Raw genomic sequence first — 72089 nt, forward strand, 5'->3', positions numbered from 1 at the left:
TACGGGGTGACAGAGATAGACCGAAAGGGAGAACCCGATATTGGTAAGCCACGCCCCCGAAGGCGAACCTCAGGAATCTCCTGTGCTGCGGGAGGATAGATATGTGAAAATACGCGTCTTTTAGATCTATCGTCACAAACCAGTCCTCGGATCTGATTTGTGTGACGATCTGCTTTATAGTTAACATCTTGAACTTTAGTTTTGCAACAGACCGGTTCAGATGACGTAGATCTAAAATCGGACGTAACCCCCCGTCTTTCTTTGGAACTATGAAATAGCGGCTGTAAAACCCTGACTCCCTGTTGTGAGGAGGAACACATTCTATGGCTTCCTTGCACAAGAGAGTTTCTACTTCTTGTTCCATTATTAGAGCCTGCCCAGCACCCACTATGGTAGATAACACGCCGTTGAAATGGGGTGGCTGGTTGCAAAACTGAATTTTGTAGCCCTTTTTTATTATTTGCAAAACCCACTGAGACACGTTTGGCAGGAGTTTCCACGCTGCCAAATTTTCTATAAGGGGGACCAGCCTCTCGAGACTGGCTTTTTGTGTACTGCTTAAACTTTCCCCGGTGCCCTGAACCAAACTGGCAGGGTTCAACCTGGGTGATATTAATGCCTCCCTCCTCGGAGAGAGGTCTTGCGTGCCCCGCGCACGAGGCACACAAGAATATGAAGCCGCTGTGCCCCGAAACACACACTGCGGCGGGGTTAACACACTGACATCCCGAGGGCATCGAGGAGAGACGGGCACCGTGTTGTGAGGTGACTGCCGGCTCTCCCCGATTGGGGGCTGCCCTCGGAAACATGACACTACGTCCCTCAGGACTTCTTTTTAGCCGACGCCTTCCTCGCCATAATAACAGCCCTCAGGTCTGGTTTCTGTTTAGAAGATGTCTGAGTACGACCGCCCGAACCCCAGTTCTTTTGAGGGGGACCACGAGTGGCAACACTACGCTTCTGCGATGCTCTATACGATGGCTGCTCCCGCCCAGCAGCCCTAGAATCAAGAGCACGGCGGGGGAGATAGCGTTCGAACGCCGCCGACTGCTTACGAGCCTCCGCAAATCTCTCGACGACAGTATTAACGGCATCGCCAAAAAGACCGGAGGGCGCAACGGGCGCGTCTAAAAGGAATGCCCTATCTGAGGATTTAAGCTCAGACAGATTAAGCCATAAATGGCGTTCCGTGGCTACGAGAGCTCCCATCGATCTACCCACGGCTTTAGCAGTTTCTTTAATTGCCCTGAGTGACACATCAGTGACTCGACGAAGCTCTTTAAAAACATCAGACGTACCCCCCGCCTCGGTATCCAAATCTTTAAGTAGTTCTGCTTGGTACGCCTGTAAGACAGCTAGGGTATGCAGTGAAGCCCCAGCCTGCCCTGCAGACTTATACGCTTTACCCACTAAAGATGAAGTCAACCTAACCGGTTTCGTGGGAAGCGAAGGCGATTTTAAAGATGACGCCGCAGCGGGGGAGAGATAGCTCGCAAGCGTCTGCTCCACCCGGGGCATCGTTAAATACCCGTGCTCACCCATCCCCACAATGTTGGAATACATGGTGGCGTGAGGGGTATGAACACGGGCCGAATACGGGGCTTTCCATGATCTCGACAGCTCGCTGTGGAGATCAGGGAAAAAAGGCATGTTGCGCCGCGAAGGTTGAGATTTTTGCTTTAAAAAACGCTCGTCTAACATGCTCTGAGGACGAGCGCTCTGTGTCTCCGCCGGCCAGTCTAACTTTAAGCGAGCCACAGCGTTAGTGACAACCTCCATCAAATCATCGAACGCGGGGGACGAATGAGAAGGCTCCTCAGCGTCCACCACGTCCACAGACATAATATCGACTTCCTCGGACGACGATACATGCAAAACTGGGCTCCCGCCCTGGGCGGAAGAAACCGCAGCGCGTGCTTCCGAATCCAGAGACGGGGCGCTAGATCCCGCGGGTGAAGGCTGAGAAAGGGGAAGACCCGTCTCAAGCTCGTCCGCGAGATCTAGTTGTGATCCCCACGATCGCAGCTTCCGCCCTGCCTCGGCAGCAGCGGGGCCAGAACCGTGAGGAACACGCGGCTCACCACCCTCCTCGAAGAGAGCGAGCCGCGAGCGCAACGTACGGAGCGGCATCCTTTCACAATGTGCACAACCACCCCTCTCAAGAGATGATCGTGCGTGTTGTGCCCCGAGGCACATAACACAAAGACGATGCGAGTCCTCGCTCGTAATGAAACGAGGACACGGGGAAGCACACTCCTTAAAACTTTGTTTGGACATGATAATGACACACACTCGCTTGCTGAGGCACAAAGAGCTGAAGTTGGCTTGCTGGGTGCTCTTTTTATAGCTTCCTGGTTCCCACGTCACCCGCCTATGACGTGTCACTTGACCATTGGACTGATTTGACATACGTGCTTCAGACGCAATCACGCAGAGGGCGTTCCCATAGCGTAGCTTCGGCGACGCAGCTCGAGTTCCCTCGAAGGGGAACAAGCAGATTGGCCACATCACAAACTTTTACAAACTTCCTCATCAAAACTGTACCTGTACCAAGATAACGTTGGTAAATGCAAATAAAAAAATTATATTTGTAACAACAGAGTACCTCTACGGATATGAAAAATTCACATAATCATAACAAAAAATGTATACTTAATTTCCCCATAGACTCGCCTAAGTCAGTGGTTTTCAAACTGGGTGCCGGGGCCCCCAGGGGGGCCGCGAGATGGTGCCAGAGGGGCCCCAGTTTTATGACATTTTATAAAATACATTAATTTATCATGAATTCTGTGTAATTAAACCTAAAAAATTAAGGCTACTAACCAAAAGCACTACTTTTTTGTGTTTTTGTGTGTTTTTTTTATTAAAATGTTGAGTTTTAGAACAGTTTTTTGTCACAAATTTTCTTTGGAGGGCCGCGAAGGAATGCACCGTACACAAGGGGGGGCCACACGCTGATAAAGTTTGGGAACCACTGGCCTAAGTTATACACACCATTTAATATTACAACAGGTAGGTTATCCTTTATTTATAAAATACTTAAAGGTGCTCTAAGCGAATTGAAGCGTTTTAGACCATAAAACATTTTTTGTTACATACCGGAAACATCTCCTCACTATCTGCTTGCTGCCTGTCCGCTGATCAAACTGTAAAAAAACGCGATCTCTGTAGACAGCCCAGGCTTCACAAACGGCAATATCAACAAATGGCCAAACCTAGCAGCACAAAACAAAACAAAGGGTTCCAGCCAATAAACGACAAGAAGGATTTGGGGGTGGGAGTTGGGCGCGTTCATGAAAGCACGGAAGGGAGGGGGAGGGGGAGGAGTTAGCTACGCTCTGTCTGTTTGAAAACAGTTCAAACATCAACAGGAAGTGACGTCGCACATTATTCGCTTAGAGCGCCTTTAAAGTATAAATAATTTATAATTTTATATATTCTTACGCCCTTATTACCCCAAACGTAACATATATTTCCCTACAAGTATGTACTGTAGAGGTACTCTGTTGTTACAAAAAGGTACGCTGTAAATTCTGTTTATTTACGCAGTACGTAGCGGGTCCCCAAGAAATACATTTCTTGAAAAGACCCACAAGCTCACAGTTTTTCCATATTAATTAATTTTTTGAATTGGGCGGCTCTTCAACTCCTAAGGCCTTTTGGGATAGAAAAGTGTCCATCTGATGAATATTAGGAAATATCAGAGCAAGCAATAGACCATCTGGTTATTAGGGGTCAAGCCCAGAATGGGCGAAGACCCCTATTGTATCCGTTAGTTTTCTTTTTCTTTTTCTTTTTCTTTTTCTTTTTAAATATTATTCTTCTTCCTGTTCCATTGCGGTCTATGGCAGCCCATAGAACCGTACATAGGAAAGTTATGAAATTTGGCACACTGACAGAGGACAGTCCAAATAATATCCCTAGCAATTTTGGAGTCTCTATCTCAAACCCGCTAGCGCCACCAACAGTCCAAAGTTGCACTTACGTTTTTGCTTATAACTTCTGATCCGTAAGTCCTAGAAACGAAATTCTTGTTTCCTCTGATTCCTTGGTTCAAGACGATTCGATTAGATCCTATGACGTTATTTTCCGTCATGAAAATTTTTCCGCCATTTTGAAATATTCGTAAAACCTACTTTTGCGAACTCCTCCTAGAGTTTTTACCCGATTGCCACGAAAATCGGTATGTAGCATCTAGAGACACTCAAGGCAAAAAGTTATTAAAAGAATTTCGATAAACCAATCCGTTCTCGTATAGCGCGTCAACGAATTTTACATAGAGCGCAAAAAAACTGATTTTAGGCTGTATCTTCGCCAAACTTAGGCCTATTGACACGACACTTGGTACTCGAGATGCCAGTCAGGAACTGAGGGTGCATGCACAGTTTCGTTGCAGCGCCACCTAGTGGTCAGACGAATGTTCTATACGCCTATAACTTTGGCTGCGATAAAAGTATTTTCACGGGACTTGATTTTTTTGGAGTCCTGAGTAGTCGCCGAGTCCAACGATACCAAACATGCCAGGATTCGCCTTACGGTTAGCCCTGTGCATCAAAATAGCACTTAAAAAACACGCGCGAATAACTCCGCGAGCGTTATTCCGATCGACACGAAAACACCATAGGAAGAATATTGCATTACCTTCTGAACAAAAAGTTCTATTGGCGTTATATTAAAATTTTCATCAGAAATGGCCGAAAAATGCAAAAAACGAAAAATTACCTTTAAATTTTGCATTTTTTACACATAAATGGTTATAACTTCGCAACGAAAAGAGATTTTTTCACCAGATTTGATACGCAGATGTACGACCACAGTCTGAGGCCACACAAAAAAAAATGGTATGCCTCCACCACTAGGTGGCCCTATAATTGAACAAAATCTTTCATATCAAGCAAGCCCTATGGTCATACAACTATTTTATTGCTTAACTAAAGTGTATAGTCATGAAACTAGCTAGATGTAACACAGTCATGACCTAAGGTTGCATGCACAGTTTTGTCATAGCGCCACCTAGTGGTTTTGAGATAGAAAATGGCTATTTTTGGCTATAACTACTGCAAAAACACATCTAAAACCATGAGTCTTCATGGATTATTCCTTTCATGAATTGAACTATAATCACTGGTGCATGTTCATTTACTCTCTAGCAACCAATGAGAATACCTTATCAACCGTTTTTGCAAGAGCTTTTTCTCTGCATCAGAACATTGTAGACACATGGGGATGGTGTATTTTGACTCATTTAACTTGTTGTAACATGTTGTGACACCATGGGCGTAGATTTAGGGTGGGACGCTAGGGACATGTCCCTACCAATATTCAGAGAAGACTGAATTGTCCCTAGCAATAATTTCGACCAAACATTTAATCTGTATTCATATATAACCACTAATGTCCGTCTTGTTCTTGTGTTTTCTATTTTTTACTTATTATATTTTTGTCAGAAATCATTTAAATTAGATTAGAAATCTTTTGCAATCCCGTTCTGTAAAAATAACGCTCTATGTGGTACACAAACGGTTAACAGCTTTCGTTCTCTGCAATGCCCGCCTCCGTAAGTCACATCGCTAATATGATTGGCTTTGCATTTCTTTAGTCCCGCCTCTCTAACGCACATTGCTAATATGATTGGATTAGCATTCTTGAGTCCCGCCTCTCTAACGCACATCACTTTTTGATGGGCTTGTCTTTACTCGCTACGTGTGATAGGATGGTTTCACTTTGTACAACGCGCCAAAGTTCACTCAACAAGACGTGCGTGATTATTCGGGCGACAGGTAAGTGAGGAAGAAAGTATTATTATACCCACTGTAACTGTTTCATGCACAAAAAAAGTTGTGCCACATAATGATTCAAGGACAGTGTTTTCACCAATACAGGACAATCCCATGTTAACCCTGAGGAGTTGCAAACTTGTGTCAACCTTTTATAAATGGGGTGGCAAGGTTATTTAGAGGGTCCCTAATCCATGAAAGAAAATAACCCCAACATGGTAAAAACATGAATTCATGTCATGATTGCTGAATACTTTCATTACTGCACTGTGGTCATTACTTGCACAGATGTAGACATAATGTTGCATTTTAAACAAACTATTTTTTTCAAACTGATTAACTGTCTGTTAATGAAAAGAAGATTTAATGTAAACTACAGAAACGTTAATAAACTGTGTTCAGGAAACAGCATGATATATATACCTACTTCAACACTGGGATTTTTTGGCAAAATTAAATTAAGAATTAAATATTAATTGCATATTCTTCAATATTATAAAGTTAATATGGATTCATATATGTTACTATGTGATTTTCTTTTTTTTGACAAAGACTTAAACAGCTACTGTTTATTAGGCTCTAGGACATAACGAATTGTTTATTATAGTACATTAAATTTGGGATGGCACCGGGGGTGGCGAGTCAGATGTCACTGAGTAAAGTGCATACTGAGTTGTCTGTTGTTTATGTCAAGTAAACGGTGATAAACAGTTTTTGCAATGCGACCATTTTATTTATGTCCCCACCAATGCCAGAATCAAACCTACGCCCTTGTGTGACACATGTTTTGCCACTGCAAATATCACTCACATGTTCTTCAGTGCTCTAATGTTCCATGACTGTCAATAACAGAACGACAATTGCAGTAGACAAGAACAGAGATTATTTTTGTTGATTATTTTTGCGTTTTTTCATCTGAAATCATTAGGTTTACCTAGGTTCTTCGGTCTGCTTATCCAAACTCAACTTTACACCCTTCTGTGCCCTTTTCGGCTTGACCCCGGTATCGCTGCTTGCAGCTATATTTTCACATGTCTTGATTATTGCACACTAATGTTTTGGAAATACTACTCACACTGGTTTACTGATCATACTATACAGTATGAAAATATGTGATTTGGACACAGAGATCATATTAGGCAGAAAAGTAAGGTAAGGCAAGTTTATTTACATAGCACATTTCATACACAAAGGTAATTCAAAGAAGTGCACTCAAAAGAGATATCCTTTGGAGTGGATCTTCAAAGTGAACAAAGGTGTGAAAATGAATGCTTTTTTATAATGCATAACGCTACTTTGAACAGCTAACATGGGAATTGAGATTCAACACTGGATTTATCAAGAATCTTCAGGTTAAAGCTTTTGCTCCACTTCTCAATTTAAAATCTACTTTGATTCATTCAAGAAATAAGGAAATATCAACCATCTTCCTTTCACACTAAACAGTTTAAATAATTTTTCTACAGACACACACGCATGCGCACACACACAAACACACACACACACACACACACACACACACACACACACACACACACATTCTGGTTTCCATGTTTTGTGGGGACATTCCATAGACGTAATGCATTTTATACTGTACAAACTTTATATTCTATTCCCTTCCCCAAACCCCAACCATCACAGAAAACTTTCTGCTACCTTAGATTTTCAAGAAACATCATTCTGTTTGATTTATAAACTCGTTTGCTCATGGGGACCTCAAAATGTCCCCACAAGGTCACAAAAATACTGATATTCCTTACACACAACACACGCACCTTGCCAGAGTTTTGTGATGCCTGCCTTTATATGCACATCTCATTCTTAATCCATAGGGTTTAATTCAGAGTTGGCCCACCCTTTGCAGCTCTGAAAGCCTCAACTCTTTTTGGAAGACTTTCTAAAAAATTTAAGAGTGTTTATGGGAATTTTTGACCATTCTTCTAAAAACAAATTTGTAAGCATAGTTTATGTCTATTCTATTCTATGTCTAGCTTATTTATATTCTATTCTATTCTATGTCTAGTTTATGTCTATTCTATTCTATGTCTAGTTTATGTCTATTCTATTATATTCTAATATAATTTATGTCTATTCTATTGTATAATCTATTCTATTCTATATCTAGTTTATTTATATTATATTCTAATCTATGTCTAGTCTATGTATATTATATTCTATATTATTTCTATGTCTAGTTTATGTCTATTATAGTCTAGTTTATTCTATTCTATGTCTAGCTTATTTATATTATATTCTAATCTATGTCTAGTTTATGTCTATTCTATGTCTAGTTTATGTCTATTCTATTCTATGTCTCGTTAATGTCTATTCTATTCTATAATCTATTCTTTTCTATGTCTAGTTTATGTCTATTCTATTTTATGTCTAGTTAATGTCTATTCTATTCTATGTCTCGTTTATGTCTATTCTATTCTATAATCTATTCTATTCTATGTCTAGTTTATGTCTATTCTATGTCTGTTCTGTTCTATGTCTCGTTAATGTCTATTCTATAATCTATTATTTTCTTCGTCTAGTTTATGTCTATTCTATTTTATGTCTAGTTTATGTCTACTCTATTCTATGTCTACTTTATGTCTACTCTATTCTATGTCTAGTTTATGTATATTCTATTCTATATTCTTTCTATGTCTAGTTTATGTCTATTATAGTCTAGTTTATTCTATTCTATGTCTAGCTTATTTATATTATATTCTAATCTATGTCTAGTTTATGTATATTCTATTCTATATTCTTTCTATGTCTAGTTTATGTCTATTATAGTCTAGTTTATTCTATTCTATGTCTATCTTATTTATATTATATTCTAATCTATGTCTAGTTTATGTATATTCTATTCTATGTCTAGTTTATGTCTATTCTATTCTATGTCTCGTTAATGTCTTTTCTATTCTATAATTTATTCTTTTCTACGTCTAGTTTATGTCTATTCAATTCTATGTCTAGTTTATGTATATTCTATTCTATATTCTTTCTATGTCTAGTTTATGTCTATTATAGTCTAGTTTATTCTATGTCTAAATTATGTCTTTTATAGTCTAGTTTATTCTATGTTTAGCTTATTTATAATATATTCTATTCTATGTCTAGTTTATGTCTATTCTATTCTGTCTAGTTTATGTCAATTCTATTCTATGTCTCGTTTATGTCTATTCTATAATCTATTCTATGTCTAGTTTATGTCTATTCTATTCTATGTCTCGTTTATGTCTATTCTATTCTATTCTATGTCTAGTTTACGTCAATTCTATTATATTCTATGTCTCGTTTATGTCTATTATATTCTATAATCTATTCTATTCTATGTCTAGTTAATGTCTATTCTATTCTATGTCTCGTTTATGTCTATTCTATTCTATAATCTATTCTTTTCTACGTCTAGTTTATGTCTATTCTATTCTATGTCTAGTTTATGTTTATTCTATTCTATGTCTAGTTTATGTCTACTCTATTCTATTCTATGTCTAGTTTATGTCTATTCTATTCTATGTCTAGTTTTTGTCTATTCTATTCTATTCTATTCTATTCTATTCTATTCTATTCTATTCTATTCTATTCTATTCTATTCTATTCTGAATATGAGATTTCACAGCAAGAAATTCTCCAGTTAAAGCACCAGCTAGGTCAGGTGGCCTTTCTGTGTTGAGTTTGCATGTTCTCCATGTGTCAGCGTGGGTTTACTCAGGGTACTTGGTTTCCTCACACAGGCCAGAATATGCAAGTTAGGCAAACTGCAGAAGCCAAATTGCCCCTCCCCCGCCTGTATCTGGTTTAACTTGCGGATAAATTAACCAGTTCTTATACCATGAATATAGCCATAGATGCTGGAATGGTGTAAAGAATTAAAGCCATCACCCAAAAATGAAAATTCTGTCATCATTTACTAACTTTCATTATGTTACAAACCTGTATAAATGCCTTTGTTCTGATGAACACAAAGGAAGATATTTTGAGTAATGTTCTGAGTCTAACAGTTCATGAGCCCCATTCACTTTCATAGTATTATTTTTTCCTACTATGGAAGTGAATGGGGTCCACGAATGGTTTGGTTACAAACATTTTTCAAAATATCTTCTTTTGTGTTCATCAAAACAGAGAAATTTAAACGGGTTTGTAACAACATGAGTGTGAGTAAATGATGACAGAATTTTTATTTTTGTGTGAACTATCCCTTTAATAAAGAAAGAAAGAATATGAGATTAAATATATAAAGTTTATTCCTTCAGGGTTAAAACGGGATTATTGTGTTGTGTTTAAAATAAAACCACCAGTCTGAATGATAGTGTCATTTAATTAAATTGGAGTTTAATTAAGCACTGCTTGTTTTACTGTCACTGTAGATGTTCGACCGCTCAGAGAAACATCAGAAAGACATTTTAAGCATCAAGCAGATGTTAAGAAACTAGGCTGAAACTTTATTTGGATGCTGTAATGTTCTTATATCTAATAAAAGTACAATCTAGACACCATACAGTACAAACAATACCGAGAAAGCAGCTGTGACTCAGACAAACTCTTCCCACATATCTGTCTTTTCTGGCTCGTGGACCGTTCAGGCATGGTGTTCAGCTCACTGTGTGTTTACGCACAGTCAGATAGAATCAGAATGTATAATCAACTGTTATGAACTGGTGGATTGTTGTTTTGTTTTATGAGCTTGTATAAATTCAGGTTTGTGCAGCTCACTGCACACACAGAGAGAGAGAGAGAGAGAGAGAGAGAGAGAGAGAGAGAGAGAGAGAGAGAGAGAGAGAGAGTTAGAGTTGACTGAGTGAAGATGCTTTTGATGAATTTCTGGACGACCTTTCAAATGTAAACATGAACTGTAAATAAATTCCTACCTAATGACATGCATATGAGTGCATACTGAGGACACAGTATTAATTATTCATGCTAAACTCTTATTCTGTACATCTATGTGAGATTTTTTACCATACCAAAGAGTACAGTTGAGACATCTGCTCTCACGAAGAACCTTTAAATACCCATTGTCCATCTGAGACTTGATTCTCATCAACCTCACAAAAGGCATTTTGGCTGACGGTGACGTTTTAAATAAGAACTAAATTATGGTGAGCGAGTGCCAAGATCGGTACCTGACGACTGAAGCTCATCGCCACAAAAACACACTTGTTACACAGTCTGTCCAACTTACAAACAAGTGCTCGGTTCCAAAATCTAGTGAGCTGCCTACCTAGATGTCCTTCTATCGCAGCATAAGTGCGCTTCCGATGCCTCCCTAAAGAGCCGTTCCAAAAGCAAGACAGCAACATTATATAGTCTTTTGGTACCTCCATTTGGCCACATTCTAACTGTGTATAGCAACTGGCATGGAGAAACCGACTCAATACCGTCCAAAAACTTCTGGCACGTGGTCTGGCATCTGCCACTTTGTGTTACCAAAACTTTACTGCAATGCATGTCTGTTTTGAGGATATGGTTGATTTTAATACATAAATGCATCATGCAATATATGCATGATTACAGTATGGAAAATGTTCATTTTATTTCCAAATGCCCAGACGTACAGACTCATTTTTATCTTATTTTACAATTTTGACTGAACTGCCACAGGCTTGCCACAATAAAAACATGCAGAGTACATTTAAATATCAATTAAAAAACATTTATATAATGGTTAGTTCCTGTCCTTGATTCTGACAACATTGTTAGCTACATAATCCTTAAATATGTTGTTGTTCACAAAAACTTCCATAGTACCTTATTGCTTTTATAAAAAAGTTCCCATACAATACAAATAAAGAATATTAATATATATATATAATTAGGAACATGATACTGATACTGTTTTTGACCCCCTTTCGCCTTCAGAACTGCCTTAATTCTTTTAGGCATTGATTTGAAATGATTCGAGCTTTATAACATGTGCATTATCCTGCTGGAAGTAGCCATCAGAGGATGGGTACATGGTGGTCATAAAGGGATGGACATGGTCAGAAACAATGCTCAGGTAGGCTGTGGCATTTAAACGATGCCCGATTGGCACTCAGGGGCCTAAAATCTCCCACACCATTACACCACCACCACCAGCCTGAACAGTGGTAACAAGGCATGATGGATCCATGTTCTCATTCTGTTTACACCAAATTCTGACTCTACCATCTGAATGTCTCAACAGAAATCGAGACTCATCAGACCAGGCAACATTTTTTCCAGTCTTCAACTGTCCAATTTTGGTGAGCTCTTGCTAATTCTAGCCTCTTTTCCCATTTGTAGTGGAAATGAGTGGTACCCGGTGGGGTCTTCTGCTGTTGTAGCCCATCCGCCTCAAGGTTGTGCGTGTTGTGGCTTCACAAATGCTTTGCTGCATACCTTGGTTGTAACGAGTGGTTATTTAGGTGAGCGTATGTGTATATATTCATCAGATGCACGTGCGTTGTCGTGTTTAAGCAACTGCTCAGGTAATCTATGTGTTGTTTATTTAGCTTGTTATATGAATAAACCACTTTAAAAGGACTTTGTTGTTATTATTCTTAGTGGAGTTTACCGGAAGTTAAGTGATGACCACGAAAGCCGCTTATTTATTTTGTTACTGCTGAAACCGTCTATATATATGATAATTTTTTGGCTTTATTTGTATTGTGTGGTAAACATTTTATAAAAGGCAATAAGGTACTCGAGGCTAATGCTGTATCGCGAATAAGTCCCTCTTCGTGTCGTGCCTAACAACGCCCTTCAGCTGTGTACCTACTAAAATAATGTGATTTAATCTTTCAAAAACACATTCAGATTTTTAAATACTACCACAAGATAATGATAATATATTTTTATTTCATGGCTCATTCGAATGCTTGATTCTGATTGGCCAGTTGCGACATTTACAAGTTTGTTATCCCCAGATAACAACCGCTCAACACTAATAACACACAGTAACCCAGCTGTTGCAAATCATTTTAACAGGTACAGTTTAATATTACACAATTTTTTTATATAAATATGTTTTTTAACAACATATATGATATATATTTACAAATGATTAAACCAAACAGCGTGTTTGTGATTTTTATGCTTGTTAGTGTATAATGAAACTCAACTGGTAAAGCATTGTGTTGCCAACGCAAAAGGTTATGGGTTCGATTCCCAGTAAACACAAATGCTGATTAAAAAAATGCATACCTTGAAGGCACTTGTAAGGTGCTTTGGATAAAAGCGTCTACCAGATGCATAAATGTATATGTTGTTAGCTAAGCAACATACAACTAAATGAAAATGCGCTGTTTACTGTGTTGATCTCCGTGATGCTGCCTATGAAGGTAGGTAATAACTGTTTAAACAGCCTACTACTGTATGGTTCTGAAAAGAACCTGAATGAGAGCGAGAGATTAAATAATTACACAACTACCTTATGGCTTTCATATAAACATACAGCATTTATGAGCTTCTAAAAGAAGAAAAAGCAAACATTTGGAGTGGAAAGCTTGATAGCTGTGGCAGCTGTGAGGTAAAAATCTCTGGAGCTGTCTCTCACTCACCCACAGAGGCGAAAAACAATCAAAATATGCAAATCCACAGTCAAAGACGCAAACAAAAGAATAAATTATACAGAGGAATATCACACTGCTGGAATTCATCTATACGAGGTTTATTTACTGTGGGACTCCACTAATATTCTACAACTCGTCCAACAGAGAAAATGAGAAATGAACGCGGGCAGGAAGATTTTGCCGCTGCTGCCGCTGCTGCTGTTGTTGGTCGTGTTTTATGAGTCAAACATTTGGAAACTCCCCAATGTGTACAGAAGTGAGTATGCGAGGAAGTGTTGGGTCTACAAAACTGTCAGCAGAAGTTAGTTTATTTGACAAAACCAAATATATACTTATAGTAACAATATGAAATAAAATGTATGTAATATTACATACATTATGTTTAATATTAACATACATTTATATAATATACTGTGCATTTATTATGTCACACTGTCAAAAAATAGTAAAAAAATCGTCCCAAGCTGTTAAATCCAAATGTACCATTTAGGTAAAGATATGTGCACTTTTGGTACCATTGTGTACCTCTAGGATCCTAATATGAACTCTTTCGGGGGCACTTCTTTTAGGTGTACTTTTTGAAAGGGTACCGCCCCATTGATAGCTAGGGACCATTCTTTGACAGTTTTTTCTAACAATGTATAACTTAATTATGTAAAAAACTTTCGCGTGCGCACATGAAACGTTCGCTTTCACGTGTGCACGCTATAGTTTCACGTGCGCATGTGAAACTAAACGCCAACGTGAAACTAACTTAAACTTTCTGTCTGTCTGTCTGTCTATCTGCATGTCTGTCTACCTATCCAAATGCCTAGCCATCTATCTGTCTGTCTGTCTGTCTGCCTATTTGTCTTTCTGTCTGTTTATCTACCCAGCCATCCATCTGTTTGTCCGCCTGTCTATCTATCTATCCATTTGCCTGTCTGTCTATCTACCTATCCATCCATCTGTTTGTCTGTCTGTCTGTCTATCTACCCAGCCATTTATCTGTCTGTCTACAATATACTTATCCACCTATCTGTCTGTCTGTCTGTCTATCTACCTATCCATTCATCCATCTATCTGCCTGTTTGTTTGTCTGTCTATATACCTAGCCATCTATCTGTCTGTCTATCTACCCAGCTATTTATCTGTCTGTCTGTCAATCTACCTATCCACCAATCTGTCTGTCTGTCCACCTATCCTCATGCCTGTCTGTCTATCTACCTATCCATCAATCTATCTGTCTGTCTGTCTGTCTATATACCTATCCACTAATCTGTCTGTCTGTCCACCTATCCATATGCCTGTCTGTCTATCTACCTATCCATCCATCAATCTGTCTGTCTGTCTGTCTGTCTGTCTATATACCTATCCACTAATCTGTCTGTCTGTCCACCTATCCATATGCCTGTCTGTCTATCTACCTATCCATCCATCTATCTGTCTGTCTGTCTGTCTATATACCTATCCACTAATCTGTCTGTCTGTCCACCTATCCATATGCCTGTCTGTCTATATACCTAGCCATATATCTGTCTGTCTATCTACCCAGCAATTTATCTGTCTGTCTGTCAATCTACCTACCCACCAATATGTCTGTCTGTCTCTCTATCTATCTACCTATCCATATGCCTGTCTGTCTATCTACCTATCCATCCATCTATCTGTCTGTCTGTTTATATACCTAGCCATCTATCTGTCTATCTACCCAGCCATTTTTCTGTCTGTCTGTCAATCTACCTATCCACCTATCTATCTGTCTGTCTGTCTGTCTATCTACCTATCCATATGCCTGTCTGTCTGTCTATCTACCCAGCCATTTATCTGTCTGTCTGTCTGTCAATCTACCTATCCACCAATCTGTCTGTCTGTCCACCTATCCATCTGCCTATCTGTCTATCTACCTATCCAACCATCCATATATACCTAGCCATCTATCTGTCTGTCAATCTACCTACCCACCAATCTGTATGTCTGTGTCTCTATCTATCTACCTATCCATATGCCTGTCTGTATATCTACCTATCCATCCATCTATCTGTCTGTTTATATACCTAGCCATCTATCTATATATCTATCTATCTGTCTGTCTGTCTGTCTGTCTGTCTGTCTACCTATCCACTTATCTGTCTGTCTGTCAATCTACCTATCCACCTATCTGTCTGTCTGTCTATCTATCTACCTATCCATATGCCTGTCTGTCTATCTACCTATCCATTCATCTATCTATCTGTCTGTCTGTTTGTCTGTCTATATACCTAGCCATCTATCTGTCTGTCTATCTATCTGTCTATCTACCCAGCCATTTATCTGTCAATCTACCTATCCACCTATCTGTCTGTCTATCTACTTAGCCATCTATCTATCTATCTCTATGTCTGTCTATCTGTCTACCCATCTATCTGTCTATCTACCTAGCCATCTTTCTGTCTCTCTATCTGTCTGTCTGTTTATGTACCTATACATTTATCTTTCTGTCTGTATACTGTACCTATCCATCTATCTGTCTCTCTGTCTATCCACCTAGCCATCTGTCTGTATGTCTGTTTGTCTACCTATCCATCTTTCTATCTGTCTATCTATCTTATCAACCCATCCATTTGTCTGTCTGTCTATCTACCTGTCCATCAATCTGTCTATCCATCTGTTTATTGTCTGTCTGTCTGTTTACCCATCTATCTATTCATACATCTTTCTATCTATGCGCATCTATCTATTTGTCTATATGTGTCCATCTATCCATCTTTTGTATGTATGAATTGCATGTCGCATTTCTGAGCCTCAGATTGACTCACTTCAAACATGGTTATTGTCTGTGCAATTATGGCAGAAAAGTCAGACAGATGGCTGGAAGAGAGACAGGTCTCACATTCACATCAGCTCTGGCAAACAAAACCTTGGTACCAGGAAAGTGCTTTAAAGGATCATTCATCCGGCGCATTGGAATGCGGTTCAGTAACAGGCGTGAAATTGCAGGTTTTCTCACGGCAGTTCAGGAGCTCCTCCTCCCCACAGAGTCCTCTCGTCGTCTCTCCTTTGCTGATGGAGGCCACAGTTTCTATCAAGAAACATGTGCAGCTGTAGCCTGCAGAGATGGAGAGCACATTTAACAATCGCTCTGCCACTGACCCCTGCATCACAGCGACCTCACAACCTCCAGCTGCGACCGAAGCTGAAAGTGAACAGGAGCAGGTGCACGTGTGTGCCTTTGTGAAAGAGACTGTGGATCTTAAAGGAATAGCTCAACCAAAAATGAAATTACACTTTTATTTACTCAGCTAAATTTCAGCTAGGTGTATACAACTTTTTATAGATCGTTTTTATATGTCTATATACCTAGCCATCTGTCTATCTATCTGTCTATCTATCCATCTATCTGTATATCTGTCTATATACCTATCCATCTATCTGTCTGTCTATCTATCTACCTACAGTATCCATATGCCTGTCTGTCTCTTTATCCGTCTATCAATCTATCTGCCTTTCCGTCTATATGTCTATTAATCTAGCTGTCTGTCTGTCTATCTACCTATCAATCAATCTGTCTGTCTCTCTATCTACCTATCCATATGCCTGTCTGTCTGTCTATCTACCTAGCCATCTATCTGTATATCTGTTTATCTACCTATCCATATGTCTATGTGTCTATCCATCTATCTGCCTGTCTGTCTATCTGTCTATCCATATGCCTGTCTGTCTATCTGTCAATCCATATGCCTATCTGTCTATCTACCTATAAATCGATCTGCCTGTCTGTCTATCTACCTATCCATATGCCTGTCTATCTACCTATCCATATGCCTGTCTATCAATCAATCTATCTGCCTGTCTGTCTGTCTGTCTGTCTATCTACCTATCCATATGCCTGTCTGTCTACTTATCTGTCTATCAATCTATCTGCCTTTCCATCTATCTGTCTATCAATCTAGCTGTCTGTCTGTCTGTCTGTCTATCTACCTATCAATCTATCCGCCTTTCTGTCTATCTACCTATCAATCTATCTGTCTGTCTGTCTATCTACCTATCCATATGTCTGTCTGTCTATCAATCTATCTGCCTGTCTGTCTATCTGCCTAGCCATCTATCTGTATATCTGTTTATATATCTATCCATCTATCTGTCTGTCTGTCTATCCATCTATCTATCTGTCTGTCTGTCTATCTACCTATCCAAATGCCTGTCTGTCTATCTGTCTATCAATCTATCTGCCTGTCTGTCTATCTACCTATCTGCCTGTTTGTCTATCTACATATCCATATGCCTGTCTGTCTATCTGTCTATCAATCAATCTATCTCCCTGTCTGTCTGTCTATCTACCTATCCATATGCCTGTCTTTCTATCTGGCTATCCATCTATCTGTCTATCTATGCCTGTCTGTCTCTCCATCTGTCTATCAATTTATCTGCGTGTCTGTCTATCTACCTATCAATCTATCTGCTGTCTGCCTGTCTATCTACCTATCCATCTCTCTGTCTGCCTGTCTATCTACCTGTCTATCTACACGTCCATATCTGTCTATCTACACTGCAAAAAATGACTTTCTTACTTAGTATTTTAGTCTTGTTTTGAGTACAAATATCTAAAAATTCTTAAATTAAGATGCATTGTCTTGATGAGCAAAATTACCTAAGAAAATAAGTCTAGTTTTAGACAAAAATATCAAATTTAAATGAATTTGTGCTTAAATCAAGCAAAATAATCTGCCAGTGGGATAAGAAAAAAAAACTGTAATAAGTTTACTTTTTTCTTAAACACAAAATTCAAGAAAACATTTCTTAACTCATTGCCAGATTGTTTTGCTTGTTTAAAGAACAAATGTACTTAAATTTGACATTTTTTTTTAAAAAAAAACGTCATTTTGCTCATCAAGAATTTTGTATATGTGCTGAACCCAAGACAAAATACTAAGAAAAAAAAAGTAATTTTTGCAGTCTATCTATACTTATCTCTATTTATGTACTTTTTGATGAAGGATAGGCTTTAGAAAACCAGGTACCACTTAATGCATTACAAATCTAGGAAGGGCCATGATGTTATTTATGTAACTCTTAATATTTCCGTCTGAAGAAATTAGTAATATACACCTAAAATTGCATAAAATTATGGGGTAATTTTCATTTTGGGCTGAACTGTTCCTTTTAGACAACATGAAATCTGAAATGACACCATTTACTCTACGGATAATAATCCTGGGTTTTATTGTGCATAATTCATCACAAAAGTGATGTTAACCAATAATATGTTCGCTTACTTTTCACAATTCAATTAAATTCCGAAGGATAAAACTGAGTCGCACCGTTCATTATTTCCTGCTGAGTATTTCATTTCAACAAGTCACATTATATTGCATTAGGAAAGTTAAATGCATTGCTAATGACATGGTTGACATGGCAACACCTTTAAAGAGCTACATATTAGAAAATCCCTCTCTTCTTCTCCCGGTGTCTTTGAAGTGCTAAAGTCAAACTTCCAGTGCTTGTGATCATTACGGAAAAGCCGCGAGTTGTGATGCTCGATCGATTCTCAAGCTGACATTAAGAAACAGCTCAGTAGGACATAATGACACTAATGAATCAATCCTGTCTTCTTTATCTGCCTGTTACCTGATAAAACGAAAATGAGAAGATACTCTGGTTATACATCCGACTGTCACTAATAAATGTTTCACAATCTGATTCAAGATCTAGTTTGACAACTGTATTTTTAATGTGGATGAAATAACTATTGGAAACGCATTAACGGCAGTCAGTGTTGGAGAATCGATGCAAATCTGTGCTGATAATAAACTTCCAACAAAACCTGACAACTGACATCTACAGACTACATCAGCTAGATTCCAATAAGTACTTCTACAGGAGAAAAGATGTTAGCATCAGCAGGATCTACAGTACAGTTCACATATGCAATGGAAATGCTCAGTTTTTACCCAGCAACTCTTCAAAAACCAGACATAAACGTAGCCCGTCATGTGTGTTGTTTGTAATTTCAAAATATGTGTTCTACGCATCAAGAGATCTTATGTGCATCACGTGTCTTGTCAAAATAAGTGCCTGCTGCAGATGCGTCTAAAGTGTTTATGATAAAAGTTTGCCACTCGGGTTTGCCAGATACTCGCATAATCTCATGCGTTTAGTGTTAAGGGAGTGCTTGCATGTATTTTGTGAACGTGAGCGTCTCTTTTATCATAAATGGTTTTAACGCGTGTGCAGCAGGCACTTTATTTTGACAAAACACGTGATGCACATGGTTTACACGACGCAACAAACACATTTTGAAAACACAAGCAACACACGTGATACTCCGAACACATATTTAAAATATGTGCCCCTAGGAAGAGCAATCACCAGCCGCCACTGCCATCACATTTTAGCCAAAACTCTTTAATTGCTTTTCCAAGGGTACACTTTTCAGAATAAAGCTGCCTTTAAAAAGTGTTTCTTCTGTGACTTCGCTTTGAATAACCTTTACTTCTTTTATGGCATCGTGAACAACCTTTACAGTTTTTCTCAGTTGCATTGGACCATTTCTCACATTTCTCGAATGCATTTCTAAGAACAACAACAATTTGTACAAAATCTCTCAAAAGTACATTTTTACATCAGTGAACATGTCAGTCCCATCAAAATGAAAAGTCCTTGTGTCATTGCTCATGAACCCGACCATTAAATATTTTCAGCCAGTGTTGTCAATATACCAAGTGTACAAAATTATACATGTCAGTATTTTCTAATGTAAATTGTTGACAACTTCACATTTTCACCTATTTGTCTGTAAACAAATTACACACATTGTGATTTTGAAAAAAAAATAAAAAAAAATATATATATATTTTACAGTACAAATAAAACATTACAAAATTAGAAAGGATCACTACACTGTAAGAAATGTCACATTTTCTGTAACTCAAAATTTTAAGATTCACCTGACAGTAATTTATCAATTCAGTTGACATTTACAAAAGACCAAAAAAAAAAAAAAAACTATGAAAAACGTGCTTACAGTAACAGATTATGACACGAATGTCAACAATTTTGCATCACATGCCTTGCATGACGAACTAATTCATAATGTTTTAAGTGTAAGACATTTCAACGGAAAACCAGTATAATGTATTTTGATGGAAATGACGATAGCAATTAAAAATTAAGCAAACAGCAGACAATTGTACATAATCATCTGCATGACTGTTTTTTCAAAGCATATGCAATTTTCCAAAACAATGGAAATTTACTTTAATGTTGTGCCCAGCTGACTTGATGATGTGGAGGTTAAACAAAGTGTTTAAAAAAAATATTTCTGATCTGAAAAACAGTGGTGGCTCGTGACTGCTCTTACGAGGGGCGCAAAATTTAAAGATTCACATGACATTAATTTATCAATTCAGTTTACATTTACAAAAGACAAAAAAAAACATGAAAAACATGCGCACAGTAACAGATTATGACACAAAGGTCAACAATTTTGCATCCTATGCCTTGTATGATGAACTACTTCCTAAATGTTTTGAGATGTAAGACTATTCAACGGAAACCAGAATAATGTATTTTGATGAAAATGACATAAGCAATTGAGATTGTATCAAAGCATTTTCAATTTTTCCAAAACAATGGAAATGTACTTTAAAGGTGCTCTAAGCGAATTGACGCGTTTTAGACCATAAAAATTTTTTTGTTACATACAGCAAACATCTCCTCACTATCTGCTTGCTTCCTGTCCGCTGATCAAACTGTAAAAAACGTGATCTCTGTAGACAACCCAGGCTTCACAAACGGCAATAACAACATAGTGGCCAAACCTACAAACAGAAACCATAACAAAGTGTATCAGCCAATAAACGACAAGAAGGATTTGGGGGTGGGGGTTGGACGCGTTCATGAAAGCACGGAAGGGAGGGAGAGGGGGAGGAGTTAGCTACGCTCCATCTGTTTGAAAACAATTCAAACGTCAACAAAAACTAACATCTCGCAGATTCGCTTAGAACGCCTTTAATGTTGTGCACAGATGACCTCATGATGTGGAGGTTAAACAAAGTGTTTAAAAAAATAATTTCTGATCTGAGAAACAGTAGCGGCTGGTGACTGCTCTTCCGAGGGGCGCAAATTCAAAATAAGTGTTCGTGTCAGGTGTGTTAGTTGTGTTTTCAAAATATGTGTCTGTTGCGTCATGTGAACCATGTGCATCACGTGTTTTGACAAAATAAGTGCCTGCTGCACACGCATCAAAACCGTATGATAAAAGAGATGCTCACGTTCACAAAATACACGCAAGACACTCCCTTAACAGTGAACTCTGATTACGCATGAGATTATGCGAGTATCTGGCAAACATGAGTGCATGTTTTATCATAAACTCTTTAGACGCGTTTGCAGCAGGCACTTATTTGACAAAACACATGATGCACACAGGATCTCTCGACACGCAGAACACATATTTGTAAATTACAAACCAAACACATGATGGGCTACATACATGTTGTGACAAACTTTGCATCGTGCGTCCTCGAAAAAGAAGTCACCGGCTGCCACTGCTGAGAAATGCTCCAACGTGACTGAGAAAAACTGTAATTTTAAGAGCTTACTGTGAATAAAAAAAACACACAAAGGTTGTGTGTGTTTTTATATAAGAATCTGTCAAATGCACAAATGTACACTTCAGTCATGTCAATAACTGTGCTCAGTTCAGACCAGCCACCAAGTCTGCAATAAATATTAACATTTCTCATAAAATTCTTTTAAGACCAATGATCTGGGCTGTATGCTATCCACAAAGACTTTTATTGCTTTCTGTGTGGCAATTATATTTGTTTCTATTTTTAATTTTAATTAAGAAAACAATCTGATACACAGCTGATCAACGAAGCTGATGAAACATAACTGAGACTAGACTGGGACTCCTGAGCCATGAAAGAAGTTCTGAGCAACAAAGTTCCTTCTGTGTTCTCCAGTCAGGGGTTTTGAAGATCGCTGCAGGCGTGTTTGTTTGGTAAGATGTGATGTTCAAGGATTGAGAACGCGTTTTGCTTTGCTAATCTTGTCTTTTCCTAATGACTGCAGTATCACATTTCTCTAATGAGCTCTGAACAGACCGAGATAAAAACAATGAAGCTATCACACACATCAATCATTTATGTTCTCTGTGAATATCATAAACACTGAAATGCGGATAGGAATCGAGAATAAAAAGAGCGGAGAATAATGAGAGAGTTCACAAAGATGAACCTTCGACATGTCTAACAGTTCGTAGTTAAACTCACATCATAAGGATTCTGAATCCCACAGTGGCATAAATAAGCAGAGGGACTATCTGTAAATCTCAGGTTTTTTTCTCACGATATTAACAAGGGCATTCATGAAACACTTACAGAAAGTTAGCACTTTCAGTAATGAAGTCATTCCAGGTCTGCGCAAAGAAATGCAGCTAACCAATGTTGCCTAGCGACAGTCGACAGAAATGATGCTGTGAGCAGGTGTGAATAAACATTTTATAGTTAAACGACAAAATTTAGCAGAATATAAGAAAAGGTCATTGTGTCAGTAAGTAAATATATCAACAGGGAGGTAGCCATCTGTAAATCTGTGATGCAATCAAAGAGTACATTGGTCACAAAAACTGCTTTCATCATTTAACCCTCCATGAATTTGTGATGCAAACAATGAGATTATTAAACGAGTCACACAAACTCTGATGTCATCAGTGAGGTCATTTAATGCATTTGTGAATCTGTGATGCAGACCGTTTGATTATTACAAAAGTCACAACAACTCTGATGTCATCGGTGAAGTGAACAGCGCAACAAACATTCCAGACCCCTCCCCAATTTCTACATTTGGACTGGATTTTGGTGGGTTAACATAAAGTGTCCAGTCAATCAGATAAGGCTGCTCGGACAACTCTTTTATGGCTGACCTCCGTGGCAAAGTGGAGAAGAAAAGGATGTTTTGATTGACCTTTTCTGTTTATCATCCTTTCAAACCCCCATTCGCCATCTCATTAAGGCAGGATGATCGTAAACATTCCTTAAGGAAAAGCATTTTCAAAGTATTGGCTTACCAAAGGACACATCTTTACAATCCTTCCACCACCAAAATGGACTTAAAACCTTCACCCATTGACTTCATACTCATCTAAAGACACAAGCATTCCGAATTTTATCTTTATCATGTTTATACTTTTTACACTCAGGACAAAGCCAATGGTATTTTGGAAATGGTTTGGTAAGTGGAAAATGCATAGATGAAATTCTAAAGACAAATTTAAACTCTGTACTTTATGCAATGCAAATAAATGCAGTGAAGAAAAGTGGGCCACCTTCTGTGGACTTCCTCTGACATCAACACCCAATCACAATTCTGCATCAAGAAAGCACCAAGATGCAAACTCCTTATCTAAAGTTATAAAAGTTCCTTTTTTCCAGACATTCCTCGCTCTGAGTCTCCCACATGCCTACTAGAGGCGTAAACAGAGTCTCACCCTAAAAAAAGAGACATTAACAGAGTACCCTAAGTTCTGAAACAGAACACAAAGAAAACCTAAGTTCTGAGTCTCCGGCTGCTTGCTAGAGATTGCAACAGAGCAAACCCCATCGTTCAGAGTCTTCGACCATGTGCTAGGAGACTGAAACAGAGCACCCAACTTCTGAGTCCCCCTCTGAGAGAGACAATAACAGATTATCAGAAAACCCAACCAAGTTTCTGAATCTTTTCTTGGAGTTTACAGCTTGTTGTTCTGAGTTTGACAACAGAGACTGAACCAGATCGACCACAAGTTCTGTGCCTGTGCGTCCAGAGACCGAGTGGATCACACCACGTTCCGAGCCTCATGTCCAGAAAGGCAATCACAGATGTCTGCAACAATGTGAAGCACAGAAGAGCGAACCTTCACATCAAGGGACCTTCTTCTGCGTGTTCCAGATCGCTACAATCCACTCGGTGCTTCCCGGAGATCAGCATTTTCACAGCACTTCGTGTTCAAGGCTGTTGAACTGAACCTGACTCTTTCCCCATTGCAGCACGGAAAAGCCTGATACGTGGCTGATGGGCCAGCTCATTCGACCGCACAGAACGTAAATATAAGACAACCAAATCTTTCCTGAAACCATGGCATTTGTGTATTCTATTAATAACTATTTACCATAGACGCTTCTCAATGTTGCATAAATTATTTAAAAAAAAAATTTATCAGATAATTATTTGATTATTTGGGTTATTAGAAATAAGATTTTCATCTTATCAGAAACAGAAAACACTCTGCCATAAATTCAAGTCACTTCAGTTTTCTATTCTTTGCATTGTAGTTTCTATCTTTTTCTATTCTTTAGTATTTTAGTATCATTTAGTAGTGTTTTTAGTTTTCTTGTTTATCTTTTGTTAATAAATTCCATTGTATTACCACTGTGTCTTCCTTGTGTTGATAATACAGTTAAAGGTCTACAAGCTGGTCGAATCTCACAAAATCCTTCAGATAAATAAGATGACAAACTCCGTCTAATTTACATATTTTCTTATTTGTTGAATGATTAAAGTAGATCGTTCTTATTGTTAAAGTGAAATTCTTGCGCTGGTGCGCCAAAGTAGAGGAGGGAGGGGTCATCTGACACCCACACACACTTAACACCTCTATAGTGTCCTGTGTATGGCATACTAACCAATGGTTGCCTTTGTGAAAAACCCTACATCAGTTAGGTCATCTAATGCATTTGTGAATCTGTGATGCAAACCAATTGATTATTACAAAAGTCACAACAACTCTGATGTCATCAGTGAGGTTCTTTAATCCATTTGTGAATCTGTGATGCAAACCAATTGATTATTACAAAAGTCACAAAAACTGATGTCAACAGTGAGGTCATTTAATCCATCTGTGAATCTGTGATGCAAACCGTTTGATTATTACAAAAGTCACAACAACTCTGATGTCATCAGTGAGGTTCATTAATCCATTTGTGAATCTGTGATGCAAACCAATTGATTATTACAAAAGTCACAAACACTCTGATGTCATCATTAAGGTCATTTTATCCATATGTGTTAATCTGTGATGCAAACAGTTTGATAATTACAGGAGTCACAAAAACCGTGGTGTCATCAGTGAGATCATTTTATTCATTGGTGATGCAATAAGGTATATAACATTGGTCACAAAAGCTGTGATGTCACCAGTGAGGTCATTTTGTTCATCTGTGATGCAATAAGGTAATAACACTGGTCACTAAAACGGCAGTGAGGATATTGTAGCCATATGTGAATCTGTGCAATAAGGGAGACTACATCGATCACAAAAATTGTGATGTCATTAGTGAGGTTACTATTTTTGTCAGTAAATTATTACTGTAAATCAGACAGTTATTTTTAAGGCAGTGAGTCAGTGTTGTGTCTGAAAGTGAAGTTCAGCGATGTTAAGTTTGAAGTAGAGTGACTGCTGCATCTTGATTATCCCCCTATCGACTGTTTGAAACCACCTATTGTGCAAACAGGATCTGAGAGTCAATTTCGATCTTTCTTCGGTTGACGTGGCAAACAACAATGTGAAGGCCACAAGAATAGGTCTCTGAAATGAAGATGGTGATTTGGCGCCACAGAGGCGAATCTTAGAGAGTAACCCTCGCTATCATTTCTTCTGATGGAGCTCTGCAACTCTTGTCAAAACTGCAGGATCTTTCTTTTAAGAGCTACTTTAAACAGCGAGTGCCACTGTACTCTTCCCACTCTGATGAAAAAGTAAATTTAATTAAGTGCTTAAATATTCAATTACCCCTCTCATTACTTCAGAGAGGCTCGGTAGCGTCTACAAGTGACTCAGCGTGTCTGTGCTTCAGAGATAGCCTGGAGTCTCCCTGTTTTGAAGCCAAAGACGAGCATTACTTTCTTCATTTGTTCGCCTTTGTCTTGGGCGGCAGATATCCGTTTTTCCAGATATCCCAGTCTGTGCTCAAATGAAAGCAATACGTGACTCGAGCAGCTATAATGGATATCAAATATTTCAGCCGTTCAGAGCAGCGTAACATTTCTGATTTGGCACACTTCCGACTAAACCCTTATCAACCGTTTCCTGTAGCTTCAGTTGTGGCCTCCACTTCACAATGAATCAGTGTCACTTTAATCTGCCGTTTATGGAAGTTTTGATGTAAAGTCTGGTCCACAAACACTATCATTTACTAATTATAAACAGACAGACCATCTGACTGCAGTAAACAACCAACCGCAGTTAGCTTTTGATAAGCATTGAAGTATTCAGACAAGACCTGCCCACTTAGACAAGATGTCACGGGTCACTTCCTCCCCATTTCCATAAAGGCATGTTCTGCTTATTAAACTGTAATGTTCAAGGCACCAGAGCACTTTAAGAGCAGAAGAGCAAAAACAGAAAAGTAAAGGCTTGTTTTCTTACTTGAAAACTTCACCCCAGCGTGTCGAGTCTCTCAAATGCTTTCAGAGGTCGGTAATGATGTCAGTGTTTGTATGCTGAAAGTGTTTCATTAGCACCGAGGATGTCAAGATGATGTTTGACGGAGTGTTGGGATCACAGAGGGCCACTTCTTTGTGTTTCTTCAAATACAAAGCTTAAGATGATGATATTTTCTGCTGATGTTGTAGATCTGTGGCTGGTTTATATACAAAACACCACATTTCCAATTGTACCTACTTATCATTAGGAATTTATATGAAAATATTGTTTGTTTGTCTGACTCTATCTATCTATCTATCTATCTATCTATCTATCTATCTATCTATCTATCTATCTATCTATCTATCTATCTATCTATCTATCTATCTATCCATCTGACTCTCTGAGTCTGTCTGTCTGTCTGTCTGTCTGTCTGTCCGTCTCTATCTGTCTGTTTGTCAATCTGTCTGTGTGTCTATCTATCTATCTGATTCTCTGAGTCTGTCTTTCTGTCCGTCTCTGTCTGTCTGTCAATCTTTCTGTCTGTCTGTCCATCTGTATCTGTTTGTCTATCTATCTATCTATCTATCTATCTATCTATCTATCTATCTATCTATCTATCTATCTATCTATCTATCTATCTATCTATTTACCTACCTACCTACCTACCTACCTACCTATCCATCCATCTGACTCTCTGAGTCTGTCTGTCTGTCCGTCTGTCTATCTGTCTGTCTGTCTCTATCTGTCTGTCTGTTTGTCAATCTGTCTGTCTTCCTGTCTGTCTGTCTGTCTGTGTGTCTATCTATCTATCTATCTATCTATCTATCTATCTATCTATCTATCTATCTATCTATCTATCTATCTATTTATCCATCCATCCATCCATCCATCCATCCATCCATCTATCTGATTCTCTGAGTCTGTCTTTCTGTCCGTCTCTGTCTGTCTGTCAATCTTTCTGTCTGTCTGTCCATCTGTATCTATCTATCTATCTATCTATCTATCTATCTATCTATCTATCTATCTATCTATCTATCTATCTATCTATCTATCTATCTATCTATCTACCTACCTACCTACCTACCTACCTACCTACCTACCTACCTACCTACCTACCTATCCATCCATCTGACTCTCTGAGTCTGTCTGTCTGTCTGTCCGTCTGTCTGTCTATCTGTCTGTCTGTCTCTATCTGCCTGTCTGTTTGTCAATCTGTCTGTCTTCCTGTCTGTGTGTCTATCTATCTATCTATCTATCTATCTATCTATCTATCTATCTATCTATCTATCTATCTATCTATCTATCTATCTATCTATCTATCTATCTATCTATCTATCTATCCATCCATCCATCCATCCATCCATCCATCCATCCATCCATCCATCCATCCATCCATCCATCCATCCATCCATCCATCCATCCATCTATCTGATTCTCTGAGTCTGTCTTTCTGTCCGTCTCTGTCTGTCTGTCAATATTTCTGTCTGTCTGTCCGTCCATCTGTATCTGTTTGTCTATCTATCTATCTATCTATCTATCTATTTATCTGACTCTCTGAGTCTGTTTGTCTGTCTGTCTATCTGTCTGTCTCTATCTGTCTGCTTGTCAATATGTCTGTCTGTCTGTCTCTTTGTCCATCCGTCCATCCATCCATCCATCCATCCATCCATCCATCCATCCATCCATCCATCCATCCATCCATCTATCTGATTCTCTGAGTATGTCTGTCTGTCTATCTGTCTGTCTGTCTGTCTGGCTGTCCATCCATCCATCCATCCGTCCGTCCGTCCATCCGTCCGTCCATCCATCCATCCATCCATCCATCCATCCATCTATCTATCTGATTCTTTGAGTCTGTCTGTCTGTCTATCTGTCCGTCTCTGTCTCTTTATCAATCAATCTGTCTGTCTGTCCGTCCATCTGTATCTGTTTGTCAATCTGTCTGTCTGTCTATCTATTTATCTATCTGACTCTCTGAGTCTGTCTGTTTGTCCATCCATCTGTATCTGTTTGTCAATATACCTGTCTGTCTGTCTGTCTGTCTGTCTGTCTGTCTGTCTGTCTACCTACCTACCTACCTACCTACCTACCTACCTACCTACCTACCTACCTACCTACCTACCTACCTACCTACCTACCTACCTACCTACCTATCTATCTATCTATCTATCTATCTATCTATCTATCTATCTATCTATCTATCTGACACTCTGAGTCTGTCTGTCTATCTGTCTGTCTGTCAAACTATCTGTCTGTCCATCTGTCCGTCTGTCTATCTCTATCTGTATGTCAGTCAATTTATCTATCTATCTCTCTGTCTGTTTATGTGTGTCTGTCTGTCTATTTCTATCTATATCCGTCCGTCTGTCTCTATCTTTTGTGTATCTGTCTGTCTCTCTCTCTCCTTTACTATCTATCTGCCTGTCTCTCTGTTCGCTCTCCGTCCATCTATCCGTCCTTCTCTATCTGTTTGTCAATCTAAATGTCTGTCTGTTTGTCAGTCAGTCTGTGTGTCTGTCTGTCTGTCTGTGTCTCAGTCCATCTGTCAGTCCATCGGTCAATAAATCCGTCAATTCAAACCGTAGCTCCACCCTCCTTTGATGTGAGATGTAACTTTACCAGTGTGACTAACATCTTCACCCGGTATATCCTAAGTCATTGTTTCATTTCAGATCATGGGTCTGTATTCTATGTTAACGGTACATTCACGCGGGACGGAAGCGATAACTCTTGACGGAAGGCTTGTCTGAAGTGTGGCCAACAGCCAATCACAGTGGTCGCAACACATTCTCCAGTCTTCCATAAACATAATTGGCTGGCTCTGCCTAGGTTATTTGCATAAGGTGATCTGATTGGCTGACGCACGCGTTACCGCTTGAAAAGTTGAGAAAAGTTCAACTTCTGCTGCGAGCAATGGCAGTGACGTGGTGCCGATGGATCCACAATTCAGTTCGGCAATGCATGACGTCACCCATTAAAAGGTGAATGGGAAGCGTCAACGCTTAGGCCTTGTGTGAATGTACCGTTACATTTAAATGAGGCTTTATATGTTTTTTTTAAAAAACTGACAAGTCCAATCATTTGGTTATTTCAGCTCTGCTGACTCAAACCTCTTCAACAGTTAAACTTCAGGAGCACATTTAGCATAGTCTAAAAGATTAAGTTAAAAGTATGTTGTGAAAAGCTGTAGAAGAGGAATCCCCAGTGCCGACACACTCTGCGTGGAGATCCGGGACAGATTGAGCCCTGTTAAAGACGCTGTAGCCTGCTGTCTACACAACTGCCAGAATTCAATTCACACATTAGACAGAGAACACATGGGGTCTCCTGTCCGTACACTCATCTGGAGCCATGGCCCTTAAATGATGAGTCTCTCTCTCTCTCTCTCTCTCTCTCTCTCTCTCTCTCTCTCTCTCTCTCTCTCTCTCTCTCTCTCTCTCTCTCTCTCTCTGTCTGAGGATTGTGGGTAGCGGGAAGAGTGTTGCTGGAGCACGCGTGTGAAACTTTGTTTCCTTTCTCTTTTAAACTTTCATTGTTTATACTGATTTAACGTAAAGACTGTTAAAGTATTAACACGCAGACTGCGCTTAGCGCAGGGTTGCGAGCAAGAATGGAGTCAAACGACGCATTTTCACGTCTAACTCTCAAACACGGATTCAAGTGCATGCCAGAGGAGAACATGAACATTGAAGACGTACTAGTAGCCGTCAGTCAGAAGGTTGGTGGTTTAAATATTAAGTCAGCTGCTAGGATGAACAAAGCACTTGTTGTTTTTCTTACTGAGGTTGATATGGTTGATGAATTAATCGAGACAGGGCTTGAGGTAAACAATATGTTTTTACAACTACTGCCGTTGTCAAGTCCCTCCAAAAAAGTAGTTCTTTCTAATGTACCGCCATTCATAAAAGATGAAACCTTGAAAGGAATACTTGAACGTTACGGTAAAGTAACTGCGCCGATCAGGATGATCCCTTTAGGGCTCAAAAATCCCGACATAAAGCATATCATGTCTTTCCGACGATTCACGTATTTAATTCCGAACGCACAACATGACCTGCTTGACCTAGCGATAAAAATATCAATTGAAGGTAAAGATTATACAATCTTTATCAGCTCGGAACAAATGCGGTGTTTTGTGTGTGGTGAACATGGTCATGTTAGGCAGACGTGCCCAAGATCTGCTGCTAACAATGCAGAAGAGGGCAGCTCTAATACGCGCAGAGAGACAAACGCAGAACCACAAAACCGAGAGGAAAACGTAAACAACGATAAACAACCAGAACAGAGAGCTGACATTTCTGATGCAAGTCAATCAGAAAATGCACGTTCTCAGTCTAAAAGTAAGGAAAATACGTGCTTAGTGCAGAAAAACACAGATGAAAGTGATGTGACAAAGGAAAATGAAACTGAAGAAGTGAAATGTAGTCAGTTGTCAAGTGTAAGTACAGATGCTACTATTCAGTCAGAAAATGATTCAGAAAATGAATGTGAAAGTGAAGAGAGTTTTTTTGACATGGAAGACACTGATTCTCAAGCAGGATCTTTAGAAATGAGTGATACAAACTCCAGATTATATTCTGTAAAGCAAATAAGTGTTTTCCTTGACAAAACCAAAGGAACCAGAAATCCCCAGATTGAAATGTTTTTTCCAGACTTGAAAAGCTTTCTTGCCTCTTCTAAATATATAATGACAAATGCAACCCTGGAAGAATTCAATAGACAGAAACGATATCGTCTTAGGAAAATAATTACTAAAGTAAAAAAGATGACTCAACGTAGCAATAAAAAAGTTTAATGGGTTAGGATAAATGTATAAGGCTTGCAATATGTTACTCGGCAGCATTAAAATCTCCCTTTTAATAGTTATGGCATCCTTAAGCATTGGATCTCTAAATGTTAACGGATGCCGTAGTGCAGGGAAAAGGTTTGCTCTCTTTAATTTTTTAACTTTAAAGAAGACAGGTGTAACTTTTTTGCAGGAAACGCACACCGATAACTATAACCAGATAGAATGGCTTAGTGAGTGGAAAGGCCAAGTTTTTCTCAGCCACGGTTCAAATGTTAGTGCCGGTGTAGCTATCCTGATATCTGCTAATCTACAAGGAAAGTTTTTAAATATGATAGATATTATACCTGGTAGAATGCAACAAGTAGATATTGTATTGCAAGGTTTATTTTTTTCATTCATTAATGTTTATGCCCCTAACGTTGGATCTGACAGAATTGAATACTTTAGTAAATTACAAGAAGTGATAAATGGAATTCCTCAAGATAGAGTAATAGTTGTAGCTGGTGATTTTAATTGTACTATAGACTACACAGTTGACAGGAATCATGATGAGCCTCATCCAAAATCATCAGAAGCGCTTAAAAATGTTCTAATATATCATGCACTTGTTGATGTGTGGAGAGAATCCTTTCCTAAAGAAAAACAATATTCATGGTTAAAGATGGGTTCAAAAATGACATCTGGAGCTAGGTTAGATAGAATTTATGTTCAAAAATCTAAAAAACAGCGTTTTCTTAATAGCAGTATTAGTCCCACTCCCCTATCTGACCATCACTATATATCTGTCACAGTCACAACATTAAATACGTATAATAAATCTTACTGGCATTTTAATAATAGACTGTTAAAAGATCACACTTTTGAGCACTCTTTTACTATTTTCTGGAGAGCGTGGAGAGAGAGAATGTCACAGTTTAAATCCCTAAGCCAGTGGTGGGACATCGGAAAAACCCAGATTAAGACTTTCTGCCAACAGTATACAAAAAATAATACAAATGAAACTAAAAAGAAGATACAACTTTTGGAAGAAGAAATTTTAAAGCTGAGTGGCTCCATAAGTGGGAAAGATGAAAAAAGTGAAGATTTACTTGAACATAATAAATTTCTCTTAAAAAATTTGTATGAAGAAAGAGACCAAGGAGCAATAGTTCGAGCAAGAATCACTCAACTTCATAATATGGACACTTCCACAGCATTCTTTTTTGCTTTGGAAAAGAAATTTCGAGAGAGAAAATCAATTGATCATCTTAAACTACCTGATGGGAGAGAAACAACAGATAAAAAGGAGATTATTTCACAAGCCTTGACTTTTTATGAAAAGCTTTATAGCGCTCAGTTTTGTGATCCTAAAGCTGTGGAACACATTCTTAATGATGTTCCTAAATTAAATGATGATGAAAAGGAAAAACTAGAACTTTCGCTTTCGTTTGGAGAATTGAGCACAGCTTGTGAACAACAATCTGCTGGACGATCCCCAGGATTAGATGGTCTAACATCTGAATTTTACAAAGCTTTTTGGTCACTTATTGGACCAGATCTATATTCTGTATTTAATGAAAGTGAAAAATTGAAAGTTTTGCCTCTTAGCTGCAGAAGAGCTGTAATAACTCTATTACCCAAAAAGGGCGATTTATCTTCTTTAAAGAACTGGCGCCCAGTTTCACTTTTAAATACAGACTACAAAATTCTCTCGAAGGCATTAACGAATCGCCTTAAAGAATGCTTGGCAACCATAGTCCATGAAGATCAATCATACTGTGTCCAAAAACGCTCCATCTTTGATAACCTTTCTCTAGTGCGTGATCTAATACAGTGGACTGAGATATACAAGCTTGATGTTGGACTTCTGTCACTTGACCAGGAAAAGGCATTCGATAGAGTCGACCATCACTACCTCTTTAAAACTTTGACTGCTTTTGGGTTTGGAGAGAAATTCATCTCTCAAATTCAGCTACTATATACTGATGTGTACAGTATGTTGAAGATTAGTTTTAACAAGAACTTTTCCAGTATGCAGAGGAGTTAGACAAGGCTGCAGTCTTTCTGGACTTTTGTATACATTGTCCATAGAACCCTTGTTGATATTCTTGAGGAGGAATTTACATGGCATTTCAGTTCTTAATCCTGATATCTCAGAAGTAACCAACGTAAGCCTTACAGCTTACGCAGATGATATCACAGTGATCATAAGATCACAAGAAGATATTGATCACTTGAACACGAGTTTGGATTTGTTTCAGAAAGCATCTTCTGCACAGGTTAACTGGAATAAAACTAATGCATTACTTCTCGGTCAATGGCAAGAAGAAAGTCCACCTCATCTTCCTCGAATGTGTCAGTGGAAAACGTCTCGGTTACGTATGTAACCCTCGTTCCCTGAAGGAAGGGAACGGAGACGTCACGTCGTGACCGACGAATTGGGAACCGCTTCGCGGGTGACCTATCTACTTCGAGAACTATAAGAAACGCCAATGAACTTGGCATGCAGGTATTTGCATAATGCCGGCGCCGCCCCGCCAGGTGCGTATATAAGCCGCAGGTGCACAATACCAAATTAGCTATATTATTGCTGAGAAGCCGAGCAGCAGTGCCCGGCCTGAAAACAGCAATGGAACAGCAAATTGTGGCGACGGGACGTGACGTCTCCGTTCCCTTCCTTCAGGGAACGAGGGTTACATACGTAACCGAGACGTTCCCTTTCAGTCGGTCACTACGACGTCACGTCGTGACCGACGAATTGGGAATCCCTACCAAAACGCCACTGCAGCTGAACCCTTCCAGTGTCTGTAAAAGCCCTCCGCCCTCCACGTAAGGGGCGGAACCTAAGGCAAAATGCAGAAGGCCGGTCACTACCTGTTCCTCAACCCACGATAGTAAAGCAGCGAACTGGGGAAGCGTCTAAACTGAGCGGAGCTAGAACACTGCGGAAGCCATCCCCTAAGAAGGTTGAATGGATGACATCAAAATATGAAACAACCGATAGGTTGCTCATAAAAAGTCTCTGAACAAAACATAGTATGCAGAGAGATGCAGAGCAGGCTCTGCTAAGGAAAACGTGGAGGATTAGTACCCCACGGAGTATACACACAAATGAACCCCACGTAGGGGACAAATGTGGATGCCTAGCCTACACAGGTTTACAGAGAATACATCAGTGATAGGTTGACAGCGGATGCTCCGCAACACCAGCTATCAGGGCGGTGGAGGAGAGGCAAAAACAGTTTTTTAGACGTTTTTGCCCCGATGGCCTTCCATATTGGTGCAGATGTGCAGCACCAAAATAGAGGCTCCAAGCCGACACACGAGCCGACCCTCGGCATTCTTAACTAGTTAGTAGAAAGAACCCGAGTGGAAACCGGTTCGACACGAACACTATAGAATCTTGTGAACGTATTAGGTGTCGCCCAGCCTGCAGCTCTACAAATATCTGTTAGCGAGGAACCGCGAGCCAGTGCCCAAGATGATGCCACACTGCGTGTAGAGTGGGCACGTAAATTAAACGGACAAGGCACATTCTGCTTTTGATATGCAAGGGCTATAGTATCCACAATCCAATGGGACATCCTCTGCTTGGTGACAGCTTTTCCTTTCTGCTGACCACCGTAACAAACAAAGAGCTGATCTGAGGTCCTAAAGCTTTGCGTCCTGTCTATATACACACGTAGTGCACGAACAGGGCATAACAAAGCCGTGGCTGGGTCTGCCTCCTCCAAAGGCAGCGCTTGGAGGTTCACCACTTGATCTCTGAAAGGAGTGGTGGGAACTTTGGGCACAAAGCCGGGCCGGGGTCTCAGTGTTACGCTGGATGCAGCCGGCCCGAACTGAAGGCACGATTCGTCGACCGAAAATGCATGAATATCCCCTATCCTCTTAACAGAAGCCAAAGCAAGGAGAGTTAATGTTTTCATAGTAAGAAATTTAACACTCACACTATGCAGAGGCTCAAATGGGGCTTCCTGGAGTGATTTCAGCACCAAGGACAGGTCCCAAGGAGGAATAGAGGGAGTACGCGAAGGATTCAGTCTTCGAGCGCCTCTGAGAAATCTAATGACCAGGTCGTGCTGACCCACTGTCCTACCGTTTACGGGTGAATGGTGAGCTGATATCGCAGCTATATCGACCTTAATAGTGGATGGTGACAGCCTATTCTCCAAACGGCGCTGGAGATATAAAAGCACAACACTAATCGGGCATTCTCGGGGGTTTTCACTTTGGGAAGAACACCAGTCGACAAACAGGTTCCATTTAAGCGCGTAAGCCTGTCTCGTAGACGGCGCTCGCGCTGCAGCAATAGTGTTAGATACCTCTTGCGGTAAATCACTCAAATCCTCCGTGCCCCGTCCAGAGACCACACATGGAGGTTCCACAGGTCGGGGCGCGGGTGCCATAATGTGCCCTCTTGTTGAGAAAGAAGGTCCTTCCTCAGGGGAATCTTCCAAGGAGGGGCTGTCGCGAGGAGAGAGAGTTCTGGAAACCAACTCCTGGTTGTCCAATACGGTGCCACCAACAGCACGCTCTCCTCGTCCTCCCGGATTTTGCATAGGGTTTGCGCAATGAGGCTCACCGGAGGGAACGCGTATTTGCGCATGTTTCGCGGCCAGCTGTGTGCCAATGCATCCACGCCGAGCGAGTCGTCGGCTAGTGAATAGAACAGGCGACAATGGGTCGTCTCTGGGGAAGCAAACAGATCTATCTGCGCTTTGCCGAAACGTCTCCAAATCTGCTGAACCGCAATGGGGTGGAGTCGCCATTCGCCGGGACGCGCAGCCCGAGAGAGCGCATCCGCCTCTACATTGAGCGTGCCCGGGATGTAAATGGCACGAAGAGACCTCAAATTCTTCTGACTCCAAGTGAGGAGATGACGGGCGAGATGCGACAGGTGACGCGAGCGTAAACCGCCTTGATGATTGATGTACGCCACGGTCGCAGTGTTGTCTGTGCGAACTAATACATCTTTGCCCTGTAACTCGTTGCTGAAACGGACGAGCGCAAGATATACAGCCCACATTTCTCGGCAATTTATGTGCCAATGCAGCTGGGGTGCCGTCCAGACCCCCGAAGCCGCAAGCCCATCGTACGTGGCCCCCCACCCCGTGTCCGAAGCATCTGTGCATACTATTGCATGCCTGGAGACCTGTCTCAGAGGCACACCGGCTCGGAGAAACGCACGGTCTGACCACGGAGTGAAAGTGCGACGACACCCAGGTGTAATGATAACACGGTGAATGCCGCGCAGCCACGCTCTCCTCGGGACTCGATCGTGAAGCCAATGCTGAAGCGGTCGCATATGGAGCAGTCCGAGCGGAGTTACAGCTGCGGCTGCTGCCATATGCCCCAAAAGCTTCTGAAATTGTTTCAGCGGGACTGCGCTCTTGCTCTTGAATGAATTCAGGCAAGTCAGAATCGACTGTACACGCGCTTCTGCTAGACGAGCTGTCAAATCGATCGAGTCCAGTTCCATACCGAGAAAAGAGATTCTCTGCACGGGGCAAAGCTTGCTCTTTTCCCAGTTGACCCGAAGACCCAAACGAGCGAGGTGTTTTAAAGTTAAATCTCTGTGATCGCACAGCGTCTGACGTGTTTGAGCTATTATTAGCCAATCGTCCAGATACGCGAGAATGCGCACACCTCTCTCTCTCAGGGGTTTTAAAGCCCCCTCCACTACTTTGGTGAATACACGGGGCGACAGAGAGAGCCCGAATGGGAGGACTTTGTACTGATATGCTCGCCCCTCGAACGCAAAGCGGAGAAACGGCCTGTGCCGGGGGAGAATCGATACATGAAAGTACGCGTCCTTCAGGTCGATAGATGCGAACCAATCGTTTGGACGAATGCATGGAAATATGCGTTTGGGCGTCAGCATTTTGAACGGCATTCTGTGAAGTGAACGGTTCAGCGAACGCAGGTCCAGGATCGGTCGCAAGCCGCCGCTTTTCTTGGGTACAATAAAGTAAGGGCTGTAAAACCCCGACCTCATCTCGGCTGGAGGGACCGGCTGGATCGCGTCTTTCGCCAATAAGACAGCGATCTCCGCACGGAGGACGTGCGCATCGGCAGCTCTCACCGTAGTGAAACGAACGCCGGAAAATTTGGGGGGACGCCGGGCAAATTGGATCGCGTAGCCGAGACGAATCGTGCGTAAAAGCCAACGCGACGGGCTGGGAAGCTGTTCCCACGCCCCCAGACACCGTGCGAGAGGAACTAAAGGCACGATCGGTGTACCCGCGGCGGGCGCAACGGAGGTGATCGCCGGTGTGTGCGTATTGGCCGCACCGACAGTAGTGTTGTGCATGATAACACTCACCTGAGTCCGCTGCTGGGTGGGTGAGAAAGGGAGGCTCTGCTGAAGACACCTCACGCCACTCGATGCACCCTCTGGCGAAGGGGGAGGAAGACGATGGGTTATGAGCCCGTGATGGTCTTCTCTCCCCTGAGAAGTCAGAGAGCGCGATGGGGTTATGAGCCCGTGCGTTGCTCTCGAACTCCTCTGATGAGTCGGAGAGCGAGGGGGGGTTATGAGCCCGCTCGTGTCTCCGGCGCTCATCTGAAGACCTAGAGATGGAAGTGGAATTCGCTCTTTTTGTGGAATTGTGGGTGCCGACTGAAAAGTCGGCGGAACAGAAAAATGAAACAAAAGATTCCCCAACCGGCCCTCCTCCGGTGGGGGGAGTGGTGCCTTCACCATCTCCCGAAGAGCGATCCCCTCCATCTCTAGGTCGCCCGTCTCAGGGCCGCTTCGATCTCCTCTTTCCACCCTTCGGAGCGGGCTGAGCGGGCGGGGCGGGCTGCTGGCGACCGGTTCCTCGCTTCTTAGAAGAGCCCCGGGGAGGAACGGAGGCGGCCGCCGCAGGACGCCCTCGGCGAGGAGCAGGCTGAGGCGCCGACGTGGACGGGGCAGGCGCAGGACGCTTCCGACGCGGCATGATCTGAGCTATGGCCTCAGTCTGCTTCTTGGCCGCGGAGAATTGCTGGGCAAACTCCTCGACCGTCTCGCCGAACAGGCCGGTCTGGGAAACCGGAGCATTCAGGAGCCGGGTTTTATCAGCATCCTTCATGTCCGCCAGACACAGCCAGAGATGGCGTTCCTGGACTACCAGGGTAGACATCGCACGCCCGACGGCGCGTGCGGTGACCTTGGTCGCACGAAGCGCCAGATCAGTGGCCGCACGCAGTTCAGAGAACTCCGCCGAGTCGTGACCTCCCGCGTGCAGGTCCCTCAGAGCCTTAGCCTGATGAACCTGCAGCAATGCCATGGCATGCAGGGCTGAAGCTGCCTCCCCACAAGCTTTGTAAGCAGCACCGGTCAGCGCCGAAGACTGCTTACAAGCCCGTGAGGGGAGAGTAGGCTGGTCCCGCCAGGAGGAAGCGACACCGGCCGGACACAACTGCATCGCGACCGGCCGCTCCACTGACGGGATACCAGTATACCCCCTGGCATCTCCACCCTCGAGAGAGGTGAGGGGTGAAGGCTGAAACGGCCGGTTCCGGGCGGAAAACGGGGTTTTCCACGACCGCGTCAGCTCTTCATGCACCTCGGGGATGGGCACCGGGGGCGAGGACTGAGAAGCCCTGGCACCCCCGAAGTACCAATCATCGAGGCGGGACGGTTCAGGTGGGGGAGGTTCAGTCCACTCCAAGCCGACCGCCGCCGCCGCCCGAGCGAGCATGGCTGCCATCTCGGGGTCGAACGCAGGACCCGCAACCCGACCCGAAGGCGGGAGCGGATCTGGATCGACGTCCGAGGCTGACAACCCCCCCTCCGACGTTACGGTGGACATCGCGTCCGGTGGAGGCTCGACAGAGCGCGAGGACACCGTAGAACACGGGCCGCTCGTCTCCATCGGGACCTCCGCTGGCAACGGATCAGGGCGCTGGGAGCTGCTGGACGAACCAGCAGACCGACCCAGCACCGTTATACGGAGGTCATCCTTCGCAAGTTTGGTAGCTGCGCCCTTAGCAGCACCAGACTTGGAAGGCGGGTGCCGTTCCCGGAGAAACGACACCCGTCTCCGCAAATCCGCCATAGTCATGCCCTCACAAGTGGAGCATGAACTATCACGCAACGCTGCCTCTGCGTGCTGGAGCCCCAGACACGAAACACAGCGCTCGTGGCCATCCCGGGGAGCGATGAACACACCGCATCCAGAAACGGAACACGGGCGGAATGCCATCTTTAAAAAGACGCACCCGACCGTGACACGAATGAGTGACTGTCTTTAAAAAGACACAAAGCTCAAACGTGCTGCTCTTTTAGGGAAATCACTCTTTTTGTGCGAGCTGGTGAAACACACAGGGAGAGGCAAACGCACTCACTCAACTCAAGTCCTAAAAGAGACAGAGAGAGAGAGAGAGAGAGAAAGGGTGGAGAAAACACTGCGAGCCTCCGCTGAGGTGTCTTTGCCCAACCAACTTCAGCAAGCTGAGATCTTTTTCCTCCAAGAACAGGGATCTACGAAGATCAGTATACGCTTCTCGAGAGCAGATGTCTGCCGGCTTCGAAGCAAAAAGCTAATTTGGTATTGTGCACCTGCGGCTTATATACGCACCTGGCGGGGCGGCGCCGGCATTATGCAAATACCTGCATGCCAAGTTCATTGGCGTTTCTTATAGTTCTCGAAGTAGATAGGTCACCCGCGAAGCGGTTCCCAATTCGTCTTTCACGACGTGACGTCGTAGTGACCGACTGAAAGGGAACAGATGGTTTTAAAATTCTTGGAGTTTTCTTTGGTACTGAGCAATATATGACAAAGAACTGGGATGGAATAGCAGAAAAGGTGTTGGGGAAACTTCAGAAATGGAAGTGGATTCAACCTCAACTGTCCTACAGAGGAAGGGTATTAGTAATAAATAATTTGGCCGCTTCTAAGTTGTGGCATCGTCTGTCCATTTTAGACCCTCCAACAGACCTTTTACAACTACTCCAGAAACACTTTGTGGATTTCTTTTGGGGAGGATATCACTGGTTGAATTCAGGAGTTTTAAGTTTGCCAGTATTTGAGGGCGGTCAAAGCCTTATCCATTTAATCTCAAAAGTTAAAGCAATGAGATTACAAATAGCTCAAAGACTGCTTTATGATCAAAACCCCCAGCCATGGATTATGTTCGCTTTAGCCATTTTACGGAATACTGGCGGAAGAGGACTTGATAGACAATTATTTCTGATGTCAAATGAAATGTTTAAAAATGAATCCTTTACTGGATTCTATAAGAATGTTTTAAGTGTCTGGAATCAATTTAAAACAGATCGAGAAGAACACTTTGGTCTTGACGAACCACTTTTTTATAATTCCTGGTTTTGCCAAAAAGATAATATGTCAGATACTGAAATTAAGAATTTTATTTCAGCAGGAATTTCAAAAGTGGAAGATTTAATTGATTTAGAAGAAAGAAAATGGATTTCAGTGCAAGGAATTTGTAGGCAAGTTGGAGGAAAATCCGAGAGAATTGTAGGGAAAATCTTGAATAGGCTGAAAGAATCCTTTCCAGTGTTGCTTAAACAGTTTATTGAAAGATTTTTCTCTATTGGGTTAAAACAATGCCTCTTTCCTGAGGTGTTTATCACTTTACAGAATTATCAAGAGGATAAAGATGAAAGACAGCTTCTTTCCCTTCGAGAGTTAGAACATGAATCATTTTTAGAAGTAAATAAACGACAATTGTATAATGCATGCGTTAAAATGATATTTTCTAAACAACTAATAGGGAAGAAAGACACAAAATGGAGAATGTTCTTATCTGTATCTAACGAACAGTCACCATCTTGGCGGTTGTTTTATAAAAGTCCATTACCTAAGCGGTCAGGAGACCTTCAGTGGCGTATTTTGCATTGTGCAATGCCAACAAAAACTTTTTTGTCTAAATGTAATCCTGATATATTGCCAGTTTGTGTGTATTGTAATGTACCAGAAACAGTGTTTCACACCTTTTGTGAATGTCAAAGACTGTGTGCTCTCTTCAGTTTCTTAGAGGATATTTTAACAAATCTTGGCTGGACTTTTTCAAAAACACTGTTTATTTTTGGGTGTAAATATTTACGTTCTCAAAGAGAACGTTGTATTCTCTCAAATTTTTTGATTGGTCAAGCAAAATTATCCATTTGGAAGGCATATAAAATTGAAAATGAAGGAAGAAGTGCAAATATATTAGCCTTGTTTAAAGCTTTGGTAAAATCTAGAATAAAATTAGAATATGAATATTATAAAATGAATGATGATATGTTAAGTTTTGAAATGAAGTGGTGCTTAAGCACAGTTTTGGTTTCTTTGGTGAGAGATGGAGAATTAATTTTTCCTTGGTAGTTATGGAAAAGATGTAGTTAATATTAAACACCTTTTTTTAATGTTATAATGTCAAATAAAAAGGTGTTTTAAAAGTCAAAGTCTCTCTCTCTCTCTCTCTCTCTCTCTCTCTCTCTCTCTCTCTCTCTCTCTCTCTCTCTCATGTGATTTAGGTGAAGTATGTAAGCTAACAGTTGTGTTGAAAATTTAATGGTGAGGGCATCAACCACTTTAAAAGGGTCATTACACAATAACTGTGAATAAACTCAAAAATCCTAAAAAAAAATGAAAAGACAGAAAAACGTGCAAACCCAGCAAGTCATTTTTTCTAATTAATGGTTTCCATCCTTTCTATTATTTTTATTGTTTTTGTCCTGTGGAATATTTAATTATAGTTGTCAAAGTTGTTTAATGCTTTATCATTTCTAAGGTGCTTTGGATAAAAGCGTTTGCTAAATGAATAAATGTAAAATGTAAAGGTGAAATCATATGTGACCCTGTTTGAGAAATCCAGTCTCATAATGTAACGATGAGACTAAACGCTTTAAAGTTTGATTACATTCATTGATTTCACACTGATTTGAATGTTTGACATCACTTAACTCAGTCAATATTATATTTTCACAGAATGTTCTTTATTTAGGATGATTTTATGTAGAAAAGTATTGTAACTTACTTTAACAATAATACCTGAATTAAGTACTTTTATTCATTTATTGCACTGTATATACTGTTAAAGAGCACCTATTGTCTGATTCATGATTTGACATTTCCTTTGATGTGTAAGTTTGTGTTAGTACATGTTAACAATGTGCAAAAGATACATACTCCAAAGTAAACAATGACGCGAGTTATCATCTCCAACATAAATCTCTTTTCTTGGACTACAATAAACACACGGATTGTAGGCAACAGTTTACTTCCTGGGCCTGTTGAAATGGACACGATGATCATTATCATAATTCCTCCCACTTGGACTCACAGCCTGTAAGTTAACTCCCGTAAGCATTGCATTATGTGCAAATCTTTCAAACATGTTAAGGAGCGTCACATTTTGGCTGATGTAAGAGGTATTCAGGCCAATCACAACGTACAGATTAGCTGGCCAATCAGGGACATAGAGCTTTTCAAATCTGTGCGTTTCAGAAAGAGAGTGAAATCGGGAGATACAAAAATGTACGGTGTGTGGAAAATAATGTAATTTTTTTTAGCTATCAACCACAGAACATTGTATTATACCAAATAAAAAATAATGTTGTTTTAGCAATGAAAAAGGGGGGGTCTTTTACATTTGTTTTATTTATATTTTATTATATATTTATTTAATTAGTTTTATTGACTATTATATTTTTATTTACTATTATACATTTATTTTAATTTGCTTTATTTTCATTTATATTTTTTATTTACTATATGTTTTAGTTAGTATTATATAATTATTTTCATTTTTTTATTTATCATTATATATTTTTATTTACTATTATATATTTTCTATTTGTTTTATTTACTGTCATATATTACAGTTTTGCTCAGTCGCTTAGGTGCATTTCTCGAATCATCCTCAGCATTTGCAAAACAGTGCATTTCTCAAAACAATAGATTAGCTGCAAAAGCAAGTCTCTTAAACAAAATCCTTAGTTCATCTCTCAAAAGTAAATATCTGTGTCAATGAAGATGTCAGTGCTATCAGAATGACAAGTCATTGTGTGATTGTGTACGGATAAGACAGTCAAATTGTTTAGTCATGTTGTCAATATAACAGTTTACTCTGGAGGGATGTTCTGATGGAAACTATGGTGAAAGTTTTGATGACAATTATTGTAAATTGTAGGTTAGACCTTAGTTGTATGTGGGAGTTTGATTGCAAGAGACTGAACAAGATTCACATTTACGCTTTTACTGTTTGTACTGTAATTTGTTGACAGACCATGTCATTGCCATACAGAAAGAAAAAGACAGCACTGCATAGCACAAAGAAAAAAAACTAAAATAGAAATGTGAACATAGGACAATCTCCTTAGGGAAAACTGTACATGAAGTGCTGTAGGATTTATAATGCAGTCTTAGAGAAAGTCAAGATTCACCTGAGAGCAATTTACCAATGCAGGACAGATTTAGAAAATTTCTAATGGAAACGTATAGAAATATGTTTGACCAAACCCTGTCTTATGACAAATTGTTCAACCATTTTGCATGTAAAGACTTATACTAATGCCTAAATGTTGTGGGGGGGGGGGGGGGTGAGACTATTCAACAGAGACCCATTATAAAACATTTTGATCAACATGACATAAACAACTGATAATGTAGGAAATAGCAGAGAATTGTACATAATCATTTGCAACTTGTACCAAAACATTTGCAACTTGTTCAATGAAATGAGAAACTGCTTTTTTGATGTGCACAAGTGACACAATGATGTGAAGATTGAACAAGTAGTTTTGAGAATTTCAATTCTGATCTGAGAAATGTACCAAACCCACTGAGAAAAACTGTTACTGAATTGTTTAGTTTACTATATATTTTTTATTTTCGTATTATATATTTATTTTTATTTGTTTTATATGCTATTTTAACATGTCCGGTCAATTAAAATTCTTACTGTCAAACCCAGAGTTTCAACACGGCCTCTATCAGACCTAACACTGCTGGAGTTAATATCACACTTTCAAATGTGTGACTAACTTGTTAAAGACCGTGCCAATTGGGTCACTTACGTACACTCATTTTAAGTTAATTTGAACTTAGTCAGTTAAATTGACAGCAAAAGTGAGGGTCGAGTTATGCTTTCATAATGCCAAATTTAGTACCATGAAATTCAAGTCAAATCTATTTTTAACAGCACAGAACCATTCAAGCACAATCATTTCAAAGGCTTTACCTCCACTGCCCTCCAGAACCGCACACAGTAAATTCAGGCTCTTACAGTTTTTCTCTGTCAGTACATTCCTCAGATCAGAATTGAAATTCGCAAAAAAATCTTTGCATCATTGTGTCACTTGTGCACATTAAAAAAGCAGTTTCTTATTTCTTTGAAGAAGTTGCAAATGCTTGGTACATTCATGCAAATGGTTATGTACAATTCTCTGCTGTTTCCTACATTATCAGTTGTTTATGACATGTTGATCTAAATGTATTATAATGGGTCTGTGTTGAATAGTCTCGCCCCCACAACATTTAGGCATTAGTTCATAGTATAAGTCTTTACATGCAACATGGTTGAACAAATTACAGTTTTTCTCAATTGCTTTGGTTTAATTCTCAAATGAAAATGTTATTTTTCGAAACAATAAGTTCAGATCTCTGAACAATTAGCTTATTGTTCCCATCAGATTGGAACTTCTTTTTGATTTGAGCAAATTGCAAATGCTTTGGCACATGTGTGCAAACATTAAGTGCAATCTTCTGCAGTTTGCACAACAACTAATTACATATGGCCTGTTGATCAAAACTGATGAGTCAATTCTCACTTAAACTGTCAAACTCTTCACATGTGTGTATATTCCATAAATATCTGACATTGATATTGTTTGTAATCTCTGCTACATTGGCAAATTACCTTTTATTGCAATACAATTTGAATCTACCAATCAACCATTTAACCAATGAAGTTTTTGGAGCATATATACACTCACCTAAAGGATTATTAGCAACACACAAATACAGTGTTTGACCCCTACAGTATGTGGCATTGATTCAACAAGGTGCTGAAAGCATTCTTTAGAAATGTTGGCCCATATTGATAGGATAGCATCTTGCAGTTGATGGAGATTTGTGGGATGCACATCGAGGGCACGAAGCTCCCGTTCCACCAAATCCCAAAGATGCTCTATTGGGTTGAGATCTGGTGACTGTGGGGGCCATTTTAGTACAGTGAACTCATTGTCATGTTCAAAAAACCAATTTGAAATGATTCAAGCTTTGTGACATGGTGCATTATCCTGCTGGAAGTAGCCATCAGAGGATGGGTACATGGTGGTCATAAACGGATGGTCATGGTCAGAAACAATGCTCAGGTAGGCCGAGGCATTTAAATGATTCCCAATTGGCACTAAGGTGCCTAAAGTGTGCCAAAAAAACATCCTCCACACCATTACACCACCACCAGCAGCCTGCACAGTGGTAACAAGGCATGATGGATCCATGTTCTCATTCTGTTTACGCCAAATTCTGACTCTACCATCTGAATGTCTCAACATCGAGACTCATCAGACCAGGCAACATTTTTACAGTCTTCAACTGTCCAATTTTGGTGAGCTTGTGGAAATTTTAGCCTCTTTTTCCTATTTGTAGTAGAGATGAATGGTACCCGGTGGGGTTGTTGTTTCACATATGCTTTGCTGCATACCTCGGTTGTAACGAGTGGTTATTTCAGTCAATGTTGCTCTTCTATCAGCTTGAAACAATCAGCCCATTCTTCAAAATAAATTTGCAACATGGTCATAGCCAACAATTCCATCAGGCTAAGAGAGATCCAAAGTGCAATCATAAATGAAAGTAATGTCTTCGCAAAAACAACTTTACAAGGTTCCATTTGAGAGGAATAGTGAGCTGTGGTACCAATATGTCTATTGGTGTGCACTTAGTGAGTTTTACTGTACTTCTTTTACTGTACCCTTAAGGAGAGAAATCATTTACTGAACTCTAGAATAAAATATTAACTTTATTTTGTTTATGTGTTTCTTTGTAGAAAATCATGGCGTTAGAAGGACATGAAACAACCCATATTCTTGTTTTTGAGGACAAGGCCGGGTTCAATCTGTCCAAAAGCCAGAGGTGTGGTCGCAATCTCATTGGACACCGTACCACAACTGACACACCATGCCAATGTGAGGCCAATGTGTGCTGCCATTTCAGAGAATGATGTGAGCACATATTGAGCCCTATAATACCCAACTCCTCCTGGCCTTCCTAGACACACTTTACAGAGACCTAATTCCAGAACAAGAAAGAGGTTTAGTTAGGCCACATTGGCTTAATTATGTTGTCGTCTGGGATAATGTCAGCTTCCACCGAACCAACATTGTTAGGGAGTGGTTTGCTGCAAATGAAAGTATAACAGTGGAGTTCCTTCCACCATTTTTTCAATTCCTAAACTCAATAGGGGAGTTTTTTCTGCTTGGAGGTGGAAAGTATGATCATAGACCACAACATCAGATGTCTCGGTTGGATGCCATGAATGCTGCATGTGAGTAGCCTGGTCCAACCAGACTCTTGTACATTCATTTAATTTGTACAGAGAGTCTGGTCACGCTCCATTGCAAAGCGTTACTTCCGTTAAGGAGGGTCCATTGTTGAAGTTTAAAACTATTGGATCTGCCCAGAGTCACTCAGGATCTACCAAAGCCAATCGCTAACGTGTGGTCGTGACGTATATCATGCACCGAAACCGTCCGGAAACAACAAGTCAGAATAATCAGACCAACAAAACTTAGCAAACCTGGTTCTTGCTCCGGCTTTAACTTCTGTATATTCGGCAGTTTTGCAACAACGGACCGAATAGCTTTTCTCACGTCTTTCTCCGCTGCCGTTACTGAACTACACCTCAAACTGACGCACGACCTCAACGTAATCGTTCTTAGCCACCCCATCTGTTCGCTGATTGGTCCTGCAGATTTTTGCAGGAGAAAACGAAACTCTATAGAGAAATCCCAGACGTACTGCTGAAGCGAAAGGAAAATTAAGCGGAAGCACGTAGGAGGGCGGAGCCAGGCCAGCATGTGAGGACATCACAGCTGATCTTTGCAGGGGATGGATACGGCATCCAAGGAGAATTTTCCCCGATGCATGGCAATGGAAAAGATAAGATGTGATGTTGATGAAAATCTATGGCCTGACCAACAAGAGCAAGAGGATGTCCAACAAAAATATATGTTTTTTCATGGAGGATTACTTTTGTATTTTTGTTGATTTCAGTTTACATGTAATACAAATACAAAAATAAATGTACTGAATAAATAGAAATGTTCATTTACTTTTTTTCTATGTACTATTGACTCTTCTCAATTCTTATAATTTTTTATGAAACCTTCATTTCCATGGTTGACTGTCATGGTGAAAAAACAACTAAACATTTTGACCAGTGTGGCTCACAAAATGACAAAAATACTTTATCTTTTGGTGGCCTTGGCCAAATTACCGACAAGATAACTATGTTTTGAAGCATGAAAGAAATGTTTTGGGTGAGTAACTTAATTTTGCAGACATGCAATAAAGTTCAAGTTCCAGCAAACCGTTGTGACATTTGCACTCACAGTTTAGAGAATGTTAAGACTGTTGCGAATTGGTAAAATGCTCTCAGGTGAATCTTGACTTTCTCTAAGACTGCAGTGTAAATCCTACAGCACTGCATGTACAGTTTTCCCTAAGGAGATTGTCCTATGTTCACATTTCTATTTTAGTTTTTTCTTTGTGCCATGCAGTGCTGTCTTTTCTGTATTGCAATGACATGGTCTGTCAACAAATTACAGTACAAACAGTAAAAGCGTAAATGTGAATCTTGTCCAGTCTCTTGCAATCAAACTCCCACATACACTAAGGTCTAACCTACAATTTACAATAATTGTCATCAAAACTTTCGCCATAGTTTCCATCAGAACATCCCTACAGAGTAAACTGTTATATTGACAACATGACTAAGCAATCTGACGAATCTTATTTGTAGACAATCACACAACTTGTCATTCTGATAGCACTGACATCTTTATTGACACAGATATTTACTTTTGAGAGATTAACTAAGGATTTTGAGCAAGAGACTGGCTTTTGTAGGTAATCCATGGTGTTTTGCTATTTGTATGACTTGTTTGGAGAAATGCACTTACTGTTTTCCAAATGAAAAAATTATCCAAAGCGACTGTGCAAAACTGTAAAAGCATTATGCTGTAAACTCAATGCCTAAATCCATTCCACATCATGTTAGTGAAGTACAGCAGTAATGCACTAATACTGGATTTGGACCTGGATCTCTGTATGAGGCATTAAAATTAATGTAGAGTGATTATAATCCCTACTCAGATTCACGAACTCTGTCCCGTCGTCCTATTGGTTCGCTCAAGCAATCCGAGGTCACTGAATCATTTCACAATGGCTTTTTCCATTCAACAGTATTAAATAATCCAACGTTGGCAGCAAAAAGGAAGCTTCGGAGAAAGGGTGAGCATGAGGTCACATATTCAGGAAATTTAGACTGTGTTTGACATCCGTGGACTGAACGCACTCTCTCTCTCTCTCTCTCTCTCTCTCTGATATAGCAGGTGGTAATTTTCATGCAATACACGTGAACAGGGCTGTCGAGCTGCATAAATAACAAAAAGCCATAAACGGTGGTCCATATGACTCATGTGATATAATTTAACACTGTAGTCTTGGTTATATAGTTGTTAAAACTTTTTGTACCAAAGCCATTATAATATCTATTTCCCGACCACGACTGTTCAACGGTCTTCTATGTTGTGTTCACAATGACTGAATAAGTTGCTGTATATTTTCATTTGCAAGATGTTCCCACTCAGGACCAGTATTGAACAACAGACACTGGATATGTTTCCATTGGCAGTCTTTCCATCACATGGCTGCTTATTTGCTTAAAGTAATTCAGTTAAACTTTGTCGGGCTCCATCCAAAATCAAAGGCAGCTGACTTGTTGGAAATGACTTTGGCGGCATGAAGGCAGCTCCGGGAAACACATTTGGACAAACTTCATAGGCAATGTAACAAAATTCAGTTTGAGAGTTATCCCATATTTGAAAACTAAAATAATCATCAAAAGAGTGTAAAGAGTGAAAATATAACTTTATTTACACTAAATTTGTGCTCCATCCGCTTTCTTGGTCGCCATTTTATTTTTTTCAAACTCGACCAATCACATTCCCCGCGCACACAAATGCATAGAATTGTGGGACAAGATGATGAAGGTGTCTCAGGAGACAGGAAGTAACAAACATTGGATTCAGACGTGTCTAGAGCTTTCGGACACAGCCTTGATTCTGGCTGTGGACTTTATTCTCGCTGTGATTAGCAATTAGCAACGATAAAATTGGTTTTTAATAGAAACGAGCAAATCCCATCCTATTTTTTTCTCATTTCAGAAGTGTTTCACTTGGATAGAAGCCACAATATGTAAAAAAAGACAATCAGTACTTCTGGTTCATGCCGACTTTCAGTTATGTTTGGTGTGCAAACTGGTAACTGCATGTCTGGACGTAAAATGCGCTTTACATCCTACGTAGAATTAACACCTGTTGCACCATCTAGACGTAGCGTACATCCGAGACTAAATCTTACATCAAGTCAAAGGTAGGTGTTAGGCATTATGCATGTGGAGTGAGAGACCCCATCAATAAATAAACTTTTTATATCATAAAGTACTTAGATATTTACAAAGACAGAGTATAAAACGTATTAAAAACTTTGTTTAATTTCGTTTTGATTGTTTCAGAAATGATTACCTTTTGCGCAAACGGAAAATGCTTTCATTTAGTTAATGTGCAGGTTTGATGGGTCTGCACGTTTGGACTAACAGCGACCAGCATTGCGATGTAATGTCGCTCTGCGACACTCGGCAATACGAGCGACAGTGACAATTGGTGACTGGATGGGGCATGTTCAGTCGCGCCACAAAGTTGAGAAAAGTTTAACTTTATGCAAATGATAAACAACTTTCTGGAGCGACTACCAATGAGAGCGAAGCAGTGGAATTCACGTCATCCATCTTTCGTTAAATACTTGAGTGGATGTTACTCATTTGTTTATTTATAAATTACCATGAATTTACCAGAATTAATTTATCAGTAAATACAAAAATGTGCTGTTCACACATGCAGTGACATTCCGTCTTTTTACCAGTAAGACATCATTCACACATCAGTATCAAAATACCGGTACACTCAAGAGAAATCAGAAGTTACCTGTGGCGAGCTCAGTGTCGTATTTGTAAACAATGGCGGGTTATGACTTAATATCCACGGTACGTATTTTGTTGTTTTCACATCTGTGGCAAATGATGACGGTCGCGAAGTTTCTTGTAACCAAACAACATTCCGTTAGGCGGCGTCAAACAGATCCTGCGTTTGCGGATTCACAGAGAATGTGCTAAGGATGTCAGCTGTATGGCAAATACATGGTGAGCTGTTTTAAACAACTTTGGTTAAGAAATGCGGATGTTAACTTCAGGTTTGCTCGACTTTTAAGCAGCATGTGTGTGGAAAAGTGCGTAAACAGTGCGGGGGTAAACGCACCATCTGTATAAAACGTTCTGATTGGCCCGAAGCTGTCAGCACGGTCTGACATTGTCCGTAAATGCCGGTAATCCTATATTTCTCGTTCACACATACAAATTACTGGTAATCTTACAACCTGTCTTACTGGTAAATTGGGAGCACTGATTTACCGGAAAGGTTCTGTTCACACATAAACTGTTAACTGCAATTCACCAGTAAATTACCAGTAAAGACTGTATGTGTGAAAGGGACTAATGACTAGTATTTCTGGCAATCCACAACCCCGCTTATTATTTACCAGGTATATGGGCTCTTCCGCAACTTATACAAACCAGAAGCAACACTGTTTATGGCAGTTGCAGGCACCTTTTTTGAATTATATTCTATCGGCAGTGACCATATGTGCAATGTTTATGCGCGCCGAACGCCTTGCGTTTTTTGCTGCAAGTCGCAACACACGTTTTTGAAGGGGGACTGAGAGCAGAAAAGCAGCCGACGTCATTCGCGTCTTTCCATTGTCCAATCGAATGAGGAGAGAGGCGGGCCTTACGTTGTGGTGAGGGAAGTTTACAGTTGCTTTGAAGAACCAGACTTCACTCGCTCACTCTCTCCTGCGTGTTTGTGCACCACTCACCATCAGACAAGGTCAGAGGAAGCGAACTCTTTTTGAAGTTTCTGCTAATATGACAATTAACAGCAAAAGAGCGCTCACGCTTCAATATTTGATTGACAAGACAGCTGACTAGGTGGTTGCCTAGCAATATAAAAAGCCATGCCGAATTGCTCTTTTTTTTTTAAAAAAAAGGCAGTGCGTTGCACCTTGCGTTTTCAAGCGTTTAAAACGTGTTTGGTGTGATTAGCCCCTAATAACTCCATGTATGTTTTGAGGATCGCTCTACAGGTAATCTAATATCTTTCATTCATTCACAAAAAAATTATTTTCTCAGCTTTTTGCTCAAAATCGTGATCGTGAAATTTAGGTTTTAAAGTGAATTATTCCCTTAAGTCAGGGGTGTCTACTCCTGCTCCTCGAGGCCCGGTGTCTCTGCAGAGTTTTATTCCAACCCTAATCAAACACACCTGATCCGGCTAATCAAGGTCTTACTAGGCAGACTAGATACTTTGAGGCAGGTGTGTTGAGGGAAGTTTTAGCTAAACTCTGCAGGACACAGGCCCTCCAGGACCGACTTTGGACATCACTGCCTTAAGTACTGTGTAAGTATACGATGGGTAAATGTTAACCCTTAATGTTGCAAAATCTTTTAAATCGGAATCAGAAACTTTTTCTTTCTGCTTCCCCTATTTTCAATAATAAACAAATATATGAAGCACCTCCATATATATTCTCGCTTCGCTTCTCCGAACATCCTCTCCTCAATCTATTCAACCTGAGCGAGAATCACTGTATGTGTGTGCAGGTAACTATGAGTTTATATTAAATGTGAGCCGGTGAAATCAACCTCTGATAAGGTCTGATAAGCTCTGAGAGGTCAGTACGGGCTCACAGCAGTGATACGTGTGTACGGCACTATCTATCAATTCAACATAAATCACTCTGGAAAATTCCATCTGTGTGCGTGACCTTCAGGGCAGCGAGACTGACAAAACACGCTAAGAGCTTTTACACTTTAAGTGAACAGGTTACTGTGTTTGTATGAATCACTAAAGGTAAAAATACATTTATACTGTAAATGCAGTTAGCACGAGACAAATATAGCATGATATTATTTATTCTTTACATACGAAGACTAAATGATGATGGTTTCAAAAGAGAAAACTGTATAAAAATGATATAATGCTATGGGTACCTTTCAATTCTACTTGAAGTATGAAGAGTCCTCACATCATCTCCTCCAGCCGTCACCTCACGCTGATGCTCTCAGGATCAGTACTTCTGATAAAAGAGGTTTGATGTGAATGTATGAAACAGATTCGGTCTTCGAAGACCACAATTTAAAGTGCATGAGACACCTTGATATCTTCACACTTCACATGCTTTCTTCTTCTGCTCTGAGGATCATCAAAACTGTATTAGCTTTTCCAACAGAGTTTATTTTCTTTTATACTCTGTGGTTATTTTCGAAATCATTGATCAAAAGAAATAAAATCTTCTTTGCAATTTATATTTTTATATTTTTTCTTTTTTAATGAAAGCAGAAATGTTTATAAACCCAGCAAAATTTCAGCTCCGAGCCCAAGTTTCCAACATGCTTTGACGTTCGCATATGGTTCATGCCCGCACATAATCACATTCTTCATCAAATATGATCCACTGACTGCAATACATCAAATGGGACAGCGAGTAGCTGTGATATTCTGATGTTGTCAACCCTCCCAGCAACAATTTTGCATTTTAAAGGTCAGGGCTCTGACCCTGATTCTGTCGTTCATTGATCATACATGCATGCATATATGAATATTTACTGTACATGAGTAGTAAAAATCACTCCAAATGAGTTTAGCATGAATGTTTAATTTTGAGAAAAACATATCGACCGCTTTAAACATCAAAGAGAGGCGTAGCCACAGGAAGAATGCTGATATGAAAAACTTTAAATTGCCATATTCTTGTGACCCAAAGAGAAACTATCCGCATCCACTTGTGTGTCTCTCTAGTATTTGGATGTTTGTGAAGTAAATAAGATCTTGCAGAGGAGCATTCATGGTATTTCAGTGCAAAAAATCTGCATCTTTTTACCAACCACATGCAAACCGGGCACACTTTAATCTTAGCTCTTTAAACACAGCGTATTTGAGTCTTTCATTTCAGTGCAAACAGACCTGCTATGTGTAAATGAGGATTAGGATAAATTGCTCTTTACTGCATACACAAAAGTCAAAGCTGTTTGCTTGATGCAATTAACCCGAATGAATTTGAATATGAATTTATTAAAGTGATATCGGTGTATGCTTTTCACTTTGATCTTGCCAGTAACAAATTCACAATATGATGATCAAATGACAGAGTGACGCGCTGGAGCACCCCAGTGCTGAAATATTGCTGAACGGTAGAAATAAAGTATGCCAGATTGTGGTGGCCTGATGCGCTCTCCACAACCCAGCGGCCTTAACCAACCAGCGAGATGAGAAATTGCACCATGCAAATTACATTCTGCGCAGATATTTGGCCGTGTTTGTGACGTTACCTAATTTGCATAATTACTTGAGTGATTTGGGTGGTAACACAATGCAGGGAGCGCATGCAAATAGAAGAAGCTTTAGGCGAGCTCCGTTCAGAGATCTAACATCTGAAGGACATCACGTCCAGTCTCTGCTAAAAGACCTTCCAGGTGCATCTCCATGGGAATATTTGATTAATATTTGATCATATCAACAGGCCCAGCAAATAATTACAGTGGCATAATGGAGGTGCACCAGAGCGTCATGATAAAAAAAATGAAAAAGTCATGTTTTATTATATTCTGTTTTACACTGTTTACTGATAATTATAGTTAAAGCTCAACAATGCAAACACAATAAAATTTCTTTGAAGGCAGGGAAAACAGCATCTGAGCGAGTGTGAGTTGGTGAATGTGTGCCATGCCGGCGGCCGCAGGAGGCAGTTAACACTGACAGCCAGGATGGATGGTGTGGCCAATTACACCCATCAGCTCCCCATGCAACATTTATGAAATACTTAATCAGACGTCAGGGGGCTCATTTCTCTGCTGCCCAGAGAACAGCTGGACTTCCTCACTGCTCTTTAAGAGACTATTGGATCCTTACAGTTAAACTATATAAATACAGGTATACAATTCTGATATTACAGAACATCCTGATATAACTATGTGATCCTGAAACAACTGCATAATCCTAAAAAAATCAAAAGATCCCGGTGTAAAGACGTGATCCTGAAACAGACACGCAACCCAGATAAAGTCAGAAATTCCACATGTAAAGACGTGATCCTGAAACAGCCGTGCAATCCTGTCACAGTCAGAATTTCCTGATGTGAAGACGTGATCCTGAAACAGCCACACAATCCTAATAAAGCCAGACATTTCAAATGTTAAGACATGATCCAGAAGCAGCCGCACAATTCTGATTTAGTCATTACATTTTTATGTAATGATGTGATCCTGAAACAGCCAGACAATTCTGATACAGTCAGAAGATCCAGATGTAATGACATGATCTTGGAACAATCACATAATCCTTAGAAACTCCATCTAAATACACGCAGAATATCTCAAACATAAAGACGTGATCCAGAAACAACCACAAAATCCTGATAGGATCAGAAGATCCTAATGTGAAGATATGATCCTGAAGCAACCACACAATCCTGATACAGTCAGAAGATCCCAGAATAAAGACGTGATCCCAAAGCAACCACATAATCTTCTTGATACAGTCAAAAGATCCCAGAGTAAAGACGTGATCCTGAAACAACCACACACTCTTCTTTATACAGTCAGAAGATCTCAACATAAAGACGTGATTCCGAAACATCAACACAAGATCTGGGAATAAAGATGTGATCCAGAAGCAACCACACAATCCTGATACAGTCAGAAGATCCAGGTGTAAAGATGTTATCCTGAAACAACCACACACTCTTCTTTATACAGTCAGAAGATCTCAACATAAAGACGTGATTCCGAAACATCAACACAAGATCTGGGAATAAAGATGTGATCCAGAAGCAACCACACAATCCTGATACAGTCAGAAGATCCAGGTGTAAAGATGTTATCCTGAAACAACCACACACTCTTCTTTATACAGTCAGAAGATCTCAACATAAAGACGTGATTCCGAAACATCAACACAAGATCTGGGAATAAAGATGTGATCCAGAAGCAACCACACAATCCTGATACAGTCAGAAGATCCAGGTGTAAAGATGTTATCCTGAAACAACCACACAATCCTGATACAGTCTGAAGATCCCAAGTAGAGACGTGATCCCGAAACAACCACACAATCCTGATACAGTCAGAAGATCCCAACATAAAGACTTGATCCCGAAACATCAACATAATCCTGATACAGTCAGTAGATACTAAGATAATGAAGTGATCCCGAAACAACCACACACTCCTGATACAGTCAGAAGATCCCAACATAAAGATATGATTCCGAAACATCAACACAATCCTGATACAGTCAAAAGATCCGGAATAAAGACGTGATCCTGAAACAATCACACAATCCTGACACAGTCAGAAGATCCCAAGTAGAGAAATGATCCCGAAACAACCACACAATCCTGATACAGTCAGAAGATCCCAACATAAAGACCTGATCCCGAAACATCAGCACAATCCTGATACAGTCAGTAGATCCGGGAATAAAGATGTGATCCTGAAACAACCACACAATCCTGATACAGTCAGAAGATCCCAACATAAAGACAAGATCCCGAAACATCAACACAATCCTGATACAGTCAGTAGATCCGGGAATAAAGACGTGATCCTGAAACAACCACACAATCTTGATACAGTCAGAAGATCCAAAGTAGAGACGTGATCCCGAAAAAACCACACAATCCTGATACAGTCAGAAGATCCCAACATAAAGACCTGATCCCGAAACATCAACACAATCCTGATACAGTCAGTTGATCTGGGATTAAAGACGTGATCCTGAAACAACCACACAATCCTGATACAATCAGAAGATCCCAACATAAAAACCTGATCCCGAAACATCAACACAATCCTGATACAGTCAGTAGATCTGGGAAAAAAGACGTGATCCTAAAACAATTACACAATCCTGATACAGTCAGAAGATCCCAGAATAAACACATGATCCCGAAACAACCACACACTCTTATTGATACAGTCAGAAGATCCCAACATAAAGACGTTATCCCAAAACAACCACACAGTCCTGAAACAGTCAGAAGATCCCGAAGTAAAGACGTGATCCCGAAACAACCACACACTCTTATTGATACAGTCAGAAGATCCCAACATAAAGACGTTATCCCAAAACAACCACACAGTCCTGAAACAGTCAGAAGATCCCAAAGTAAAGACGTGATCCCGAAACAACCACACAATCCCATACAGTCTGAAGATCTCGGTTTAAAGACATGATCCCAAAACAATACTTTTTTAAGATCCTGACACGATCAACTCACTTGAACATTTCACTCTAATACAAGCAGATGATCCTAGTACAGTTAAATGTGCTTTTCTCACACCATCTGTGCGAGCTTTAGTACAGATCTCAGATGAGTCTATGAGAGCTACAACATGTCACACTGTTTTAGCAATGTGCTGCAGGTAAAAGTCACCAGCACATCTGACTCAATAAATGTTACATCTGTTTCACACAGCATTATTTACAGGTGTTCTTGTAGCTCAGTTAGTGGAGCAAAAGGTTATGGGTTTGATTCTCAGGAAACACATACAGACAAAGCACTCTAAGTTGCTGTATGCCGAATGAATAAATGTAAATTTACAGTGTTTTTTTCACATTAGACACTAATGAGACATGTGTCATCCAAATAACAGATACAATACAAAACTCAATCACACAGAAAACAATCAAACTAAAGCAAGATCTGAGACCACACTCACCATTCCATTGTATTACTGAGCATGAATCAAGAAGGAATAATATAACCGTAATCATTTATTAATTCAAACAACCGTCCATCACTCATTTAGTCATACTGTCAGATTAGTTTTAACCAAAATTCTGAAATTCTTTTTGTATTTAATACAAACCAAATTCAACCCTATCAATCAGAGACATTAAACAATTACATCAGAATAAACAGCCTGCATGATATCACACTGTTGACTCTCTCTCTTCTCTCTTCTCTCTCTCTCTCTCTCTCTCTCTCTCTCTCTTTCTCTCTCTCTCATGCACACAGCCACACACACTTCTCACAGCGAGACAAATACATTGCCAGAGGGTTTCAATTCTGATTGTGCAGTCAATCATTTCTGTGACATTTTTCTATTACATTGTTGAATACTCCAAGCCAATTAGTAATGAGAGCTCATTATCACTACAGAATAAACTCAATGTCATCTTTTATATCTCTAAATAGGCTCCAGGTTGCAGACTGTCTGACTGGTTGTTGATAATCACGTTTGGTGCTGTTAACAGCAAAATACTTTTATGGTTCGTGACTAATGAACAATGTTTATTATAAAGATGTTTAAAGTTTCAGAATAAACTGCCAGACTATTCTAACACAGTCAGGTAAGAATATTAGTCATAAAACAAAGCAACTGGATGATACAGTACCAACATAGTCAAACACCCCCCCCCAAAAAAAAACAATCAAAAAGTCCTGAAAGTCAAATAATAAGAATACAGTCTAATAAATCGGATCCCACACATTCACTAATCTTATACCACGGGCCTGTTGAATGCATTATTCTGATTGACTGAGAAATGTTCCATGGGTGTTGATAAACCGCTTTGCGTCGTGCCCACTGATCTATATAAATGTCTGGATTGCACATAGGACACTGAACGTAACAGCATGAGGTGAAGCCAGCGCAGAGTTCGAGCGGCCATCTTGGTATACTCAACCGGCAGAGGGCGTCATTGACTTCCATTCAAAATCATGATCAAAATTTACCCCCTTTACAGCGTATCAGTCACACAAGATTAAATGGCCCATCGTCAATTATACCTTACATGTAGTCTACCACCTATGTGATCAACTTTGTTTCCAAAAAACCAGAACAAAAAACAAAGTGACCCTGGACCACAAAACATTCATAAGAGCACTTTTTTTTTCAAATTGAGCAAATACATTTAAATAAATAGCATAAGAGCGACACAATAGTAACACATATTACTAATGAAAAACAGGGGTGCAAACTCCTCAGGGGTGAAAAGGGTGACAAAGATACAAGTGCTATTTTTATTTTAATTGTTTTATTTATTATTTATTAAAGGGGACAGAGAATGAAAAACCATTTTTACCTTGTCTTTGTTGAATAATGGTAGTCTACCCGCATTCACGAACATACAAAAAGTGCTAGACATGCTAAACATCTCAGTCTCCTAGAAATTCCTCTTTTAGAAATGTCAGCCAGAAAACGTCCCAATCTGAAAAACTGATGCTTATGACATCACAGGCATCTCACTGCCCCTCCACTTTAAAATAATTGGCTACATTTTTTGAGTGGCAGCAAAGTCAGCCAATCAGTAATGAGATTGCAATTTAAGCCAGTAGGGGGAGCCAAATAGGTGCAAAACCACTTGTTTAAAATCCCCCACCCTAATAGAGCTATCTGAGAGAGGTTTTTAGGAAGCTTCTAAGGCATTACAGACCCAAACAAATTTTTTTTAGTCTACATGTCACATCACAGAACAAGGATAAATACCCCGTTCAATCATTCTATGTCACCTTTAAATGTAAACTTATTAATTTTAGCATTTATTAATATTTTTTTAAACAAATTTGAAACTGTTAACATTAGTTAATGCACCACAAACTAACATCAATTACTGTAGTGACATAAACAAGAATGAATAAATGCTTACATATATTGTTCTTTGTTTGATCATAATGCATTTACTAATATGAACAAATAAAACCCTTTTGTAAAGTGTTCAGGAAAAACTTGTATTTCATATTATTCAGTACACATAAACAACAGCCAATCACTCTGGCCGCAACACAAGCTCCGGTCTTCCATAAACGTAATTGGCTGGCTCTGCCTAGGTTATTTGCATAAGGCGATATGATTGGCTGATGCACGCGTTGTCGCTTGAAAAGTTAAAAAAGGTTCAACTTCTGCCGCCAGCAACGGCAGTGACGCAGCGCTGACGGATCCACAATTCAGTTCGCCAACGCTTGACGTCACCCATTAAAAGTGAATGGGAAGCGTCAACGCTTACGCCCCGTGTGAATGCGCCGTAATACAGCGGCAAAATACTCACAAGCTCAAAGAGAGGAGGATACGCGGCTTGCACGCTCTTTCAAATTATAACAGCTAGCGCGCACATATAGCACTGTTGTTTTTGTTTAAACGGCTTAAAATCACTTCTGCGGTGGTTAAAAATGTGTACAAATGTTACGTTTTTGGGCACGTAACCTCGATTGAGAAAATACTATGAGTTAAGTGTGTGTGCTCAATCTAGACTGTTTAAACTTCTGCAGCAAATAAGGTGACTATAAATTGTAAAACATAACCTTTCAAACTGGCTAGTGATTTGACATCATTACCACAATAGCTGGACATGATTTTCATATTTTCATTCACTGTGACCCTGTCGCAGACCCCCCTCACCTTTTCAAAAACTCATCGGATCTAGACAAATCACCAGAATGACCTAGAAAAATATATTTTTTCAATATTTATGGTAGGAAATCTATAAAATATCTTCATTGAACTTGATCTTTATTTACAATCAAAATCTGTAATTAAATTTGTAGTTGGTTATATTAAAAGTACATGTCCATAATAACAATTTATTGTGGGAAAAAACAAAAATGTACAAATATTTTCAGTTTTATAATTAATTTATTGTAAAAAGTGTATAGTGTCACTTAAAGCTCTACTGCGTACTTTATTGAGTTAATTCTTAACAAAAACCCATGTTTTCTTTCAAAAGTATGTGCTCATTCATGTGTAATTACTTCCCATCCACTAATCAAAGTATTCTCGTAAGTGTAGAATCTGTTCCATGTCCATGTCCAAAGAATCCATGTTGTGCCTCCATCTTTGAAATACATTCGCCGACGAGGGACATTCCTGAAATTCAAGCTCCGCCTTTCGCGCTTTCACTCTACACTCACGCTGTCCGATAGCTGAAGCCTCCGGAGGTTGCATGTGTAGGCGGTATACGTCATCAAGACAGTCTTATTTCAGAATATTAACAATTATAAAGCTGACAATTATTCTTAGTTAATTGTAACTTGATGTAATATGCGTATGACTTGCGAATGTAATGCTAAGTTAATTTAAATAAACCAGACTTGATGACGTATCCAGCCTGTGACCTGCGTAGCTGAATCCTTCGGATTTTACAACAACCGCACACCGTGATGAACCTGCGATCTAATGCTTTGATTTGAAAGCCTGTTGAAGACATATTCTCGAGGACATTAAAACAAATCGCCAAGGAAGCGAAACGGGGATTTTAAACGACAACGTGACAGGAAAAACATCAAGACCAAAGTAACTATTGGAGTTAGTTTTCCAAGATGGGGCTCAAGGGACACTGAAGTTGCACTTTATATCTTCTCCACAGGTAATTCAGCATATTCGTTTACATCTATACAGTCCATGTTGTAAACTTGAAGTTTTATAGTTCCTTGGCTAACTTTAGCATGATTATGCATAACACTTGTTAGTGTAAACGTTCATGTGGTTTAATGTGTTCGAACAGACACACGCCGTCTCTCCGCCCATTTATGTAATCTGAGGTACTGAGATAAATGTTTTTCATCTTTTCTGAGCTCTAGCACAAACACACGGTGACAGCGCTATTTTTAGCCTTTCATTGATAAAAGCGTCTGATCTGCGCGTCTTTCGTTTCATTTTACAAGCGTGTGAAAGTTGCGCGATCTTTTTTCACCAATATGAGAGAAAGCTCTTACATATACACGGACATGTAACGTTTACTTAAAACATAAGCATTGTACTCTGACATAATGTCTGACATAATACTCTGATAAAAGCGTCTGATCTGCGCGTCTTTCGTTTCATTTTACAAGTGTGTGAAAGTTGCACGATCTTTTTTCACCAATATGAGAGAAAGCTCTTACATATACACGGACATGTAACGTTTACTTAAAACATAAGCGTTGTACTTTGACATAATATTAGTTCGCGTCCATTTAAACCCGTCATGGTTGCTTTTTGTATGTGATTTTAAGCGGACATATCATGATAATCAGACTTTTTTCATGTTAAACATAAATCTGTGTGCTTTGATGGATCACAGGCAAAGGACATTGCAAATTGTTCATTTTTTTCTCATTGCTTTTGCTTTGTAGCTACTGGAAGCCATGTTAACCTTGGCATGACACGGCCGGGCCACCGTACGAGTCAAAACGCGTTCTGAATGGGGGGGGCTAGAAAGTAATATTCAGTTGCTTGTCATATAGACTTTCACCGCTAGATGGGAGTAGATCCTACACAGTGGAGCTTTAAGACCAAATATGTAATAATGATTGGTGAAACAGTCATCCATTTAAGATATTTCTAGGTTAATGATATTTACCATCACCTAACCCAACCAAACTTAATCATTACAGAAATGTGCAAAACCCAGTAAACACTCACGCGATGATCATAGTGACATCACACCATTCTCATACTGTGATTCTCATACTGTGAGTAATATGCAAGCTCACTGTGAATTAAAAATGTTGAGTTCATGGTATGAGTTGGCCTAAAGCCTGGAATGCACGGCACGATTTTTGGCTGTCCCAGATGAAAGATTGCCATTGTGAAATAATTTTCGCGATTTCTGAGGTTCAAAGACAGCCGTTTTCCCGGTCTTGCATCCAAAGATTCAGACTTGTTTGTAACCCAGAGGTTATTGGTTTGATTCCCACACCTGATAGAAAGTGACTGAAGTGTTTTGGAGTTGCAGGTATAGTTGCTTTCACTTATTAATTTGTTGGTCACTTTATTAAATGGGAAAATCTAATTTTTACTTTCATTTTACAGTTTTTGTTTGGCAGCCGCTGCTTTTTATGATTTTTTTTTACAGTGAAAGTCACCGGATAAACCGTCTGCCAAATGCATAAATGTAAATGTAAACCGAACATTGACACAGACTAGTGTATAAAACCACCATACACAGTGCGTTACATTTAACATATGGTAATTTATTCTCTTTTACTCAAATTGAGTCATTAATATGCAACTTCTTCCAATTAATGCCAACTAACATGTTTAATTTTAATAATTAAATGAGTGTCTGCGAATATGGAGAAATATTAAGAGAGATGAGAACCCTTAGGCTTTCTGCTTTAATCTTTGCTATTTTCACTGAATATGATAAACACAGAAAGTGTTTTGTAGATATTTTAATTCCTCTCAATGTCATTTGACCTCAAATCTTTGACAGCCTGTAACCAGAGTGTGAATTACGGGGAGTAATTAAAGCTTTAATATTAAACAGAGATGCTATATTTAGTCATTTTAAGCAGCTGTAAAATATTATCAGCCAGGAGTGAAGCTACAATTATCCTCATCCAGTAGATAAGACGGATAAATGTGTGTCTTTCCCCCTAACCGTCCTGTCAGACTTGGGCGAGTGTGTGTGCGTGCATGAAATAGTGCGTGTGGCCCTGATGGACACCACAGAGACACATGGGTTATGTCTTTGATGGACGTCTTGTGTTATTGCTGTCTGAGCTCTTTGAAGCCTCTTGATTCCTCCTCATGAGAGATGAGCTCGTCTGACTGCAGTTATCGGCTCGGCAGCTGTACCTCAAGGGGACGGATATGAGCGCTTCTGAACTCTACCCACGGTTTCTACGTACACGAACGCGTAAAAGCTTTCTAAAGATGTCAGAGAAGCTTGTGTAGAGAAAACGAGGAACTTGGCGTCAAAAAGCTTTCATTTATGCATTTGGCAGATGCTTTCTTTTAAATTGACCTATAGTGCATTAGAGTATACACATTTTATCTGGATTTGTGTTCCTGGGGATGTGAACTCATGATCTTTTCGATGCAAACGTGATGCAATGCTCTACCAATTGAGCTATGGGAACTGTACCCTTTCTCATGTGTCCTTGAGAAGGAAACAGCTTTTCTCTCTGTATCAATGGGCCAAGTGACGTCATGAGACCTTCAGTTTCAGGTCTTTGAAAATCCTTGAAGATTATTTAGTTTAAACCAAAAGAGGCAGATCGGTCTTTCCCCCTGTTTCGACTTAAAAGCCATCAGTGAACCGAGGGCTAGGCGATACCATAATTCATGGTGACGATATATAATAAATCCCGGTATATTCAAGTGTAATGAATGTTTTCATGAAAGTCAAAGACTCATGTAAGATGTCACAGTCACCTTTTTTAAAACAGTGTATTAGTCTTTGATAAAGCCAGAATTAGGCCTTCGTTTAATTAGGACATTTAAAGGATAATTCCGTTGTTTAACACTTTGAGTCTCATTTCTGGTTTGTTTTGGATGAACTACAGTGATGGACACTAACATTTTGACAATAGGTCGTGTCTTGAGTGTTTGACTCGTTTAGAAGCGTCTCTTGACTGCTTCAGAATGGAAGTCAAGGTTCATGCACAAACATGTCATTAAAACAACACTTAACGTTCATTTTCAAAACTGTGCTACTCACCGAGTGGTTCGTGGTGTTCGTTGTTGATTAAAAACAAGTTGTGTAGTGAAATACAGTTTCTGTCGTGTTTTATTTGGCATTTTGTAAAATTCCATTGACTTCTCTTGCAATGAGTCTTTCATTGCTCGCTGATATATCACTCCGCCGCCAGGAAACAGAAATGGGTCTGTTTACATGTGGTTGTAGTTTTTTCGCTCAGTTTCTCTCAGAAGAAATTTTTCCCATATTTGATGGCTCAGTGACCAGCTTTAGGTTTGAAGTTGAGCTCGATTGTGACTGTCTATACACTAGACACCGAGCGTACTTGTATGGCAAAGTGGTTGTCGCCATCAAGTGGTCGGGAGTGTGCTAACGCTTCAGACTCAAATATAGAGTGGAAGTTTATACGCGGTTGTGAGGTATCTGAAAAAATAGTTCCACTATAGCAAATAACACGGATTGAAATCATACATTGCGCCAATATATTTGTTTTTAATCATCAACGAACACCACAAACCACTCGGTGAGTAGCACAGTTTTGAAAATGAACGTTAAGTGTTGTTTTAATGACATGTTTGTGCATGGTCATTGACTTCCATTCTGAAGCAGTCAAGAGACGCTTCTAAACGAGTCAAAAACTCAAGACACGACCCATTGTAAAAAATTTCAGTGTCCATCACTGTAGTTCATCCAAAACAAACCAGAAATGAGACTCAAAGTGTTAAATACGGAATTATCCTTTAAGTAGTTTTTATAAATATGACTTAGAAACATGTGGCGTTTTGGGTGTGTCCTTTAATATGCACATAAGCTGATCTCTGCACTAAATGGAAGTGCTGTGGTTGGATAGTGCAGATTAAGGGACGGTATTGTCCCCTCACAACGGGAGCAAAATGCCAAATTAAATTTTTTTTCACATGTTTGCAGAGAATGGTTTGCCAAAACTAAGTTACTCGGTTGATCTTTTTCACATTTTCTAGGTTGATAGAAGCACTTGGGACCCAATTATAGCACTTAACCATAGAAAATGTCAGATTTTCATATGTCCCCTTTAAGATATGTCAGGGCAAACTGTTTTTATTTAAGAAAGCTCTTAACTGAAGAAAGCTCAACCATGCATTTTAGTCTGGGACTAGGTTAAGCCTTGTCTGTGAAACCAGGCCTTAAGAAGCTTTTATGTGACTTATAAAACAGATTACTTGTGTGCATCTTGAGATACTGACTAGGCTTAAAAGGATACTCCAGCCAAATATCAAAACTACCCCATGATTAACTCACCCTCAAGCAATCCGAGATACACATGTCCATCATCTTTCAGACTAACGCTTTTTAAGGTCCTATTCTCACTATTAACTAACTATTAACTACTTTTGCCTCAATATTCTCCTAATTGAAGCTTATTAATACTTTGAAAAGTAGTTGTTAAGTTTAACCCTTGAGCATTGTTCAAATTCACTACCCTTTCATGTTGTTTGTGGATGAAAACATCCACTTAATTAAACGGCTGTAAAAATGTATCAGATTATTTTTTTTCACTTTTTTTTCATAAATCTGTTAATCAACCTCAGTACTGATAAAACTACCAAATGTTTACAAAATTACAGGATGTTATCTCTTTAATTGCCAAGTTCATACGTGGTGTCACTGATTTGGGAAAAACACGAAATGACCGATTTTCAATATAAAAAGTGATTGCAGACTGGATTTGTTTTAACCTTTATCACAGTCTCGGGCATGTCAAACATTAGCAAAAACATTTGGCTTTGATGGATTGTTGGTTTTTGTGCAGCATGCACATTTACTGTTTGTGGCTATTTTTGCCCCCATAGCCTTCCATATTGACATTTTTTGATTGCAAAGCCATGACATCATATAATCATGCATCCTTGATTGTCGGTGGCTTATCCTTCTGCAAAGAGGTAACATTTGTCATTTTTACTGTTGATCACCATGTGGCACCATTAACCCGTTTTTTTTTAGCTGTGAAGTTAGGAAGAGCAATTTACTGTACTAAAATAACTGTGTTCGTCTGAAAGATGGTGGACATGTGTATCTCAGATGGCTTGAGGATGAGTAAATCATGGGGTAGTTTTGATATTTGGTTGGAGTATCCCTTTAAGCCTTGTCTGTTAAACCGAGTCAAAGACACGTAACTTGTCCAACACTGCGCTTCAGATGTGCATGAAATCATGCGACTTCTGCTATTACATTTCAAAGAAATCCAAAGGCTTCAACCTAAATTTCTTAAATGAGCACTGCAGCTCAAACTGTCTGGAGAACATTAGCTAACTAATAAACCACTGCTTAAACAAACCAAAGTTTCCACTTTGAGCGTATCCTGATTCAGCTGTATTTCTGATGTGTCCCCGGACCACATTGCTGACCTCACGAAATCATCTGCAGTGACCAGCGACGGGGCAACTGCTCGAAATCCAATTACCCTCAGCATAATAATGACTAACAGCGGAAACCAACCCGAGAGTTTCTGCAGGAGCCCAAATGTAATTTTGTGTCTCATCTCATTATCTGGTATCGCCGTTAACTTTATGATTTTCAATTTCTCCGTTTCATGCTTCATTTCCCCCAATTCTGCCTGTGTGTTTCTCCCAGATAAGAACGGCTTTCTCTAATTGACACTAGAGATAAAGTCCCAAAGAAGAGCCACTAAACAGTCAGTTTATCCCCCAAATGCTGCACTGCCGTTTTCAGTTCTCAAAGCCGAAAAAATATTTTTGCTGTAACGTGAGATGCGATTTATCCACATGCATTTTAGGGATTTTAAGGACATTTTAAGGAAGTTGTTTGGACTTATTTTGCTTCTTGGAGAGTCGATTGTCGGCAATTTACAAAATTTAAATCGTCAACCTAGAAGATTTCTTGCACAACTTTAGCATGAAAAAGTGTTTCCACTCTCAACACTCATCTACCTTTAAGACTTTTGTATGCAAATGATCTCCTTTATGATAGACGTAAGTCAAATTGTCAGTCGTCAGAGAACCTTAATGCATCCTGAATAGTTGATGATAAGAACAAACAATTTGCGATTTGTTTTTTGGAAATAGATCTTCTATTGAGAGACGTAAATGTGATCTTTAAATACCCATGGGTAATTTGGCTTTGAGTATAACAGATAACAACCTCAGCACAAATCACTGCCCAATTCTCTCGGTCGGGGACAGTCAGAAACATAAGGACTGTGTTTAGAGAGGTGAGCTCCTGTGGAAAGACAATAAGAGGCATTTTTAGGAGAGAAACGGCCCCTGTCGAGTCTCCTTTCCAGCTGAGGGGAGACTGGCGGGTGGTACGGATACACGCTGTACAGATTCAGGCAAATGTCAAACTCTGTCCCTCCACAACAAGAATACCTACCTGGTGTCAGATGAGGTATTTCCTGAGGCGACAGCATTCTCTCAGCATCATATGACTCACAGTTAGACTATCATTTGATTGAGGATGACATGCATAGAGAGACTGCACCTCCATTTGTCTGCTCCTCATATCGCTCCTCCTTTCTCCTCATTTAACGAAATAAAAGAGAAAATAATTAATGATAGTGAAAATAGGGAAAATGCAAATTAGACGAGCCATGAGCTGGATCTCACAACGGTCACATAAGCATCACTGTGCAACTTGCTAAGCCTGGTGTCTGGGCGAAGGCTGCGTCCAAAATCGTATGCTGTGACAGTATGTACTGAATTAGATTATTGGCGCTTTTCCATACCATAGTACATAGTACTTTTGTGAGCTTTCCACTGGGTGCAGTAAGTATTACCCGACACTTTTTTTAATACCGCGTACGTTGGTTGGGGTTCCATGCAAGCGAAAACACTGTAAATCACTGATTGGTCTTAGAGAATCGTCACTACCAGCGTCATTGCTACTGTATAAACAATTAGCTTTACCTTCATGCTAGCTTGCGCTGTTTAGAGCAAACCTGTTGTCATTTCTGCTCTTTTGTAATTTCCCAAACTCCCTTTTAGTGATAAAAGCATCCACAGGTTGAGAATCAGGGACACCATTCACAACACGCACGTTAAATGCAACTTAAATGAGGCTCAATTAACACTTCCAGATCTTGCCGGAAGTAGTAGGTCTTCTGGGTACTTTTCACCTACTGTTTTTGAAAAACTATGAATTCAGACATACTACTTGCCTCGCCTACTGCTTTTCGCATACTGTATACTATGGAAGTAGGTGGTTTTGGACGCAGCAAATGTAGACAAAAAATATGAAAAAAAAATACTTAAAGGAATAGTCTACCCTTTTGCCATATTAAACTATGTTATTACCTCAACCTAGACAAATTAATACATATCTATCTTTTTTCAATGCGTGCACTGTACAGCGCGTTGTGAATGTGTTAGCATTTAGCCTAGCTAGTTTTATTTTGTGGCACCATACTTACTGGTATAACTCCTCATGTAACAGTCTTTAAATAGGGAAAACACGGAAGTGTTTGGTGGCTTCCCTGTTTGGTACCATAGGAATGAATGGGGCTAGGCTAAATGCTAACACATTCACGACGCGCTGTACAGTGCATGGATTGAAAAAAGATAGATATGTATTTATTCGTCTAAGTTGAGGTAAGAACATAGTTTAATATGGCAAAAGGGTAGACTATTCCTTTACGTTTAACACCATTTATGTATTTGATGAACACTTTTATGTAAAGCAACTTACAGTGCATTCAATCTGGAAATTTTATCAGTATGTGTGTCCCTGGGATTGAACACATGACTTTTGCATTGCTAATGTAATGGTTTTCCAATTTAGCTTTATCTACCTTATCCTTTATCTACCTAAAAATGTGTGTGCATTTTATACGATTATAAAGGAGTGTGTGATGCGCTGATCTGTTGTACAGGTGAATGATCTCAGCTTCAGTGTGGCGACGAGCTCTGATCTCTGCTTCAGTCCAGTTTGCAGATATTTTTCATCATGAATGTTTCATTTTATACCCCTGTGTCAAAAAGCTGAATTATATTTGTTGTTGCGATGACACGCGCGTGTATTTTGTTTATTATAAGATCATAAATATAGGAGCGTGTGACATGCTGGTGATGAATAATCTCAGCTTCAGCAACATGATTTCACGGAAAGTCGTGTTATATTCATGAAAAAATTGGTTATTTGTGTCAATTGCACGAAATTCAGCTCTTTTTCATGACTTGAGCACGAATGTCTTTTCGTGTCACTCGCAGAAATTTCTATAAATAGTTTTTCGTGTCCGTGGCACGACTTTCTTTTTTGTTTCATTTTATGTATTGATTTCTCATTGTTTTTTCCTATTTTTAAATCATTGTCAAATGGGGTTGTAGTTGTAGTTTGGGTTAGGATGTCTAACAATGTAACAGAAAGTGATTCTAACCCCAACCGACAATGGTAAAAAAAGTTTTTGTGACACGACTTTCCGTGAGATCGGTCTGGCTTCAATGTGGATAGTGACGAGCTCCCATATTTGCTTCAGTTCACATGCAGATGCCTCACTATGGCACGCCCATTACGAAATCATTTTTGTATTTTGTTCACACAAAAAGCTTTCCGGGAATGTTACGGCAATGTTACTAAGTTCCCTTTACGGAAGCAATCCCAGAATATTTATTGAACGCATGTGTGTTCACACAGAACCCTCTATGCCAACTTTTCGGAAATTTTCTGGGATCAAACTGCTGTGTGAATGGGGTTTAACAATACTCTAACAATCTGAGCTACCACCCCAAACATTTAAAGGTCCCGTTCTTTCTGTGTTTTTGAAGCTTTGATTGTGTTTACAGTGCGCAATATAACATGTGTTAATGTTTTGCGTGTAAAAAAGCGGTATTTTCACACAATTGACTTATCTCTATAACGCTGTTTTCACTGTCCACAAAATGGTCTGATGTCTTTCTTGTTCTATGAAGTCCCTCCTTCAGAAATACGTATTGAGTTCTGAATGTGTAGTTTGTTTAGTGTGTTGTGATTCGGCAGCAGCTTAGCTTAGCTTAGCCGTTTGAGCCAAAGCTGGTGACTGACGTATTCCTGTGGGCGGAGTTTAGTCAACAAACTGACGTCATTAAAGCAGGAAGTAGAGGGCTGTAGTCCAAACCGGCCGTTCGCTATAGTCTTTGAAAGGGGACTTCTGTTAAAGAAAATATATCGCCTGGCACTGAACTTTGAGCTTTATCATTTTGCAGGTATTATTTCTGCTATTATAGCAGCATTACACACTAACTAAAGTTTGAAAAATGGGATCAGGAAGAATGGGACCTTTAAGGCAGTTTCCCAAACAGGGTTTAGGCCTTACAAACTACCTTAGAAAAAATCTTATGATGTGCATTTTGAGACAAAACAATGGCACTGATATATGTGAAGATATGATTTTTTTTATTGAGCCAGCTCAAACATGCATTTTATTCTTGAACTTGAATAAACCCTGTCTGGGAAACCACCCCTTTGTGTGTTACATATTTACAAATGATTTTATAACACTTTATGTTGTTTAACGTTTCCAGATATTCCACCATGAATAGCTTTTATAGGCGGTATATTTAGAGCATATACAGTTATCATAGAAAGTCTTTATTATGTCTGTATCTAAACACGCACTTCCCCAATCCATCAGCCCTGAATGGCTATAACAGCAGAACATTGCTGAAAACACTGTAGTGTAATCTTGTCATAAAGCACAGATATCATCTCTCAATAAACAGAATGTCACTCCGGGCCCGGTACGCCGCCATATCCGGCCGTTCACTCGCGGACTGGAGACCAATAACTGCCAGAAATGATTTCGCCCCGCGGCGCAAAAATAGACCCGACAGGACAATCGAAGCTGCTGCTACCAGAACGACTCCAGATGATCCTCCAGACCAGAAAAAGCAGCCGGACACATCTCAACACACTCATTTACACTATTAAACTGTCAGCTATCAAGCCGTTTCCCTGGCCCGGAGATGAAAGAACAGAGAGAGCAAAAAGAAAGACCGCCGATGGCTCGTCTTTCACTTCCACTGATCTGTGTCCAGTAAAAAAGCACTTAGTTCTGACCCACGGGCTTCAGGTGAAAGTATGATAAGGTCATATAGGACGGAAACCTGCAGCGTCAGGGATTTGATGCCTGTTGTTAAACTCGACTGATGAGCTTCACATTATAGTTTGACATTTACTGTAACCCGTCAGTTCATATTTTTGAGAAGTTTAACAGCTTCTGAAAGCCGCGAGCATTAAGAAAAGGCTGTAAGTAACAACATTCAGTGCCTCAAAGCAGACCACGACCCTTTGTCAACTATTGTGGCAGAATGGGTCATATTATATGCCAGGTAATCAATTAAAGTTCCAATAGGTCTGGTTTCCACGTGTTCCTCCAGGCAGCGGTCTGGATAATCAGAACTGAGAAACGATTCAGTTCGCATGACTAGGAGGGTAAATGCATTTTCTGAATACTTCATAGAAACAGCAATCGTGTTGAAATACCAAAGCTTAAAGAACTATTCCTGCTTCATCTAAGCATTAAAAATTATGTTTGTTCAAGTAACCCAATGTACTTGTGTTGACTCAGTGAACTGTAAATTACTTTTATCTAATTAAATAACTTCAAAATGTTCACTTGATGATCTACAATTTGAAGTTCTCTGTTGGCTGTAAGTGACATGATGCTGCGTTTGCTGTGGTTGAGCTGCAGTCAGAGACATCAGCCTTTAAACCTCCCCAAAGATCCTCTCAGCACCTCTGATCCGCCCCAAACCCCCGTAAGACTGCTGGGTCAGGACATAAATCAGCCCGAACTGAACCGCACATACACAATCATCTGTTCGGGACAAGAACACTAATAACATGTAACCGACTGAATCAAAACCTTAACAGGATTCCTACCAGACAATCAACGAATCAACATCTTTTGTAATAGATTAGGAATATAAACAACCAATCA

Source organism: Paramisgurnus dabryanus, chromosome 23 (assembly GCF_030506205.2).
Source record: "Paramisgurnus dabryanus chromosome 23, PD_genome_1.1, whole genome shotgun sequence".
NCBI lineage: Eukaryota > Metazoa > Chordata > Actinopteri > Cypriniformes > Cobitidae > Paramisgurnus > Paramisgurnus dabryanus.